Raw genomic sequence first — 72,089 nt, forward strand, 5'->3', positions numbered from 1 at the left:
TTTTTTGAAAATGACTTTTATATTAAGTTGCTTTAAAATAGTGTGGTTTTGATCGATGGTAAATACCATGACCTTTGGAGACAAGAGTTAAGGGTTCGATTCTCATCTGACACAAAGGGCAGAGTTCCTTTTTTACCATTTATGTATAACCTGAAAACAACCCTCTATATAAGTAGAGGTAAGATTTTTCTACGTATATCATAACCTCCTGCATATACCGTCGAAATATTAGCCTCAAAACTTATGGAAAACAAAGTGGATAGTTCCTCTCCCTTTCCTTTTTTTAATTAGATAGCAGGAGCTGGCCTTCTTGTTTTGCGTTAAGCAACATCTTAGCTAACTTAATTACAATTTTATGTATATATATATATATACAATATACAATAGAGTTAGCGAAGACTGAAGACCCAAGAGTATGACACTTTAACTACAAGATTTGTTTTTTTTGTTTTTTTTTTTGTTTATGTCATCAATGGTCATTTGATATGATGTTATATTTGCTTTGAGTGTTATAAATTAATGAAAGTTTACAACCAAAAAGTATACATACGTACATATGCAAACTTAAAATTTAATAAGAAAAATTACTTACAAAAAGCTTTTTGTTAATTAATTAATATAGAAGATCAATTATTAAAGAATTTTTTTTTTTTTTTACCGATTTATCTTTTATAAAATAAAGAAAATTATTAATTAGTTTTCAGTTAATTTAAATAAATATTATACCTTAATTTTCATCTTATATACGGAGAAGAAATTTTATTGCATATCAACTCCCCCTGGCAAAGTGGCAATATATACATGCATACTCAATATGAGTTTGTATGATCACTTAATTATTGTATTAACTAATGGCGTGAAACATAATAATCAAGTTCTCTTCGATCTAGCATCAAGTTATTATATTTTGAATACAAAGAGAAAACATTAGTACGTAACCTAAAATTACTAGATATGAACATATGGTAATAGGTAACATGTAAGATTTAACCGATGAATGGAGAATTACTTTAATTCCCCGTTTCCATCTTCTCATTTTAAGACACGTACATTTTCTTTTACTAGTTTGTATTTAAGATGTTAATCTCAACATCGTCGAAATTAGCATCTGGTCCAAAATCATGAACACCAAAATCTTGGCAATCTAATAACCATGTGCCACAATCATCCCATGAGGCAAAGCTATTAACACCGTTGTTTGGTAACTCCCATGTTGATACATCAAAAACTGGAGGTTCACTTTCACCTAAAAGGTAGCTTAACAACTTATTGTCATCCTCGTGAAGGCTTTGTAACAAAGGTTTTGTTCCATTTTCTTCAATATTTTGGGAGCTTTCGGAAGGTGCACAGCAATTTAGATTCTCCTCGACGCTTCCAATGGAACTATCGGTACTTCCATGGTTGTCATTGCTTGATTGTGTCGAATGTTTTTGAGATGATGGATTAGGTGCATCGGTGTCCTTTTGAAGAGGCTTATGAGTCGCCGGATCTATTCCCATTTTCAAAAGCTTTTTCTTGATATGAGTGTTCCAATGATTCTTAATCTCATTGTCTGTTCGTCCTGGCATCGATGCTGCTATTTTTGACCATCTAATTTAACAAATTAAAGGGGTAAGTCCTTGGTTATTATTATTAGTTAATAATCACGTACACTATATATCTTTGGTTTTTTGCAGAGACCTCTTATTAATTAGCTAGAAGACAATTACAATTCAAAATAGTACGTAGAATTAGTCGTACTATACATTCAAATTACTTACATAAAATTTATCTTGTCATGCACAATAATGTAATTAGGAATTGCATCAACAAAGCTACTTGTACATATATAGTTATTATGCATATATGGCCTTATTAAAATTTTGTTGTGTAGATAATATGATATTGTTTATCTGTCGATATATCCTTTTCAAAGTAGCTCAAAGTCTGATATAAGTATATAACTTTGGTTTCTTTGATTAAAGTTATTTTATAATTACTCGATCGGTATTGCAATTAGATATATGTGTATGCTTCATATATATATGTTGTCAAATTTTTAGTATTCATACAAACAATATATATATGTAGTTAATCAACAAGAAAGAATAATATAGAATGAATGAAACACAATTACTCGACATGCTAGAGACGCACCGGTTGCCAAGGCGAGCATGGAGATCGATAACAAGCTGTTCCTCGGACTCGTTAAGGAGGCCACGCTTCAAGTCTGGTCTGAGGTAGTTGGTCCATCGTAGCCGACAACTCTTACCACAACGACGGAGTCCAGCTAGCTTAGGTACCGCACGCCAACAACATTGACCGTTCACAAGAATAAAGTTGATGAGCTTCTTGTCTTCCTCCACGGTCCACGGCCCTTTCTTCACCCCTAACTTGTCACAACAAGGTTGTCTTCCCATCTAGTCCACCACCGTACGTCGGCTAACCACCACAAATATATTAAGCTAACAGCTACAAGCTAGCTAGATGGAAATTGAATATGCTAAAATTAAAGACATGACCAACAAACACACACATTACCTAATTAATTTAGATATATGCGATCACCAACCTTTAAATATAAGAATTTTTAAGAAAGAAATTAAGAGAAAGATTCGATCTGGTGAGGTCCATAATAATATTGATGAAAGGTACATGTGAACCGCAACCCGGTTCCTAAGTTAATTAAATAATGGATGTGAAAAGGAAGGATGATTGGTAACTCACATACACACAAGCCTAACCCTATAAAGAAATTAATTGATTAAGCTCACTAATTTTGTATTTCATTTAACATCCTTTCGCTTATATAATGTTTTAGTTTCACCCTAATTATGTGTAAATATTTTAATCTTTTTCAGAACTATTTACATGTTACAGGACAAATGCATGCGTGATACGGCAACGAGGCGGCGACGGTTGGTGACAGCGATGGCGGCACCGGGGGTGGCATGGCAATGCCGGTGACGATATAGTTATTAATCTAAATATAATTAATGTAAACGTGGTATTGTAGTTATTTTTATAGTTGAAAAAATATATGTTGTAAATAATTTCATTAAAGGTATCATATGTATATTAGTTAGGTAGAGAGATTCAAATAATAAATAAATAAGAGAGATACTTTAGATTTATCAAGTTCTTTTTTAATAAATTTGAAAGGAGCAAATATTTTATAGGTAGTTTAGATTTAGATATATCTTTGCAACTATTAAGTTCACACATGAATAAACTTGCCATATTTCAACCACTGGGTAATAGCCCAGTGGCCACCAGCCGTCACTTTTTAAGAGGAATCCTGAGTTCAAGTCTTGTCAAAGGCAAACTTAAGATAATTAGGAGATTATTAAGTAGTTGAGATTCACCTACTGGATACTAGAATGGTTGGGGATTAATGAGTACCAAATAATACGTACATGCATGGATCAAGGGATTCCCATCCGATTTTTTTTTTACTCGCCATATTTCCCTCATCAAATATTGTACGGTATAGTTGTTAAGCCCATGCCAAAGTTCTTTGATCAATATCATGCATGTAACCTGGCTACCTAGCTAGATCCGGTAGGCTTGATGAAACTAGCTAGCTTGAGCCGCGATGTTTAGTAAAAGTAGTGTTGTCCAGTGTTTTAAATACCGGTATGTATCGGCCGGTAGTACCCGGAATACCGGATACCGGGTGGTACCCCGGTACAACTATCCCGGTATTTTGTCGGATATTTTCACTATTCAATACCGGCCGGTATTTCCGGTATTACCGGCATTTTGATTTTATTTTTTTTTTGAATTTTTTTTTTTGATACTTTAATGTTATGTTTTGTTATTTGTAAATTTTAAAACTTATATTTTGTTATGAAATACATATTTGATATTATTTTTTAGTGGATTGTACTTATATTTTGACTATTTTCGTTAAATTGTAACAAGTTTTATAGAATTTGTATAAAAATAAAAATACAATTATTAAATTACCGTGCCGGTACGTACCAGCCGGTATACCGGTACCGGGTACCCGACTTGTACGACCAAAATACTGGTATTTAAAACATTAGTTTTGTTTGAAAATTCCTTGTAGTCTAATGTGGCTTTCTTATTTCAACTTCCAAATAAAGTCAACATTGACTCTTGTGGCCTTCTTATAGTTTTCGTGTTTTTGGAAGAACATTGTGGAGACTCGGAAACAATCTAAAACTCCTCTTTTGTGTCATTGTGTGGATCTTAGCTACTAGAGGAAATATATATTGTTGGAGACTTGGAGTTAATAGGGTAGATTCGATATACGAAGTGTAATGTATTTCTTTTTACGGATATATATATATAGCGATAATTCAACTATATATATATCTATATAATTATTAAAACAGTAGGAAATTGAGCCTTCTAAAGCATTCATCAAACTCAAAGTTATTCTAAAAAATTGCCACGTAAGATTTATGTTATGTGGCGTCTCCATAAATTTTCCACAATATTTATATGTGAAAAAGAAGAAACTATATTTATTTTATTATTTAGATTCAATTTTATAAGGCAAGTGTAACTCTTTCATTATATTAAAAAAAGATTTGCCATGCACATTATTGTTTCTCATCGATCAACTAGCACAAAGTTTATTTTGTATACTAATGCATAAAACAATAAATTTTGTCATCATTTCCTTTAATAAAATGTTTACCAAAGTTTTTAACGAAAATTTCATACAGGACCATTTAATGTTTTGATGTTTATGTGAGCTCTTTTAATAATATTAATATTTTAATATCATATATAAAACTCTTTTGTTACGTGATTCATAATTTATTTATTTTTCTCTAAGTGAATTTTGAGTAGATTCGGGTTGCACAACTACAAGAAAATAAGGTTTACTATTTCAAATTCTTATGGATTTAGTATTTTAGTTTGAAGGTTTTTATAGGGGTGGTTGTTTGTTTGATAAGTTGTAAGATGACCACTCATATCATATTTAGCTTCATAAACATTGAAGAACGTAAGTGTTATGTAGTATTTGGTGTAAATGGGTTTTTCGTTGATATGCAATTGTGTTTTTGCTAAAAAATGTTTATGGATATTTTTGTTTCAGTAGAAAGTCATTCTTAAATATATGTAGCTTTATTTATTTGCTTCTATTAAATTATGTATATTTTGCATCATCTAATTTTCTTTTTTCCGTTTTTATCTAAATTATATTTATGTGTAAACATTATTTCTCATCTTCGTATGTATCTCCAAAACATTTTGATAATTTGATATATTTATTATATTCATATTTAACATTGTTTTGTTTTTATTAATGTTTTTGCAAAATAGATAATAATCGCATTGAACTAATTAAACAAAATATTAGTTATTGTGTGTGTCTACGTCAAAGGGTTTAAATTAACACTAACCTAACAATAACTTATAATATTTCACGCATCGCGCGGGGTAAAAGACCTAGTATATATATATATATATATATATATAGGCGGCTTTACTATATATATATAGGTTAGGCATGGGCCTAAGGCCCCCAAAATATAAATGTCTCCATTTTTATATTTTGGGCTTAATGTTTTAGACTTTAGACTTTTTGTGTTATATGTTATTACTATACAAGAGTAACAAGAATGCGCAAAAAACAAATAAGCAAATAAACTTTACGTCCTCATGATTGACATTTAGAAAAGAAAAAAAAAAGACGACACAAATGAAGTTACAACATCAAGGGAAAAAAAACCTAACTATTAAGAAATCAAAAAATCCAATAGCTGATTTTCACTCTAATTTCAAACGAGTTAGTGATTAAATCTTGATTATATGAAAGACTTTCTCCTAGAAATGATGCAGAATTTTGTTTTTTTGTGTTCTTTTCACATAACAGCCTATATATAAGATGATTTTTTTTTCCTTTTTTTAAATTTATTTATGTTTACTTTAATTTGTATGTTAATTAAGTAGGCCCCAATTTTAATCTTGCTTAAGACCCCCAAAAAGCTTAAGACGACACTATATATATATATATATATCGCGTTTAAAATATGTAACCTAGCTAGCTAGAATGTTTTTTAAACAAGCGGACACCCAATTTGGTACAACTCACATTGGCTAGATGTTTCTTAAATTTCCTAACTGGCAACTCAAGGCCAGCTTGGTTGCTTTTGTAGCTAGCTACTTAGCTAACTAGAGGCTGGTTTGTTAGTTACATAACTTCATACCTATACTATATATAATAACTTTTATGATATGATTCATCTCATTGTTAAACATGTTAAAAACCAACGACAATTTATATGCAAATTAAAACTCTTTAATCCAGCTATTACTTAATTTTCACACACAAGCCACGTGTCGTATATAACTAGATAGCGATGAGTAAGGCTAGCTTTTACTTTATCACTTGGAATCTTATTAATCCATTAGTCAAGTGTCAGTATTTTACTAGTTAGCAACTAAAAGAGACCCAAAAATGGTAGATTATATATTGAAGCTATTTTTGGTAGCATTGGCATCACCAATAAGGCTTCTATAAACGGTTGTTAGATTGTAGCAACTTTGCCACATAATAAATTTATTAGTTACCTATTGGTAAGGTCTTAAATCTTGTATAAATTCATCGGGATTCGAACCTCACTTCTTATATTTATAAGAGTAGATTATTAGGCGTAGTTTTGAAATTAAAGTTATGAGTCTCATTCTAGACATGCGTAGTTTGAGTTTCACATCCTGTCCAATTGAATGTTACCGTTCAGTGATGTCTCAAATGCTAGCTCCTAACTAATAACTACTAACTTGATGTTTAAAATAAAATAAAATAAAATAAAATTTTTGACACATATATAAATAACTAGTCTTATATTAAGGATATATATATATATATATATAGGGTCGTATTCATATGGATCTTTAAACAATGGTGGAAACCAAGGGACTAATCTAAGCCCTTGGATCAACCATCATCAAAATCCAATCAAACATGATTGGTTACTCGGGTGAATTACTCTGACGACTGTGCAATCATATTTGATTGGTCAAGCCAATCAAGCTTGATTGGTTACTCCGACGGATTACTCCGGCGACTGTGCAATCATATTTGATTGGCTAAGCCAATCAAGCTTGATTGGTTACTCCGGTGGATTACTCCAGCGACATTTTCTAATCATCTTTGATTGGTCAAGCCAAATCAAGCTTGATTGGTAATCACTAAGACACTAACGCCGTCGAATCTTCTTCGGCGACTTCTCCGGCTAATCAATTTCGTTTCCGGCTAATCAATTCCGTTTTAAACTGACCGTCAAGGGACGCATATGGGAATGGTATGGATTTGATGGGTGGCGATCCAAGAGATGGTGGATTGTGATTTTTCCGGCGACCTGTGATTTTTCCGGCGAGCTCAAAAACAATGTTTATTGGCTAGGGTTTGTGCGGAATGTGTTTCTGAGTGATTTGGTACAAGTTTCATGCATTAATTTGAAGAAACAACAAAGCTATAGTGTTTTTTTAATTTTTTCGGTGAGTTTTTCAAGTTTTCCGGCGAGTATAGATCGGATTAATTTCTGGTCAGGTTTGTTCACGGTGTGATTGTGAGTGTTTTGGTGTAAGTGTGATGTTCTAATTCGAAGGAACAAAGGTTTTATCGGCGTTTGAAGGTTTTCGGCGAAGTTGTTGCATTTTCCGGCGGTTGTATCGCTGGAGAAGAAGGAGGAGGAGTTGGTCGCCATCGCCGGTCAGAGATAAAGGTGGAGATCACGGTGGTTCAAGATCCCGTCGCCGGAAAAACGGGGGATCAAATTGTATGTGTGTGTGTGCGCTTGGTGGGGGGAAAGAGACGAGAGGAAGGGGAAGGGAGGGAAATCAAGGGTAGGGATTTATTTTTGAAGAGATAATCCAATGGCCAAGATTTGTCCCCTAGTTTCCAAGGAAATTTTAAGCCTCAAATGAACAAAACTCTATATATATATAGAGGAAAGATAATTTGAGATCAACTAAAAAAAATCCAAAAAAGGACCATTGATTTTCGTAAGTTACACACCACCATCATGATCTACTACGATATACAAGACTTTTTTATAAAAGCACTAAGACTTTCCAGCGACGGGCCCACAGAAAAATCATGTGTAAGTTAACTTATACATGTGTAAGTTACTTACACATGTGTCACATGTGTAAGTAATTGACATATGTGTAACTTAACTTACACATGATTTTCTGGTGGGCCCGTCGCCAGAAAGTCTAAGTGTTTTTACAAAAAAATCTTGTATATCATAGTAAATGATGATGGTGTACAAAAATCAATGGTCCTAGTTGGTCCTAAAATAAGAGGTGGTCTCAAAATATCTCATATATATATATATAATATATATATATATATAATTATTAAGATAAGATAACTTTTATTAATTCTAGGGTGACTAGTGCGTTATATAAAACATACAGGGGTTTAAGTTGCAATTAGTCCAACAAAATCTACTTCCCATTTTCCTACACAAAAGTATTTGTAATTGCACTCTTACTCCAACATAACATCAGTCTTTCCGTCATCTCTACGTTTACATGTCCTTCGTGTGGAAGGTTAATATTTTTCGGTTAAAAAAGTTATTTAAATTCTATTTAATTTGTGTGTATGAAATTTTTTTATTTCTTTCCGCAAAATTAATCTTATAATATATTAGAAATTTGGCTGACTTTAAATTCAATCGACCAATCAAAATGACAATTTTTTTTTTTTAAGATTTAAGTTCAATTATTCTAAAATTTTCCATTTAAAGATTTTTCTATTTGTATTAAAGCTAGAGACAATAATTTTGAAACATACAAATAAAAATACAAGCATGGACAAGAACTTGAAGGAATGGAACTGAGAGATCTCCATGACGAGACTTGAGCCAATGACTAACAAGTTATAGGAATGTACTGATACTAGCTAGTGAACCAAATGTCACACGGTTGAACTTGAAAATGTTTATGTAATTACTCTTGCAAATTAAACTAATTAAACATCTTACATGATATATGAAGCATGTGATCACCACATAGTTTGCCCAATTGCACGGACCTAGATGGAAGTTTTTCGCTATTTAGGGATTGTAAATGTAATCAAATTATATAAGCTAGCTAGGCGCATTCAAAATGTATGAACTCCGAAACTAGGTTTTATGATTTCCGTCCTTGTATATATCATAAAATGGTTATACATCTAAGCTTGGGTGTAGAACCTCTCACATCTTGTTTTTTTAATCCATAAAATTCATGAAGGACCAAACATTTACATATATATATTAAAAAATTAGTATGTGAGAGGTTCTATACCCAAACTTAGGTGTATAACAGCCACATACTCCATATTCTCTACATATAAATATATAATAAAGATACAACAAACAAAACTAAAAATAATTTTATGAAATTAACTTGGAATGTTAGAAATTAAGTTAAGCTCATACATTTTGATTATTGTTAGCCTTTTATTTTTGCATGTATAAAATCTTCAGAATTATTTTAACATATATTGACTACGTACCATCCTAATCAGAAAAAGTTGTTAACGGTATATTTTTGTATAATAATCATATATATGATTTCATAAACTTGAATGCCCATCTATATGTGGTCACATAAAATTTTGTGGCATATAAGAAAAAGAATAATAGTTAAAAAAAATAATAATAATAATAAATAATAGTAGTAGTATATATCGTAATATATGCTTTTGAGTTACATAATGTGTTGCTTGTGATTGAAAAAAAAAAAAAAAGAAAAAAAAGAAAAAAGAACAGAAGCTCGATTTTATGGTTTGAGAAAGGTTTGAGTTTCAAGAGAATGCAAAAAACGACAATTGGCCAACCATTGGGTCAAATTTTCTGCTCTTTCAATTCGCATATATTGTTCTTTGACGTTCGAACTGTGACCAACTGCCTATATTTTCTCTACAATAGTTTAGACTAATGTTAAACATTTCCAAATCTGTAGGATTCTTGCATTCTCACTTAACATAAAAGAGAAGAAAATAAGATACATGTATATTGTAGGAAAAAAATGTGCATATCTAAAAAGGACTAAATACATTTAAACTAATGAGAGTGAGACATCTTCCCCCATGATTCCATGAATCACCTCCCAATAGTCCTGATCATAATTGTTAGATTCCCATGAGTCACAAGTTGTCTCTCATAAGTAATGTCAATTTACACCAAAAATAAGGTGATCGACTCAGGTGACTCTTTTTTATCTTTACTCTTTGAACTTAGGTCAAGTCAATACAAATTGCAGACTTTTGATCGTTGTACATTGATACTATGATTAAATATTAGTTATTATTTTTATGGTTATATTATATATAGTATATACTAGATTTTAGACCCGTGTTCAACACTGAACACGGGTTTACGATATTATCACTATTAGATATAGATACATTTAAGTTATAAAAGTTTATAATTTTGAAGATATACGGTTCTAAGTGTTATACTTTGCAAGTTGTTGTACAGTAATCATAGGTTTGTCACTGTCATTATTAGCTGAGACATATGGATGGAATTGTTTGTCGTAGTCATTCCACATGCTATAATAATTCTTTTATAATAAAATTTTTTGAAACCAGTTATACTCATAATGTGATATTATTATAAAAGATAAATAAGAATTAAAATATAAACATACTTGTGATCTTGTACTTGACAAATCCCATAGCACGCATAGGTTTATTTTCAATCACCTGTCCTATGATAATTAGATAGCAATTAGGATTGTTTTCATATTCTTTGATAACAATTAAGACTCTTGATTTGAGTGACAATTGTAACTTCAAACATTAATACGCAAAACTAATATATAAAAAAGGGGAACATTATATATCTATTTGATTGAGAGATAGAATAAACCTTGAATAAGTTCATATTGATTTGGATTTAATAGTCTAGTAATTTCTGTTGTAAATCGTGTGTTGTTCTGTGATTGTCTCATATTCTGTGATTCTTGTAGTGTTTAGGATAAAAATATTGTATATCGTCATTTGTTATTATGTTTGAAATATGTATCTAGAGTACAAATTGTGTTAATTAGATATTAAGCTAAATATTAATATTTACAATTTATGAAAATCTAATCTAATATTTGTTAATAAGTCATTAGGTTTTGAAATAATTTTTTATAGACAATATTTCATATATTGAAATTTTTTTAATTAATTAAATAATTGTAAATTTTTAAAAATCCTCTCAAGTTATGGCTAAAAATAAATATAAATTAAGTATTTAGGACTAAAAGTGTAAATTATTAATGGAAAATAAAAAAGTGTAAATTAATGAGACTTTTTGTACAAGTTAATATAAATATTAATATAATAATATATTTGGATAATGATTATTGGGATTTTAATTTATATTTAATTTAAATGATGACATAAGCGATAGTCAATTTGATGAAATTGAGCGATTTAATTGGTTAATTAGTCAATAATTCAACTGTCTTATAGTATATATTAAGATTAAGATTATATATATATAACATATATATAATAAATATATTAATTCTTTTAATTCGAATTTAAAGATAAACATTAAGTTTGTGAATCAAAATTATTGAATACTCAACTTTTTGTAAATATATTAAAATAATCAACTTATAATTTATTTCTTAAAACGTCACATATATATAATTATACAAACGAAGCGATCTGGGAGCGAAGCCTTTTTATGAGTTGCTTCCCCCCTTTTCTTTTCCTAATATGTGCTCGAAAGATACTTGTCCATACACTGATAAGGGATGTATGGATTCTTGAGAAGAGAGTAGCGTACGTGATATATAAAAATATCTCGCTTTTTACGAGTCAAGTCACGTTTCGAATCACAAGTCAAAAAATATGTTACTGCTGCACAATATCTTATATATAACTATATCCCCTTTCTTAAAACTTTGAGGTTTTTTTAATATTTATTTTGAGATGAGGAAATATTAATATATGATTTATTATATTATGCTACTACATGCATAAACGATCTACTTTATTATTGGTAGCCTCCAATTCAACTCATTTTTACCATTACTTTTATTAGACATTTAAGTGTTTAATCCTAAGTTCTTACTAGTGTTTGAATTTAGTGTTTAACAAAGATAGAGAGAGTTGGGTTCAACTACATAATGATTGACTAAATATTGGAATACATTCTTCAACCAAAATGTGATGATACATATCTTAATGAAAGTTGAAAAGATGGGGAGTTTGGTAAGCAAGAAATGAAGTGCATACAGAATCAAGATAATGATTCGAATGTTTCATTGGCTTTATGGGTACTTTTGAAAATCTCTCAATTTTTTTCTAACTATAGATATTTGTTGACTTCCTTATTAATCAAACAAGGTAGATTTTTTTTTTCATGTGTTTGCGATGAATAAAAAAAATTGATAGGAAAATCATCAACTAAACCTAAGGGATCAAAAACAATGTAATCTCTAAGGGGGAAACAAAACTTAAAGTTTAAGAAGATGCATCATAATACTACATGGGGGTAAAAATACAAATAATAAGTTATTAACTATTAAACACGAGATCATCAAAAAAATAAAAATGATTCACAATATAGAAGGGAAATGAAAGTTTAACTATACAAAATGGAAAATGTTCAAAATTCATATGATCTATCACATCCTAGTACAATTCCTAAATACTAGCAAGGTACCCACGTAAAACGGCGATAGTAACAGCAACGACAGTTTGATGGTGGGGTGACGTTGGTGGCATCGTCAAATGTTGTAGGGTGATGTAGATGTAATTGATGTAAAAGTAATAGTGAGGATATATTAGAAGATAAGAGTTTAAGGCGTAAAATTAGTTCAATAAAAGCAATTAGGTAAGCTTTTATAAATGGAAAAAATAAAAATAAAAATAAAGATAAAGATAAAAATATATTCAAACTCTTTATTTTCTTTTTACTTTTCAACAACATAACACAATTTTTATAATGTAATAAAATAAAAATAAAGATAAAAATATATTCAAACCTATAAAAAACTCTTTTCTTTATCCAAACACAAACACCCGGTAACATAAAGTCAAAAACATTAATAAATCATTAATATAATATGATGGTACAACTCCATTTAGGTGGGTTGGCGAGAGGTATATTCTAAATCCATTATGTGGGTCCCGGAGGTGAGTTTTTTTCAAGGTCTTGGGTTCGAGTCTTGGGTTTCTCATCTCAAGGTATTTTCAATGAGGAGTGGATTGGAGGTCCAGCAAATCGCTGGTTAAAATTGTCTTCAGCACGTCTGAATCGAAACTAACTTTTAAAAAAAAAAAAAAAATTAAAAAAACCCACTCGTGGTCGAATGTTTGGGCTAGGCCCATATAGAGAAACCCAACACTGAATGTTATGCTTGATGACCGGCAATTGCATTTACTTTTGTGCCTGTCTTGCCGCCGGCCACAAGTCCTGTAACAAGTGTAACGAGATACTGTAACTGGTGCGTATCTATCCTATATAATTTGGACTTGTAATTTATTACTACTATAATTCATACTTTATAAAAACTTTTAATTGTATTCATTGTTATGGTATATAAACTGATGCTGTGTTGCCAGTTTTGATAACCTAAAAGATAGTATGGCTTATATAATTTTCACATCAGGAAAAATACATGTTACATAAAAAGAAACAAATGGCTAAAATATCAGAGAGGTTCTTTAATCTGATACATCTTTTTATGCATTTCATTTTTTTAACTAGACCCGAAAGCAAGAGAGGTTTTGATTTATGAGGGACATTTGTGCACGATTATCTCCCCGTGTCAATAGTTATCTTTAAGTCGAATTAACTTGCTAATTACTTAAACAAGTGTGTCGTCTATTAAACGATTTACACAATCAAATCTACTTGAGATTGTTATAATACCAAAATCGCACGACGCCTTACACTTGCAACCAATGTGATGTGATTTACTTGTTGAAACCATATAGCAACCAATAGCGCACGACGCCTACACTTCACTGTATTGGCTTCCAACCCTGTCTGCACAATTTACTGCCACTAGCTTCCTTAAATATTGTCAATCTTTACTGTATTTTACTATTAACATTTCGTAGTTGGGCGAGTTAAGGGATAACAGATATGAGGATGACGACTATTGGATCTTGTGTTAGTTTCAAGCATGGACTTACGATATTACTATATCTCCCACTTGTGAAAGAGTACTTATTTCAAGAAATTAAAGTCAATAAACCGCGTGCTTGTATATATGATAGATTTTTGTTTGCGTTGCATAGCGTCCAACACCGCCCTGCCACTTTAGATTATTCTCGTATGTCTATTGCTTAATCTAAACTTCTCACAGTTGCTCATGAACCAGCTGTTTAAACTACCATTTTTAATTAGTTTCCCATCATTAATCCCATTAGTTAATTTGGACCTTTGACTAGTATTCAACACTTGCCTCGCTAGCTTCTTGGTGATTTCCTTCCCTATCTTTTGCCTTTCATTAACATTATTATAAAGCATTACTACATACATTTAAGATTTCATGGCACATGACTTTCTCCTGATATAATCTAACGAAACGTTTTTCTTAACTTTATTTGAACTGCACGTTTCTAAAGATTTAGGTTACAGTCTTTTTACCAAGTATATAAAGCCCCCAAACCTTCTCATTTTCTTCATCCAAATCCACTGATCACTTCTTCATCTTGAGTAATCATTCTACATACCAACAAATCCTTTGCTCTCGATAAGTATTCCGATTTTTTTTATTTATATAAGCATGGATAAATTTTTGTATTTCTCGATAGTCCTCCTGATCACTGTCCAACACACCACTGGTGCTGTCACCAATCCTGCCTCTCTAAACTTTGTTAAAACTTCATGCCAAACCACTTTGCACCCTGCTTTATGTGTCAACAGTCTCTCAAATTTTGCTAATTCTATCCAAGGAAACGATCAGCAGCTAGCCAAAGCAGCCATAGCTGTCAGCCTAAACAACGCCAAGTCTGCGGTTGCATATCTTTCCAAAATGTCTGCAACCTCGAAACTAAAACCAAGTGAGTCCCAAGCCCTGAAAGACTGCGTCAGCAGCATGAATATCTGTGTGGCAAGTTTAACTCAGTCAGTTCAGGAGCTCGGTAAGATGGGTCAGTTTAAGGGCCAAAATTTTGTTTGGCACATGAGTAATGTCCAAACATGGGTCAGTTCTGCCCTTACAAACCAAAACACGTGTACTGGAGGTTTTTTTGACAGATCAATGAATGGTCATGTGAAGGATGCTGTCAATAAGAAGATTAGTTCTGTTGCACAAATCACTAGTAATGCACTCGCTTTGGTAAATGGGTTTGCTACGAGGCATAAACAGGCTACACATAAGCCTTAAGTGGCAACTCCTGATATACTGTCTCGCTAACTTGTATCTGGTTAAGCGACGGTTTATATATCATTTTGGTGGTAGGTTGGCCTTCTAGTACTATTATAGTGTGCCATGGGTTTTTGTATCCTTAAGGATTGTTTTTGACAGGTCTATATGCTACTGGTTATCATGTAGAATAGTCTGTTTCCGTGGATAAGGCTTTGTCCTGTTCAGGTTTTGTTCACCATGCAGTTGATGTAACTTATACATAATACAATAAAAATGGCACTTTTATGATAACCTTTGTCTTTCTAGATAATTTTAGTAAATGTGTGCTTTTACATGCAAATTCGGTCATGTTTACATGTTGTAAAATTTAAAGCCCGGCATGATACTTGATGCTAAACAGTTTATGCGTTAACCATATAAGTAGTTAATGCATTGACAATTTTAACCAACGAACTCAAGTACTCAGAAATGTTGTTAACATCCTAGACCTCTTTATGATAGATGCCACGATCGTATACAGCTAGGTATAGTCCTGGAGATGGCCAGGGAAAAGTTTAGAAACAGTCACGAATCACGGGATACCACTTAGGCCATGTACATATGAGTAAATAAAAGATATGCGTCCCCAAGTAACTTGAATAGGGAAAACCTCATCCTTTTATATAACTTAACATCTGTAGAAAGTAGCTACTACTTTGTCTTTGGGTTGCTCATATACCTGCTACTATTTTTCAATCATTTGTATCATTGTTGAACTCAAGTTATGTGGTTCACCGGGTATAATGATTTTGGTGTTAAGTTGCTCCTAATTAAGGCTTATTAGAGAGGCAATGCAAGTCCCTCTGACAAGCCATCTTGATATTCCTTCCTACAAAGATTTGCAAGATAGATCATGTTTCTTCTGATCTCATAATCACTTGGCGCCACATGAATACGTCCACGAAGGTACGCTTTTTACTGCAAATTGTAGCCAAATTTATGAGCACATGTAGGCTGGCATAAGATCGCTCAGTAAGCTACTTTTGGTGCTAAATGATCTATTTTGGACATTAGTTACATCATGATCTTAATCTTGGACAGATATGTATTCATGGATATGGTATTGATAGACTTCATTTGGTTGTTATTTTGATTTGATTTTCAGGGCTTGTGAAGCGAGAAAAAAAAAAACAATTTGAAGGCATTTTTCATGAACTTTAAGCTTTAGAAAATAATTTTGTAATTAAACTCTATGAATTAATTAAACCTTATTTTATGATTTCTTGGAAGAACTAGGTACGCATATTCTTAAGCCAGCATAAGAGGGAGCTTATTAATTGATTGAAGTCTGTACTTAATGTCTAGTCTAATGGTGCCCTGGTGGGCTTGCTGGTTCCCCACAATTCATTTTAAACTTATATTGTTTGCTTTACTCAATTTCTTGTAATCGATGGGGGAAAGATGGTACTTATATGGGCTCCCAAAAGGGTGTGGGTTGATTTAGGATAGTCTGCTTTAAAAGTAGATGTCGGCAACTTCCATTAATTTTAACCTTGCGAGAAAATCAAATTGAAACCAATTTGACCCTCAAGTGGGTCAAAATTGTCACCTTCGGAACTTCGTTTGAGCAAAAGTTAATTAAACTGAAAACGTCTAAACGTGTACTAGGTATAACCTTTTTATCAATAAGTATAAAGCCCCATCCTCTCCTACTCTTAGCACAATTCCACCTCATTATTTCACCTTGGTAATGATTCTGAATAACCCTCTGTTGATATTATGTTGGCATGGATAAACTTATAAGGAGTATTATTTACTATAAAAATGCAGGGTAGTGAACTTAGAATGATATAGACTTGGAGGGCTAATGTGTTGGCATGTTGCTGTGGAAGAGTTTAGGGTTGAAAGGGAATATAGGAGAAAGTAATGGTGTTAATCTTAAGTCGATGAAAAGCAGTTGAAAGGTTGAATAAACAAATCAGTTATCAGTGAATCACCCATGAGATATAGGCTCCCAAAATCTAATATTAGTCTTCTTTCTGGACCATTTTTAACTTGAACTTCCTTTATATTGTTGTTAATATTTACCCACTTATTTGGTTCAAAAAAACTTCTCGAAAAATTCATATCAGGAATGAATTTTAGTCAATTCGTCATTTGATGTTCTTCAACATATCTTCTATGATCACTAACATTTTCTTGATTATTTGATGCCTCCGTCTACTACGCCTTCATTAAGAGAACATTTGTCTGCATTTTTTGTTTGTATTTTTGTGAGGTTATAACAAGGCAAAGCCTCACATTGAATAACCATATATTAACATCTCCGAGCTCGAACTGATAGTTTTACTTTTAGAGTTAGGATTTTATTGAACTGTGAAAGTATGAAACCATAACTAAACAGAAGATACAAAAGGATAAAGCTCAAATAAGACACTACAAAATGACGACAGTGATAGCACCCTTATAATTTAGCTAGTAAAGGTATGAGTTTGTAAATTTATCTTTTTCACTTATACCTCACTAAGTAGTATATATTGTGTTTAGACACTCCAAACATAAGTCATTAGGGGAAAGGTTGTAATCGGCAAAAACAATCGGCTCCAATCGGCAAGTCGGCTCCCCTACCTCCTACTTTGTGGCAAAAATTGGCAAGAGCATCGGCAAAACCAATCGGCCAAATATAACCGATCAAAATAGACGTTGGATGCTTGAAGTGTGAGAATCGAGGTACACAAATCACACCTACACCCTTATTATATATACATACATAGTACAGAAGCCGATCGGCATGTTTTGGCACAAAAATCACACCTACACCCTTATATTTGGCTTTGTTTTGGCTAATATTTTGAAGGCCACATGTCATGTTTTTATTGGTTTAAAATGTGCCAATTTTTGCCAAAATGCCAAAAGATCGGTACTATACCTCTCCCCCTTAGAGAAACCAATTTTATGTCATATCGCTCTCGTAAGCTGTGAATCATGTCACATAATATATTGGTCGACATGATTTTGTAGAGCTTTTTTTAGATTTTGAATTATAAGATGAAAAATAGTTGACATTTTGCACGATTATTCCATTAAATTAATTACCTCGATAGGAAGTCGTTAAATTTACCTACTTAGCACCCATCAACTCATGTGCAATTATTTGATGCTCCCATATAAAGCTAAAGTCGGGTTGTTAGGATGAGTAGAAGATATTTAAAAATTTGTGTTAATATCGGAAGAAACTAAGCGTGGACTTCAAATATCTTAGTATTTGTTCACAGATGGAGTGTATATTTATATTAAGAAATGTCAACGGTTGTCTCCTATCTGCCTAGTAGTCGATACCGACCAATTCATGTCAATCTAGTATCACTATTCTATTACTTAGAAAAACTTGTCATATATAGCTGTTTATCTACATGTATGTATGCTTTTAATTAATGATCCACCTTATATGTAGATCTTTGACTACTCTTGCTTGCCTAGCTTGTTTTTTATGCACTATTTTGTCGTCTTTATATGCTGTATTATATTGTTGACACGGTTGAGTAGAAAGGGTTCTTTCTTGGTTAGTTACCAACATGAACTCTTGGTTGTAAACTCAAACAAGAGGCTTGCAACACTGTTTAGAATCAATGACTAAACGGTTTTGACAACTACATACGTACAAAATGGTTTTCTTAGTGGCGATAAAACAAATGGTAAAGGAGGACACCCTGTCCTCGGAACCACATTGGATCTATATCATCCCACCCCATAAGGGTTATGATACCAGTAAAATACTTTAGACTTAATACCCACATGATTTAGGCATCCTTATGGATCGAACCAGTGTGTCTTAACTTCACATGTAGGCTCAAACTACATTAGTAACGGGTACTACTCCATTATCTATTGATGGATTGCTATGAGATTACTTACATACATACAATAAAAAATATAAAAAACTTCGATTATAATTATTCGGCACATAGAATAGCAAATGGTATAAGGTACATTATCAAATTATGTTCCCTGTAGTATAAGTCGATCACCATATATGTTTGTAGTTCTGATAATATGTTATGTAGGAAGTCGCAAAAATTACGGTGTAAAGTTCGCCGAATAACTATTTTAGTTAGAATCCGGTTAAGACAAAGTATATACTTTTAAAATAAATAAATTGTATAATGTAAGGTGTATCATTTAGCTGTTTGATAATAAGAGTTATCGCAACGTACATTTTGATAGAACTTGTAACTACTGACTAATAGAATATACATATCTATATATAAAGTCAAAACATATGGGAAAGCAAGTGGAGAGTATTAAAGAAGAACACGTGACTTCTGTCCATCTCTCTTGAGTCGATCGATCTCAAAAAAGGATGGTTCTAAATTCGTGCAAAAGACCACGTGACGTGACTACCTCTTGATTCAATCCATTGATAGATGGTTTATTATTTTTAATTATTCTAGAACCTCCCTTAACCAAGTGGTTTAAGGTTTTTGAAACTAGCATATAAACCCTTCAAACCCTTCTCATTTTGTTCAAATCAAAACAATCAAAACTTCACTTCAATTCCTTTCTTAAAATCTTCATATATCTTTCTACATATAACTAGTCACAACTCACAAGCCTAGTTATAAAGTATAAACCACTATTAATTAGTCTTGATCACTTATGGGCAACCAAGGGCTAATTTACATGCTACTTCTTTTAATCACCCTCTATATACCTGCTAGCAATGCAGCCACTGATCCAGCCGATATGAACTACGTCTCTGCCTCGTGCAGAACTACGCGCTACCCGTCTCTATGTGTTCGTTGCCTCTCAAAGTACGCGAGTTCCATCCAACAAAACGATCAACGTCTAGCCAAAACAGCCATTTCGGTCAGTCTAGCCAACGCTAAGTCCACATCAGCATACATTTCCAAACTAGCCAACTCCACAGGGCTAAACCCAGTCGTGTACCAAGCCGTAAAAGACTGTGTCAACAGCATGAATAACTGCGTCTCAAGTTTGAACCAATCGGTTCAAGAATTCGGTCAAATGGGTCAGTTTAGGAGTCAGAGTACTTTTGAATGGCACATGAGTAATGTCCAAACATGGGTTAGTTCTGCTTTAACAAATCAGAACACTTGTTCTAGAGGATTCTCTGATGCTTCAATGGATGGACCTGTGAAAGCTGCCGTGATCCGGAGAATGAATTATGTGTCTGAACTCACTAGTAATGCACTTGCTTTAGTCAATAGGTTTGCTTTGAGGCATAAGGCCGGCCGTACACACATTCCTTGAGTGTTGTTTATGGTGATCTCTCTAAACTAATGAATATGTTTTAGAAATATATAAGTTTCGTGTTGGAATGGAAACTACATAGAATATCGATCAGGTTGTTCGTTAAAGACTAGACAATAATGTATTAGTGACTTTTATGTATACAATGTTAAACACTTTTGTTTTCGTTTTTTAATTTAGTTACAGCTTCTGATACAAAATATATATTGTATGTGTTACTCATAGATGTCTTTGTTCCCAACTGTTATTAGCCTTGTAGTCAAAGTTTAATACTCGTACTACTTCAATTCGTTGCCAGTTTAATTTTCCTGTTTTTAGTTGTAAGTCTATCTTTTTTAATTTTATATATTTTTATTTGTTTAATATAATATTTGATGAAAAATACACATAGCAAATTAGCTTTTAAATGTATATTAGTCAAGCATGACATTTAAATTGAAATGAACCTAATATAATTTATCATTTGTAGAATTTTCTTTTTTCATTCAAGCACGAGTTTTTTGGGGAGCCCTTAGCTTTAAGAAATTTTAGGCTCCAAATCACGTTATTAGTGAAAACTGAAAACCATAGCCATAATTATTGAACGAATGAACGCATATCTATTAAAACTTATAAAGAGTACATGACTACATATTACATTACATGATAAACTTTAATGGGCCAAGGCCCATATATTACAATTGGGTTGAGTTCGCTATGCTTTATTGCTAAATATATCTGACATTTAGTAATTAGTACCTTAATAAATACGAGTAAATCAAAAGGAGTCTTATATGAGTAGCATATAAAATAGCAAAGATGCAATTTGAATGAGTGAAGATCGATGTATTTTGCCTATGATCTCCTTTAACACTTCCGATTCACTCACGTCCGTCCCATTATTAAGCCCATTTGGACTTGTCCTCGTTTTTGTTAGAGTAGAAAGCTAATATACACATCGATCTTGATTGTTGGCATTGAGCCCATGACAATCGCGGATTATACGTTGAGGTGTATGCCTAATTTCCGATATAATCCCCAATCCAAAATTTTAAGTTTTGGCGGTCATTAGTCATTACCCACTTTCCTTTTATATACCGAGGGTAAACCAGTGTCATTTTTTGTTAGATCACTTTTTAATTTGTAACTTTGCTTCGAAGTACCATGAATTTTTCTTCTTTATTATTTAGTACCGTTCTTTTTGTTTAAACTTTAGAATTTGGACATGACCGACAAACAACTGATTTTAAATACCGCCTCACACTACTAGCAAACATCCCCAATAATAACATCTTGTCCCAAATATACATAATGAGAAGGAAAGCAATTATGATGGTTTAAAGAGAAAGTTAGCTAGCATTTTCACATCTTTATTGGTTAACTGAATGAATAATTAAGAAAAATGGTTCGCACTTTGTCATGAAAGATTGTCCACTATTACTTTAAAAGGCATTTTTTTTTAGAACAACCAGATTGTATTAACAATGAAAAAAAAAGTCTTCGGCAAGATGCCGAAGAATTACATCAAAAAACTTGGACTAATAATCCAAGTGGACCACGAAAAATTAAAAGACTTGCAACGCTTGGACACCTAAAGAAAAGATAATGAAACAATCGATGAGAACACTTCGTAACTACTAGGTTGGCATGCCTCGAAGTAGACAACGTTTCTCTGCTTCCAAATTAAAAGACTTTAAAAGGCATTTTTAATTATTAACATAGTTTTATTATTAAAAAATATATATATATATTAATGTAATGAAGATGTCATGTATTTCAAGTTTTCAACTATCATGGTTAAAAGAACGAAACCACCACTAAGACAACCTAATGCTCAAAAGACTTGTATCTTATCAAGTTCAAAACCCCAAGTATATCTTGGACTAGTTACGACTTACGACTAGAATTGTCACAAATAAAACCTCAATTAGACCACCTATATCAAAATAACTCGGGTGCTACAGCTGTAGTCATAAATAAGTCGTATACATACACGATATTATATTTGTGGGTGAGTTTATACAGTTATATATGTTCCTGCACCAATGTTCTAGATACAAGTATATATTGGCATGTATAACCGGTATTATAAGTACTGAAGGATACTCCAGTATTTTAAGCCCGATAATTTTTGGTATTTTCAGTATTCAATACCGGTAGGTATTTTTGGTATTCTTGGTACTTTTTAGTATTACCGTCTTGTTATTTTCATTTTTTTTATTTTTTTAAAATTATTTTTATGATACTGTAATGTTATTTTTTGTTATATGTGAACCTTAAAACTTATTTTTTGTTATGAAATACCTATTTGGTTTTATTTTGATATATTTTGACTGTTTTTGTTAAATTGTAACAAGTTTTGTAAATTTTTTTTTTAAAAAAAAAATTTAAATAGTCATGTCAGACCAAAAATACCAGAAAATTTTTATACAACGATACGACTAAAATACTGGTTTTTAAAAGATTGTCCTACACCATCTATTTTTGGCTCATCTATATTCCACATATAATAATTATTAAATAGCTTCTGGTAGTCGGCATGGTTTTAAAATAAGCTATTCTTGTCCGTCTTCTATAAATCATTATCATTATATTATATCATATACTACATAAAATGTTGGAAATATTCATCTATTAAATTAATTAAAAGTCTTGATCTCTTCCCACATTCAGATATTTTGTCGATCACTAGAAGTCTAGAACCTTGTTAATTAATTATACATATATACGTGGCATTCTAGTGATAATACTTTAAAAGATTAACAGTAAATTCATATAAATTCTTTGTATCCATGCTTAAGAGTTAAGATGTAAATGCAATTGATGAATAACAAAACATCAATTTTAAGTAATTTTATACTTTTTATCTTAAAATGAGTGAAACCAGGTCTTGGTTCCAACTAAAATAAAAACATATAATTAAGTTTTGAATCTATAATCATCTTATATGTGGGGGACTAAACAACGTCATCACGATCACACTAAAAGCAAACGGGGGTGACAATAATGATGGAAAAGAGGTGGGGGTGAGGTTAGATAAATGTGACAATAACACATCGGTTTCTTGACATAATAACAACGTGCAATAAATATCTATAAGTAAAAAAAAAAATTTAAAGACAGCAAAAGATTAATAGCTATAACACCCCTCACACGAATGCGTTCATGTCGATTCGACTCCTGACAATGCCTTGAAGTGTTGGCTTTTATGTGTTAGATGAGTATAGCATTGCTAAGGCCCCTTACCACATTTGCATGTGAAAAGATTCGAATTTGAGACCCTAAATAAAAAAACCACATTGTGAAAAAACTCCCTAAATATTGGACTAACACCCCAATAGCTATAACTAAGAATTATTAATCATATGTGAATATCTATATATTGATAGAGTATATACAGTATAACAGAAACATGGTTAGATAACCTTATTATACCGATACCCTCAAAAGTTAGAGGGTACATTATTTCTGGTTATATGCTATTACCAAACATTTTGTCTTTGTTCGAATAGCTAGTAATCGCACTATTAGGATAGGATAAGTGGATAACGGCAAACTGCCACGACATTTATCATCGCTATAGGTTCACAACTTGTTGTGAGGTCAGCGTTTGAGTATCTGTTAACTTAAAAATATTCAAGACGAAACAAGAGTTTATAATGGATTAAAAATTTTAATAACAACAAAAATGAATAAAAACAATCGTAATAAAGGTTTTTGCTAATTGGACCCTTCAACTTTAACCGGAACTATGTAAGGACAATGAGTTACTATCTTCGAGTGGCCCGGCCACCCAATCAAAGGGTATAATTTTGGGTATAACTGTTCGGTATAAATAATCCATTTTAATTTGGTTAATGAATTGGAGTTACCACGATGTTCCCACATACACATAAATATATTATCATTATATTAGAGAGGATGATCAGTGATGGTGGTAATTTATGTTATGGGTTCCGCCTTAGCCATATAAACTACATGTATGCGTATTAATGTTTCACATATTTTAAGACCCTTTTTAAGAAAAATTAAGGAAATGAAAAAGGCATGTCCCATAACTAATATATTGTAAAATGTCGATAAAAATATCAGGAATCGAGTCATGCATCCAATCAGAAGTTTAAAGGGTTAATGGCAACAAGACAATATATTGAGATTGCGACATAAAATTCGGTACCCACAAGACCATAATCATGATGTACTCAATCTTTGCCCATATATTGCATCCTATTCTCTCTTGTCTTCACTTCTCTCTAGCTAAAGACTAAACCAAGAATAATATAATTCACATAAAGAGATGTGGCAAACCATTTTAGCATTTCTCATATTCAGCCTAACCATAACCCCAACAACATCCAACAACACCAATTACATCTATAAATCATGCAACACCACGTTGTACCCTGGGCTTTGTTACGTGTACCTTTCACGATTCGCCACAAGAATCCATAAAAGCCCAAGACTCTTGGCCCAAACCGCGCTAGCTGCAACACTTAGCACTACACGGACCACCACAAAAAAATTAATAGCTTACTCAAAAACCCACAAATTGACACACAAAGAAATGGCTGCAATGAAAGATTGCCTAGAGGAAATCGATGATTCGGCCTACCAACTCCACTTGTCCATGGTAGAAATGGGTAAAATCCGATCTGGATCCGATTTCTTGTTTAATATGAATAGTATAGAAACATGGGTCAGTGCGGCGCTCACGGATGATGATACATGTACGGATGGTTTTTCTGATAAGTATATGAACAAAGAGGTTAAATTCGTGGTTCGCACACATGTTACGAAGATTGCGCATTTGGCTAGTATCGCACTGGCATTTGTCAACAACTATGCCAAGGGATAATTAATCAGTCAATTATTGGAGAATTTATCAGATTGTATGTCACGGTACAAATTAAATATTTATACTCGAATGTATAAAATTTTCACATTGTCCATTCATGCTATCAAATAATTGATTCATTGGTAATACTAGTGTCAATTAATAGAGCATAAAAACAGGTATGCACACATTTGTGCCTTTTTTTTTTATATGTGCATGTGATGCGATTCGTGTAAATTATATAAAAGAGTTACTTTTAGTTTTACTAAATATATCCATAGCATACCATGATCTATGATTCACATGATGAAGCACACAAGTTTTACCTTAACCGGTGAAAGTTAATTTGAACTTTTGATCTATATGAAATTTTTTCTCTAGTCGGTGAAACTAAGTCTTGGCATTGAGTCACTGAATGTTGGCCTTTTGTTACCCCTTCATCTCATTTTAATGGTTCAAATTTAACTTGTAAAGTTTTATATCATCAAATTTGTTCGTTATTATTTTTGTTTCTATTTTACAACACTTGTTATAATAAGATATATGAGTGGACTGAGTTTTAAATATATTTTTTTCTTGATATATATAACACAAATAAAGATATTTACGGTCAGAATTGTTAAAAAAATAAAAAAAGAAAAAGAAAACTTGAAAATCCAAAATAAAATAGTTAAAATGTGACGGAAGGGGTATTAATTATTCACCCCAAACACATTCTGGACTTAAATAAAAACCAACCTACATGATTACAACACTTTTACTGTAAGTTTAAACATTATTTCCATTTTATTAATACAATAAATAATTATAACATAGCCCCCATTTGTAATTTATGGATTCTTACTTAACATAAAATAACGAGTGTGTTTGTGAATTAATATTTGAGTCATGAATTACTAATGGCGGCTATGGGATAACGAATTTTTTTTTTTACTTAGACGCAAATATAATATCTCAATACATAATGTACTTACCCTGTCTCGTGATTCGTTTATGTCATAACTACCAAAACCGTGGCTTTTTATAAACGTATTCAACTTAATGTCTCTAAAAGCCAGATTGACCCTACCTCAAAGAGCATAAAATAACAAAAGTCAAGTTAAATATAGCTCATCAATTATTAAACAAAACGTAATGTTTATTCATGAAATTCTACAGCCATTCATGGTCATATTTATATAGTTTTATCCATAAAAATATTGGAGCATAAACAAAACGTCACCATCGATTGATAAATTATATTTTGTACACCAGGTTTGAATAACTCAGGTTTTTCTTAAATTAAAATTAAGTATTACTTGAATTGTTAACGTATTTAATTTGTTGTGTAGGTTTGACTATACTTGTGAATTCCATTGGACGTAGAACTAATACATTGGAAGAATCCGTTGGGTTTTTCATTATGAACAACTTATGGGTATTTTAAGATAAGAGTTAAATGTAAATATGGTCCTTCTTGTTTTATATTTTTGCATATTTTGTCCATGTCATTAGTAAGATCCATTCTAAAAACTTCATTGTACTCTTAACATTATACATCCAAATTGACATTAAGGGGAAAAAAAAAAAGGACTAAAATACATTTACCAAACTGTATTAACTATTTTCCATAGATTTTGAAAAACAAATATGCAACTCCTTTTATAGACACGAGCATGGTACCTGCGCGTAGCGGCGGATATTGTAAACGAAGGTGGCGGGGGTGTTGGTGATGTTGGACGACGGCGATGGTTATTGACGGAAATAAAGAGAGTGTGTGTTGTTTTGGTACATTGTTTTGGTAGAGAGATAAAGAGAATAGAAATATTTGTGTTTTGTTATAAGAGGAAGGGTAAAAGAATAAAATTGCATGTCCCACATTTGTAAACTTTTCAACACCCCAACATAATTTTTAATAAAGAGTATAGATAAGCATATATATATATATATAAGCACATTTTACATACATTTTCACGAATCTTTTCTCCCTCATTGAGTCGATACGATACTCCGATCATTGGCAGATTATTAGCCGCTATCAAATATGGCCATTAAGGAGTGTCTAGTCGTGTACAAGAAAAGCAACAATATGTCCTTTGCTGTATAGTTAAGTAGAACTCCGGTTTCGCCCAGACCTTGGGCTGCCAAAGTATAATCATTTATTCTCATATCAACACCACCAATCGATACTAACATAGTAAATCAGACCAAACGGGTTGATTAAAGTTTTCAAAATACAATGCTCGCAGTTTAACCATAGTAAGAGGAACCGATTTGAAAAAGACAATGCTTGTGGTTCATTCAATATGGATGAATAATTCCATAGTGGTGTATTAAAAGTTTTTTTACTTTTTTCGATTCCCTTAGTAAGTGTTTATATATTTCTGATAGTTTTGAAATTATTTTAGGTAACCGAATACCATCATCAACAATTAGAATTTGCAGGATCCAAGAAAAATGATAAAGGTTAATGTGTATTTTGTGTGTGTTCGAAAATCAATATGCGTTTAGAAGTGTGTCTTTGTGTAGTACATGGGAGAAACTATATAAATTAAAAAATAAAAGGGGATTATTAATGTTTAGTTAAGGTGTTATTAATTGGTAGGTTAGTATAATAAACTAATTAACATCAAGAAATATACCAAATGGTAAAAATGGTAAGGATATCCATTTCCTCACAAAAGGTAAGAGTTTCGAATCCTACCCTTAAAATATTTGTACAGATATTAATTTTTACATATGGTGAGTCTGGTGAGTTTCTCCTCGGGAATTTTAGGTGATAGAGGATCTCACTAGAGGTTTAAATTAAGGATTTATTCGACAAAAGAAATCTATAACGTAGGTGCGATTAAACAAACATATATGCTAAACCGCGAGTAATTACCCCCTTTTAAAAATAATAATAATGGTATTTCAGACTTTTTTTTTCTTTTGTTGTTGAGGGTGGTTAATGTTACTAATGCCTAATGAAGGTCTTTAACGGATTCGTCTAATAATCAAGCAAAGGGACAGGACATGCGAAAGGATGCAAACTACAAGGATCGTCCTTGCAATTAACTTATTCATAAGTGATAAAAAATTATTAAAAGGGGGAAAGATAAAGAGATATACGGGACTTAAAAAAATTAGATAAAGCCCACCATTTGATTTTGATGTATGTAAATAATACCCATGTTTTAAAACTACTCTCGTTTACAAAACTCAATCAAATACTTTTATACCCATTGTTTATATCCAAATCCCTCAAAACAATTTAATTAAAATATGTGAAAGGAAATATGCATGATATTTTACTCTTTCAAGCAAATTTGATGATTTATTTATACTATATTATTATTATTTATATCTATATCTATATCTATATCTATATCTATATCTATATCTATATCTATATCTATACTATATTATAGTAAAAAAAATCTTCATGTCTACATTTTAAGTTTCAACATTTACTTTCTTAAAATGTCTATATATCAATTCTATATTTACCTAACACCCATTTTTCTCCTCAAATCTCAACCAATCATTTTTTTTCTCTCTCCTTCATAAATCGAGTATTCTTCCAATTCATTCAAAATCTTTTTTCTCAAAAACCGTACATCGATAAGTTATAAAAATTATATGGGTGTTCTTGAAATTTCATGCTCTTTCATTGGAGATGTTATTCGATATACTTTCGACGAATTTTTAAATCAGAGGGCGGAGCCCGTACGGCTGAGGCATTTGGCTATGACATATCACCTCCTATGACTCATAACCTTTACCATCTTACCGCCGCAACGCGTAACATATAAGATAAGATACTTTATGTTATAAGAAAATGAAAAATATATGCGTCGGTTATGTTTTATATGGCCATACAATTTTGGCTGGACCATAATGTCGTGGGACATGGGTTTGCTAACTTCGCCCCATATAATAGTCCAGTCTACCTCCATTTTCATGAGTAACAAATAATTGCTTTCGGTGTACCATGTTAGTTTGTTTTGTTCAATATTTATGCATCAGTTTTTTTACCTTTTTGTTATGCAAAGTTTATGCATATTGATCCCTCGGAAAATTATTATTTTCATCAATATCTTATTGAATTTATCTGATATTGCTTAGCAAAACCATAAGTTATAAGTTAAAACCACTTTATCGAACTTTACATTCTCATTAATAAAGGTATTTTCTAAAAGATGTGTTTTTATACATGTAATAGTTGACATTTATGCCCTCATGTATATATATACGTGTCACACTGTCACTAATAATGGGTTCAAAGTTATATATAAAACAAATTAATTTTCTCTTCTAAATTTTCTAAAATTTTATCTATCTTAATATAAGTTTTATTTGATTATACATGATTTTTCTTATGGAATTTGACATTATACCGGCCGCATTACGAACAATTTTCAATTACCTAATTATTTCGCAAATCTTAATTGAATAAGTTCATGTTTTTATTATAAAATTTGTAAGAACGATACAGCGTCATTGATAGTGACATGTTTTACAACTATAGAAAGACAAGACTTTAGCTTATAAGACTACTAGTGCTTAGACCCCGTGCGATGCACGGACAACCCTAAATAATTTTTCTTAAACCTTATTTTAAGATTGTATCAATAAATAAATATAACTGAGTTGGACATAATAAAAGTATTCTTATGAGTTGATTAATTTAAAGAAGAAGAATGCTATATATACCTTGGGATTTATTAATGATACACGGGGGTTTAAAACGCGTCATTGCACGCCGGAGAGAAATTATAAAATTGATTGCCCATAGTAGGCGCATATAAGAAAGATTATGTTGGTTACCTGGATGTGATAGGTATTATGAATTTCCCCCACCTTGATATATAGACCCACGTGGATGCGCTATAACCTTAAATAATTTCTTTAACACTAGTTCAGGCATGCATGTAGCAAAGTAAATGTACTTCTATTACAACTAATGACCATTTAAAAAAAAGTAATGACTTAAAATGCATAGAAAAGTCTTATTTAGCACTAAAATAAACCAAATATACCTCATAATTTTCATCACAAATATGATAGGTTGTTCTTTGTATAAGATTTGAAATTTGTTGATCATTCATTTTAACTCCAATAGCATCAGTGGCATCTACAATCCTAACTTGCACATTAAACCTACCAAAAAAAAAAAAAACAGAGATACAATTTTACCACACAACTTAATGATCATAGAGTTTTAATATGAAATATAAATATATACCTAGGATTGATGAGAACTCCTTCCTTGTTACATGAACAACAAATCCACATTTTGTTGTCTCTTAAAGCATCAATAATGTCGACTGCATCCATGTAGAGATCGGTCAACTAAACTTCTTGAGAACAGTTCACACATTCCATTGAATACCATAACTGGTCGGTTGGAATAAAACTGATTGTTGCAACAACAACCACTTTATCAAACTGTCAAAATGAAAATGTTTATACATTAGAATGTTAAAAAGCTAGTTATAAATTCGAAAAAATGTTATGTTAAAAAGTAATCTAATCAAAAAAGAAAAATTCACAAACAATGAATACTTACATGTTCGTCCATCAGGATCATCTCAATACTACCTATGTTATTAACATCTCCATATAGAGGTTGCTTCCATAGCCGCAAATTATAACCGTTATCGTACATGGCTTATTATTTGGACGCAAATTTCTAATTGAAACATGGTTTAGTGAAGTCATGCTAAAATTGATCTGTTATGTGTTTACGTTTTGAAATGCCTTAAAACTGAATGGAAGTGGCCTTATATATACATAGACTTGCAAGGAAGTAACCGCCACAAGCAATACACGAACGGTTACATATTCAAATTTTCGAAAATTTGAACTTCTTGAAAGCATAACTAATCCGTTTTCGAAAATTTGAACTTCTTATAAAAGTAACTAATCCGTGGACCTTCCAAGGAGTAATATTGTAATGATTTTTAGGCTTTTTTGCATTTTTAAGTATGTCATATAAGCACTAACTAACAAATTTTGAAGTAAGATTTATATAATGTAGGGATTCGTAGCCTATGTTCTAAAAAAAACTATTAAAATCTACGTAATCATGTAGATGGGGCAATGATTTCCTCCATCACCAGGATCTCATTTTGTCTAATTCTGCATTATCGCTTTATCTTTACGATGAAGCATTTATAATTCAAGTGAATGGAAGTAATAACTAATCATTCGTGTACGTCTACCAAATAAAGAATCATAATTCCATTTACAACAACATTAGAAAAAGGTCTCCCGTCGTATATTTAGCGGAATTTAAGAACAGTAAATTTTTTTTATTGAAGTGTATAAATAAATGTATATATTGGTGTTATTAGACTCTTGTGTATATGGTGGTCCAATGGAACTACATAAAGTTTTTATTTTTTAAAAATTTTTGTCAGGACTTACTTATCTTTAACTAACTTTTAGATTTAGATAAAAATATTAGAAGATCATTAAACAAACATGTAATATTTGCTATCTTGAGAATATACCATGAACCACCTTGGAACAAATTTCGAGCCATTTAGAAAGTTGTTATGCTAAAGTTATACCCGATTCTGACAATTTTCATCTGTAATGACGTTACTAAGTGACTCTCAAAATGCCAGTTTGACCGAAAGCTGAAGTCCTTCGTATGAATGTTGGATTATAATTTTTTATTTTTTTAACGGCGAATATTATATATAACAGACCAAAACTAGCAAGGCGCTAGTGATTAAAAATGTACATATTCTAGAAATACAACACTAAAACACATTTTAGAACCTACTCGAAACTTTAGCTGCTAAGATTGCAAGAAGATTGAAAAAAACTTGTGCAAGTACGGTTGTTCAAGACACAAGAAAAAACCTCACCAATGAAGGCAAAACCACCGGTTTTCACTTCATGGTGTTTTTAATGCAATCCCAAACAAGTTTCGAGGACACTGCAAGACCAACCATGCCAACCAAAATACAATTAATAAAAGCAAGGATGAGCCGAGTTGAAGAACCAGGACAACTCGTTAATCGGTAGCTAGAGGGTTGATATTCGATCCAACTCTCCCATGAAACCTTGACTTTCTTATCGCGATTACTAATCCACAAAAAAGAAGTCGTGACAATTGAGTTGAAGATGGACACATTATTCTCTCGTTCATCTTTGTGAATAGCATTGTTTCTCGCCTTCCAAATGTAACACCACCACACAAATAGAATAGCTTCAAGTCTCATACGAATATTTGCCGGCTTGCTAAGGTTTTCACACCAATTCAACACCTCCTCCTATGATAGATTTGGGATGTCATACTTGATCCACGAAGAAAGGAGACTCCTTGTGGTAGTAGTAACCGAGCATTGCTGAAAAATGTGATCCATAAATTCAACGCCAATTTGACAAAGCTGACAGTTTACCGTCGTAACATCTATTCCGTGAATAAATTTAAAGAAGTCGGAAGTCTCTAACGCCTCATCCTCCAAATAAAGATATTAATCTTCTTTGGAAGGAGTTTTTTCCACTTCGTTTTAATCTCATTACTAGGTTATTTTCCCGTGTAATACGCGAGATAAATATAGTAATCTTTTGTAGTAGCCTAATTAGTAATTATTACATAAAACATGTTGATATTAAACGTATATTGTATATTGTCTTAAAAAAAATATTAAAATGAATGTGGTATTATAATTAATTTAACATGTTACTTTCAAAAGTAAATAGTAGTTAAAACAAAACTAAATTATAAACTTTGTATATTTTTTCAATCCGGAACAATAATATTTGTATTATTGATGCTTGGCAATATAATTTAATTATTACACATATAATTTATAGGTATAGAGTCAATGATTGTATTGTATTTTTTTTATAATATTTATTCTTAACCATATACTGGTATATTATTCAACTGGATAATAATATTGTGTTTACTTAATAATAAAAATGATATAATACAATTATTTCGATTTAAAGGTTTTAACTAAAAGTTTGAACTCATCGAACGGTCTTTATTTCTCCATAAAAGAATTTAGTAATTATAAACATATTAAGCTTGTAATTAGATTTTTTTTCCGCGTTATACCCATGATAAACATATTAAGCTTTCATAATAATTAGTAATTATAAATAAAGGCATGTTGAAATATGATAATATAAATATTTTAAAAATGTTTTTGTATTAGAGATGGTTAATAAGATATATATTATATATATCATTGTATAAAGATAATATAAAATAGAATATAGATTTTTCTAACAGCAAAATAAAATATACTCGTTAACGAAAAATGATAATGTTAATATTTAAAAAAGTTTTCTTTTAGTAAATGATTCGTAAAATATGTTTGTTATTTTGTTATATAACAACGATGTAAAGTTAAATATAATTTTATTTAATGTAATAATAAAATTCTCAAAAAAACATTAATTTTTTCCTTTTATAAAAAATAAAATTATTAAATTAAATTATAGTAATTAACTATAAAATAGATCAACATGATATGACAATGACCAAGGCCACTAAATATTTATCTCACTTATTTTAAAATAAGTGTTCATAATAAAACTCACACCCAATTATAAAATTATAACATAATTATGAGATGACAACTTTATCGTTAAATTTTGAAAACAATATTAGGGCTAATAATGTTTTACAAAATGGACATGCAGTAATACCGTTAATTTAATTAAGCTAGCACTATTTAAATAAATAAAAGTGAAAATGTAACACTTATATTGGAATGGATAGAGTGATATATTTTTTAAATTAAAAATGATAATAATATGTTTGTGTTAGTAATGCCCACTCATTAAAATTTAGTGTTTATCTAATAGTATCATACAAAGCATTTTGCCAATTTTTCTAAATTTATTAGTTATATTATATTACTTATAGTCAAGTTATTAACATGAAGACTTCAAAACTTTGAGTTTACGATCCGAAATCACAATGCTATTTGTCATTATTCACTATGTTTACAAGTTCAGATTTTGATACGATTCTAAAAATTTAAGGTAAATTCAGAACTCTAACTAAACATATGTTGTATTTATCATTATTGTTTATTATAATTTAGCTTCGATCATCGATTTACTTTAACTACAGTTTATTTCATACTCACGAATCATGAATGAGGCATATTCAAAAAATTTTATGATACAATATATATAGCTACCGTACATCATACGAGTATTAGGACTAGTATATATATAACAACGAAAAATAAAGAAAAGAAAAAAATTAAAACAAGTCATCTTTTTTTAGGATATCTTTTTAAATCAATATTGAATAAATTTTTAAGATTTGCTAAATATTATATTACGTTCCTATTTTAATTATAATCTAACTTGCCATAAAATATTAATAATAATATGATGGAAACAATATGTAAAGTTATATGTATTAGCCATAATTCAATAGTGTACGTGCATGATGCATCTTTGTCTCCAAACATTTTCTAAGACTTGCAATAGAAATGTTGTTGGATTATATTTATTCATATATCACGTACTTACGCCAAAAAAGTATGTCATTTTTAGATAACGTATAAAAACTTAACAATAAAGTCAGATTATTTTTTATTGATTAAAAACTTTTGACACCCAACATCAATATGGTTATGACTTATCACTTATGGTGGTATCGTCATCGTGATGTTATATGAAAAACAGAAATAAAGAAATTTAACTCTTTGATATACTCATATTTCATTACACAAGTATTTTGATAATTTGATTTCTGTGTTCATTTTCAGCCCGGCCCACATCGGTGTGTTTTTGGAGGCCCGTTTCAGACCACGAATCACCATTTATGATTGGCTTAGAACTCCTCCTCGTGGACTTCCTAAAACCTATCAATACACACCAATCCATTTTGCAATTTTGATATATCATATATGGACGCTTTTTAATACCAGTCAACATATGATACGTTAGTTTTCAGTTTTTTTTGAAATATCGCACAACAATAAATGAAAATGACGTAATAATAGTTGACACGGTCGTTTTCAGTTTTCACTTCATATTACAAGTTTAAAAACATATGAATCTAACTAATTTCAATGTAAAAGAAATTCTCTGTGCCACTCATGAATTCCCTTCACATCTCTAGGACAACTATTACTATATTAACAGTATAACACTGACCCAATAGCTTTAGCAGGTGTTTGGTTCATGGAATTCTCAAGAATTCTTTGGAATTGGAATGTGAATTCCATTTATAACCATATTTGGTTGGGATACATGATGGAATTGGAATCTCAAACTTTTCAACAAATTCCTTAAAACATTGAATTTGGAATTCCTTCTATATAGCCAAGGAAAGTTTTACATTCCAATGGAATTGGCTCATGTTTAATAAGACATGATAGGATTAGTCATGCCTGGTCTCTTACCACCGATATTGAAATTCATAACCATCCACCACCATCACAGAAAAACCACCATCAACATCCAACGTCGTTGACTGTCGGAGATACCTTAACGATTGATGCAAATAACCATAGATCTTCGTTACACTCTAAGGACAAGATGGAAACAGCCCATGAATCTTTGTTATAGACATAGATCTGCCGGAAAAACCTTACTTTTAGACAGACGGAAACGGCGGCTTGAAAAACAAAAGGTGTATGTGTAGAAAATAGCATGTGCCAAGCGAAGAGATGAATCAATTTTGTTTGTATGCTGGAACAAAAACCTCCATGTGTGTAATAGATAGAGTGTGTGCAGAGAAGGGGATATCGAATATGGAGCCATGGAGGTTTTACTTTTACAGTGAAATGAAAGTGAGATGTTTGTTACTTATTTGTTTAATTTGTTTGTGTGATTATGTCGTATATATCTATGTATATTATTATTATTTATATTATTGTTATTATTATTATAGTCTATGTATATAAATAAGTTATTGAAATAAAAATGATTTATATTATAAAAGTATACCAAAGGTTAATTTAGTCATTTGATATATTTTATCTTTGAATTCCATTAACTCAATTCCATTGAATTCTATCAACCAAACACAACACAGATTTTATAACTTTCAGATTCCAATTCCTTCAAATTCCAATTCCTTTAACAAATTTCAATTCCTTCAAAAACATTCTGCGAACCAAACTGCCCCTTAGGATTATATTATAACCTCTAAAGTCTAAACCTAGGAAGTTGACATTTATTTATATATATACTAAAACCAACTGGTTTTTTACAAGTTTCTATGCACATGGTATAACTACATATACATGCAACTTTGAACTCTTTACCTTTTAACCCCCTAAAGATTTTACCTTTTACATTTAAACCCATCACCTTTTACTACTTTACATTTTAACTCCCTAAAGTTTTCTCTTTACTTTTTAACCCCCAAAGTTTTTTCCTTTTACAGTTTACCCATCAACTTTTACATCTTTACCTTTTAACCCCCTAAAGTTTTTATCTTTTACATTTTAGCCTATCAATAAAATGTTTTATTGTTACAATGTCAAATAAATGTTTGTTGGTGACTTTATCAAATTTGTACCAAAACATTGTCATCTGAAAATATAATCTACTTGAGTCTCGCCGCAAGGTGTGTAATATAATCTACGGCAACGTGTTTAAGCTTAATGAAACATTGTCCACAACGTTACTATAAAAGCTCCGCGGCAACGCGCGAGTGTTTATTTCTAGTATATATACTAAAAACCAACTGGTTTTTTACAAGTTTCTATGCACATGGTACAACTACACATACATGCAACTTTGAACTCTTTACCTTTTAAACCCTAAAGATTTTACCTTTTACATTTAAGTCCATCACCTTTTACTACTTCATATTTTAACTCCCTAAAGTTTTTCCTTTACTTTTTAACCCCCAAATTTAAGCCCATCACCTTTTACTGCTTTACATTTTAACTCCCTAAAGTTTTCTCTTTACTTTTTAACCCCCAAAGTTTTTTCCTTTTACAGTTTAGCCCATCAACTTTTACGTCTTTACCATTTAACCCCCTAAAGTTTTTATCTTTTACATTTTAGCCTATCAATAAAATGTTATATTGTTACAATGTCAAATAAATATTTGTTGGTGACTTTATCAAATTTGTACCAAAACATTGTCATCTGAAAAGATAATTTATATATATAGTAAAAACCAACTGGTTTTTTACAAGTTTCTATGCACATGGTACAACTACACATACATGCAACTTTGAACTCTTTACCTTTTAAACCCTAAATATTTTACCTTTTATATTTAAGTCCATCACCTTTTACTACTTCACATTTTAACTCCCTAAAGTTTTTCCTTTACTTTTTAACCCCCAAATTTAAGCCCATCACCTTTTACTACTTTACATTTTAACTCCCTAAAGTTTTCTCTTTACTTTTTAACCCCCAAAGTTTTTTCCTTTTACAGTTTAGCCCATCAACTTTTACGTCTTTACCATTTAACCCCCTAAAGTTTTTATCTTTTACATTTTAGCCTATCAATAAAATGTTTTATTGTTACAATGTCAAATAAATGTTTGTTGGTGATTTTATCAAATTTGTACCAAAACATTGTCATCTGAAAAGATAATCTACTTGAGACTCGTCGCAAGGTGTGTAATATAATCTGCGGCAATGTGTTTAAGCTTAATGAATCATTGTCCACGACGTTACTATAAAAGCTCCGCGGCAACACGCGGGTGTTTATTTCTAGTAAAAAACTAAACTTTAACTCATACAGTATGTATAGTTTATAAAAAAAATTTATTTTAAAATATACAAATAACAATCCATAATAAATGCATATTATGTATGACCACTTCGATGTATTTTACAACTATTATCATCCGTGACGTCACGTCATATCCAACACTGTCAAGAAATTGAGGTAAGTTAGTAAGTTACTATGAAAATGTTTTATCTCGTTTTTTCGAGTTGTTTTTTGTGGTTTTTAACCTTTTAGCAAATGACCCTTCAGTAAGAGCGAGTTCTGAACAATGTTTTCTTGTCTCGATGCCAGTGGACTTGAAATCAAGCCCATGAAATGGCCTAATTCCACCGATGTCTTCCTTAATCGGATGAGCGATATATGCCGTTAAGCCAAATCCCTTTGACAACAAACATTATACTCTCGCCTTTCTTTGAAAACTATAATTGAAGAACATCCAAATTAAAAACATACATCTTAATAAATTAATTTTCGATATAACGATATAGCCATTTAAAAAGTTTTGTAAAATGTAAATAAGAAGTTCAAGGTTTATCACGATAAACTTAACCTTTTAAAGATAAGTATACGTGTTTGGAATAGACGAATAGTGTAACATAAACGTGCATCATTCTCCATTTTTAAAGTGTTATGATGTGAGTAAAGGACTGAACATGGTGACGTTTCTAATTGACTTACTGACCCAGTTAAATTTGTGCCGTGAGCCCAAATTGAGTGAAACGTATTAAGCTATGAGACCAAGTTGTTTTTTTTTTTTTTTGAAAACGTGACATTGGTTGCAAGAAACTTTCTATTTTGTTTACTTCAATGTTCGATAAATTTGTTTTTATTTTTCTGTTTAATGTGACATTGGTTGCAAGATTTTGGAGGTCTATTTCTTTAGCACAAGTTAAAGTATTCAATGATTAAAAAAAAAGTAACTGATATTTATCGTTAAACAACCAGTAAAAAAAGTATACATATTGATGCATATGATGTTATTGTAATATAAATTGTATAATGATACCTAACCCAGTCTAATACTAAGCCTACTACACAAAATTTTGAGGCTCTAGGTCTAAAATGATTGCTTAGTCAATTAACACTATTGAGCTATCCATGAGTATTAAGTATTAACTAAGTGAAAAACTTTTACTAAAAACAAAACTCATTTTTAAGATGAAACAATCTTTACCCTATAAATAAGCATAAATTAGAATAACCACTCACAATTTTGAAAGATCAATAACTTCCATTGTACATTAGCAGCTATTTTGAAGAAATATAAACTTTTATTTACAAGCAATCAGCAAAATAATTAAAATAATTAGACATAAAAAATCAGAATACAATTTTCAAAAATCTTCTAAACTAACAATATAATAAAATGAAACATATATTCACCACATAAACTAATTGTGAAGTTTGAAGTACATTCGTATACACAAGAAGAATAAAACTTTGTAATATTTTCTACACCACATAAACACTATCCAATCATATTATCTAAAATCAAATAATAATAATAATAATAATAATAATAAATAATAATAATAATAATAATAATAATAATAATAATACAGAAATAAAGAAAAAAAACACAAAATCCACCCCTTCATATATTTCAACTTTCTTTCAGTTATCTTCTTCACGAGTGGCGGATAGTCTTACAACATAAGATAAAACGAAACAAAAAAAAAAAACATGGCGGCAGAAGCTGTCGCTCTGTCATCAACCGCCGCCGCCTGCCATTTTACCGGCAACAATGGCGGTGGCTCCTCTACCAAACCCACCCGTCGTTTCCTTCTTTCTCCGGCCACCAAGTTCCGGGGACATCACCGGAATCTTGCGTCATCTTTCTTGGGAACCCAACAACGGGTTAATATAAACAGGCCCATTTCTTATGTTCAGAAGAAGAATTCATCTGTTTTTGCCATGGCTGCTGGTTCTGAAGGTATGTTTTTCAAGAATTATATATGTATATGTATAATTATATAAATTTTTGGATATAGTTAGTTTTCATTTTGTATAAATTTATGCATTTTATGTGATGTTAGAAATGAATTTAATTGTGGTCTAGTTTTATAGCCTTAGTTTAGGTCATGAAGTTGTAATTTGCCATGTAGCTTAGTCGGGTTTTGAGATATTCCGGGTTTATTGTATAATTATATGTATATGTATAGTTATATGGAATTTTGGATATATAGCTTGTTTTCGGGCCAGTTGGGCTTGTCGGAAATTAAGTCATGAAATTAGAGACGAGAAAAAAGAGGTTTTTTTTTTTTTTTTTTTTTTTATTAATAGTTTCAAGTTAATTACTTGAATTTAGGGAATTAAGTACTGCTTTGTTGGCATAACATTGTTGTTTTAAAAAATATTTATGTTTCTGTATTGATATATATACAGATGGAAAGCGTGCGGTTCCACTGAAGGACTACCGCAACATTGGTATTATGGCTCACATAGATGCAGGGAAGACGACTACAACAGAACGAGTACTTTACTACACAGGTAGAAGCTACAAAATTGGTGAGGTACACGAAGGGACTGCCACAATGGACTGGATGGAGCAAGAACAAGAAAGGGGAATAACTATAACTTCTGCTGCAACAACCACATTCTGGAACAAACATCGTATCAACATCATTGATACACCTGGTCACGTTGACTTCACACTTGAGGTGGAACGTGCTCTTCGGGTTCTTGATGGTGCAATATGTTTGTTTGACAGTGTGGCTGGTGTTGAACCACAATCTGAGACGGTGTGGAGACAAGCTGATAAGTACGGGGTGCCAAGGATTTGTTTTGTGAACAAAATGGACCGGCTTGGGGCTAACTTTTTTAGAACACGTGATATGATCATTACGAATTTGGGTGCTAAACCGCTTGTGCTTCAACTCCCAATTGGGGCGGAAGATACTTTTAAAGGGGTTGTGGATCTTGTCAGAATGAAAGCCATAGTTTGGGGTGGGGAAGAGTTGGGTGCTAAGTTTTCATATGAAGATATTCCTTCCGATCTTCAAGAATTATCTGAAGAATACCGAGCAACAATGCTGGAGATGATTGTTGAATTAGATGATGAGGTTATGGAAGGGTATCTTGAAGGAGTTGAGCCCGATGAAGAGACAGTTAAGAAGTTAATTAGAAAAGGTGCCTTAGGAGGTAGTTTTGTGCCGGTTTTATGTGGGTCAGCTTTTAAAAACAAAGGCGTTCAACCATTGTTGGATGCTGTTGTTGACTATTTACCATCTCCACTTGACGTGCCACCTATGATCGGTACCGACCCAGATGACCCAGAAATTGAAATATCACGGCTTGCAAGTGATGATGAACCTTTTGCAGGGTTGGCTTTTAAGATCATGAATGACCCGTTTGTTGGATCACTTACATTCGTGAGGATATATGCAGGGAAACTTGCCGCTGGGTCTTATGTAATTAATTCAAACAAGGGAAAGAAAGAGAGAATTGGGAGATTACTTGAAATGCATGCGAATGACAGACAAGATGTCACGGTGGCGTTAACAGGTGATATTGTGGCTCTTGCAGGGTTAAAAGATACCATTACTGGTGAAACCTTATGTGATCCCGAAAAGCCAATTGTTCTTGAAAGAATGGATTTTCCTGATCCTGTCATTAAAGTTGCTATTGAACCAAAAACCAAGGCAGATATTGATAAGATGGCCAATGGACTAATCAAGCTTGCACGAGAAGATCCTTCTTTCCACTTCTCACGAGATGAAGAAATTAACCAAACGGTCATTGAAGGGATGGGAGAATTGCATCTCGAGATTATTGTTGATAGGCTCAAGAGGGAATTTAAGGTTTGTTTTCTTAGAAAGTGTTGGTATCATTTGATTTCCTCATGGTAGTTACCTATCTAATCTGCTATTTTGCCCACGTAACTTACTAACTTATAATTAAGATAATTATGTAGTATGGATGCTATTTTGGCTAATTTTGAGATTTGGTTACGAATATGATTCTTTAATATTGAATAAACCAGAATTGTGCTATCAATTAGTAATAAAACAAGCTCTAGAAAATACAGTTGGATGATATAATATCAGTTAATAAGATTTTGCTTTTTGACAGTTCTGATTTTGTAAGAGATTAATAGATAAAATTACCAAAAAATGACGTTTTTCAAGAGAAACAGAGATGGTTTGTGAATTAAAGTAGAAGTATCTGGAATGCTGTTTAACTGACTGGGTAAATTCGTAAATTTGTATTTACTTAAGATAAACAGCTTTACTGCAGCTAGTTATGAAACTGAGTATTTAACCACTAAACATATAGATTGATAGAAGCAGGATATGTTTATCCAGACATTCAAATATCTGCCCTTTATCTGTTATAAAACACATACCCCTTTATTTGTTGGAATTTGTTTTAAACACCCATAACGCTTTATTGTTTGCAAATTGTCAGGTGGAAGCGAATGTAGGTGCACCACAAGTAAATTACCGTGAAAGTATTTCACGTGTGGCAGAAGTGAAATATGTTCACAAAAAACAGTCAGGTGGACAAGGTCAGTTTGCAGATATAACTGTTCGGTTCGAGCCATTAGACCCAGGTAGTGGATACGAGTTTAAGAGTGAGATCAAAGGAGGAGCAGTCCCAAGAGAATACATCCCAGGTGTAATGAAAGGTCTAGAAGAGTCGATGTCTAATGGGGTGCTTGCGGGGTTCCCTGTTGTTGATGTTCGTGCTGTGTTAACCGATGGGTCCTACCACGATGTCGATTCTAGTGTGCTAGCGTTCCAGCTTGCAGCTAGAGGAGCTTTCCGTGAAGGAGTTAGGAAGGCTGCTCCCAAGATTTTAGAACCCGTTATGAGAGTCGAAGTTGTGACACCTGAAGAGCATTTGGGAGATGTTATTGGTGATCTTAATTCCAGAAGAGGACAGATTAATAGTTTTGGTGACAAGCCTGGTGGTCTCAAGGTATGTTAACTCATTTCTGTCACATGAAGCTTGCTATTTAAGTTGAATGATCTAAAAACAAATTAATAAACTCAATGCTGGACTACTTGCATTTAGAGAGAAAAGGCAAAACGCAAAATACAAAACCAATAAATGTAAGTGTGAATCACACTGTAGCCAGAGTCTGTATAGACAGGTAGGACATTTGCGTTACTTCACAATAGAGATGGTTGTTTCAACCAAAGGGGTCAAATTTTGGTTATTTATTAGATAAATCGCGTCAAACGTAAATCTCACCTATAAGTGAAACGGATCAAGCAGTTCACATAAATTCAGAGAGGACCAAAGTGTTAAAACTGTTTTCAACCTCGAGTTACATATTAATTTTGTTTTATGATAATATATGATACATTCTGTAATTTTAAAGAAAAGATAACAAATGTTGGCACGTCAACCTTACCTGAATCAACTTGTGGTTGCCCACATTAAGAATGACCTGTCTTGACTATTTACATGTACCCAACCTTCCTATAATGCGTCCCCTACTTCACAAGGTCACTAGTGATAAATGGAGGGAGTATATTTTCTAGTCACATTCTACTTCACAAGGTCCAGAACCAACGTTTGTGGGGTTGATGTTAGAAGTTTATAATCAAATACTGGACTCAGTTTTCAGTATATTAATGAAATTTTGTGTGGTTTGTTGTGCTGCAGGTGGTGGATTCTCTAGTGCCACTAGCAGAAATGTTCCAATACGTGAGTACACTAAGGGGAATGACGAAAGGACGGGCATCATACACCATGCAACTTGCGAAATTCGAAGAGGTGCCAAAACACATCCAGAACCAGCTTGCTGCCGGCAAAGAAGAAGCAGTGACTGCTTGATCTTTCTTTCCAGTTGTAATTTATGTTGGTAATTTTTCACTTCACATATCAAAATAGGACAATACATACACTTGCAATTTTTGGTCATAACTCAAAGTATATCAAGCAACATGTTATTTATCCATTCATCAATTTGTGCCCCAGTTGAATTTTTAGATAACCATGATGTGTTTTTGAATTCCATTTTGAGAATCGGTCATTCCACCATGTCTTGTGTGGGTAGTTTTGTGAACTTTTAAATTTATCTTGGTTATCTTTGACATTTAGAACGACAAGTTTTTACTATTAAAAAAATTATTAGGAGCTTCGAATCACAAAAAACATTTTATATACCAGTCACGGGTCGATTATGTATGTATATCATGATCGAATGGTTGCTCTTTTTGTATAAAAATTGAAATGAATACAAATTAAAAAAGAATCACGGATTTTTAGTTATATTAAACAAAGATAATATCTCTCGATATGTATGGTTTGTAAACGTATACATAAATTTCATGGCATTACATGAACTAATTCTCAAATTTGCACTTGTTTATGCATGTGTAATGTAAAAGTAGATACAATACTTTTAACTAGTTGTTTTGAGTTATAATAATAATAAAAAAGTTATAGTTAATTTTAATTACTAATATTTAAAGGATGTAAACTTGCGAGACTTATTTTTTGAAAATATCAAAAGAATAAAAAATTCCATTATGGGATAAAAAAAAAAAAACATACACATAATAAATATATGAAAGTTATATCATATATAATTATAATTTTGAAGTTGAATTTTGTAGTCTGTTATATTAATTTAGTATTCTCTTTGTCTCGTAGCAGTTCTTATGTTTTGTCTCTTTTTTTTTAAAAAAGTTTTTCTCCAATTTTGACATCAAGCATTTTTATTTGTAACTATTGGGGTGAAACTTCAATGGTATAGTTAACATATGACCATATGGGTTTATAGATGAAAGTAGCATGTCATAGGTTTAAAATTTGCCAAACACAAATAGTAAAACTATATTTTTAGATTCATATGTGAGAATGATAACACTTACCAAACATAAGCTTAATGTGGTTGACAATTAACTGAACAAGGATAAGTTTATAATTCATATGTGAGAACGATGACACCTAATCAAGACGTGTTAATTGCTGGTTGAAAACTAATTTCAAATAATTAATCTTAATCTTGATCTTAATATATACTATAAAACAGTTGAACTAATGACTTATTAACCAATCACATTGTTTGATTTTATCAATTTGACTTTTGATGATGTCATCATCTAATTTACTTATAAATTAAAAATCTTAATTGTCATTATCCAAATATATTATTATATTAATATATGTAGAAAAAATCTCATTAATTTACACTTTTTGGTTTTCCATCAATAATTTACACTTTTTGGTTTTCCATCAATAATTTACACTTTTTAGCCCTGAAAACTTAACTTATATTTATTTTTAATCCACGTAATCACATTTCTCGATTTTCTCAAATTTTCAGTTTTGACTTTTCTTGACTTTTGTTTATATATATAAATATAGATTTACGCATATAAATATCAATGTCGACTACATGACTAAAAATAAATATTAACGTATAAAAAAATATTATAAATTATTGTCTATAAAGTATAAATGTCATACATTGATATCCCAATACAATATTGATAATGTCGTCTAATACAATAATATATTAAATTAGATTTTTTTTTAATCATAAATTTTAGTATTTAGTTTAATACTTAATATAAACACAGTATGAACTCTAGATACCTATTCCAAACACAATAACAGATAATGATATACAACATCCTTATCCTAATAGGATTCACAAAATATGAGACGATTACAAAACAAATTACGATTAACAAGAGGGTTACTTGAATACTAAATCCACATTAATATGAACTCTAATCAAGATTCATTATATCCTTCAAAAAAAAAATAAAAAATTTCTCTCTCTATATATTAGTTTTGCGTATTAATATTTAAAGTTACAATTGTCATTCAAGTCAATAGTCTTAATTGTTATCAAAGAATATGACAACAACCTAATTGTTATCTAATTATCATAAGACATGTGATTGAGAATAAACTTGTGCGTGTTATAGGCCCGCATCATGATCAAACACATATACTTGAATGTCAAGTACACTAGGATCAGAAATATGTTTATATTTTAATTCATAATTTTCTTAATAATCTCATTATGAGTACAAACTGGTTTCAAACAATTCCGTAATAAAGAAATTATTGTAGCATGTGCCTTGTAGAATGACTAGGGCACATAATTTCATCAATATGTCTCAGCTAATAATGACAGTGATGACATGCGATTATTGTATTACAACTTGCAAAATATATTACTTGGAACCGTATATCTTCAAAATTGTAAGCTTTTATGACTTAAATGTATGGAAATCTAATATTGATAATATCATAAGTCTTGTGTCCAGTGTTGGACACGGGTCTAAAATCTAGTTACTAACTTATCATAAGCTTTTATTTGCTCAAATTAATCTTTGCTTATGTCATTAATAATATTAATTAAATAATATAATTAAAAATCCTAATAAAACTAATATCTCTAAAATACATCATATCCAAACTCACGTAACATATCTACCAATAAACTAAAATATGATTGACATATTCTTAAAACGACATGTGGCGTAATCCTTTATCGACACGTGTCCTTTTAATTAATTAATTTTATTAAATTAGCTTTTATAATTATAAATAGATTCAAATTCATTATTAGACTTATAACTAAACTCTAACTTTTGACTTATTAATAACACATTCAATTTCCTTATTAGAATTATAATTCAACTATAACTCTTGGCTTATTAATAATACAAAAGACATAATAACCTTATTTGATTTATCATTTTCCCATTAATAAACTGTCATTTTCCCTCAATTATTCAACTCTTATTATTTATATTACTTATAATAAGTTACTAACATGAAAACTTAAAAATTTTGAGTTTACGATTTGAAATCACAAGGCTATTTGCCGTCATCCACTATGCTTACAAGTTCCGTTTTTGATGTGATTCTAAAAATCTAAGGTAAATATAGACTCTAAACATATATTATATTTATCATTACCATTTTTATTATAATTTAGTTTAGATCAGCGGTTTACTTTAACCATAATTTATTTCATACCAGTGAATGATGTATGAGACATATTCGAATTTCTTTTTGATACAATTTATATAACTACCGTACATCGTAGGGGTATCTTAATATATACTATAAAATAGTCGAACTAATGACTTATTAACCAATCAAATCGCTCAATTTTATCGAATTGATTTTCGCTTATGTCATCATTTAGATTAACTATAAATTAAAAATCCTAATAATCATTATCCAAATACATTATTATATTGGTATTCATTAATTTACACTTTTTTGTTTTCCATTAATAATTTATACTTTTTAGCCTGAATACTTGATTTATATTTATTTTTAACCATCAACTTGAGAGAATTTTTTAAAATTTACATTAAAACAATTTCAACATATGAAATATTGTCTACAAAAAGCTATTTCAAAACCTAATGACTTATTAACCAATCAAATCGCTCAATTTCATCAAATTGACTCCGGCTTATTAATTGTTTTTTAGAGATAGTTTACACTCTTTAGCCATGAATACTTAAATTATATCTACTTTTAGTCATCAATAATTATAATAGGAGAGGTGATTGAGAATAAACCTATTCATGTTAAGGGCCCGCATCATTATCAAATACGTATACTTAAATGTCAAGTAGAGGATCACATTATCATTAAGTATGTTAATTTATATTAAAATTATTAATTATTTTTCATAATAATATCACATTATGAGTACAACTGGTTTCAAAAAAAATTTATAACAGAGAAATTATTATATCACGTGCCTTATGGAATAACTACGGCAAATAATTCCATCAATATGTCTCGGTTAATAATGATAGTGACAAACCTGTGATTATTATACTAGAACTTGCAACGTATGACACTTGGAACCGTATATCTTCAAATTATAAGCTTTTATATAATATTGATAATACCGTAAACCCGTGTCCAGTGTTGGACACGGCTCTAAAATCTAGTTAGAACTAGTATAGCATAATAAAATAGTAAATAATAATCTTATGTATTTAATTTAATGATATAGCTTCCAAATAGATAGAGGATTTTTGTTTTCTACAAGGAAAGTTACGTTAAAATTAGGGAAGCTCTTAATAAAAAGCAATATCGGATATCTATTCATATAATCATTACTAAATTGATATCGCTAATTAATTTGTCTTTTCATAAAATCGACATCATCTAAACCATCTAGCTATCTATCTATCACCAATGGATATAACAAACAATAAGTCGGTCGATGGATTACGAACCGTCAGCCAGAGGGTATGTAGCGTACTCGGCGGGAAACTACCGGGATGCCATCGGGTACTACACGGAGGCCATCAGTTACGCACCATATTAGTATTACACCCAACCATTACGTGAACCGTTCCTTGAGTTACGTACTATCACCGGCCTACAAAAATATTCTGATGCCTTAACAGACGCTAAAATGGCTGTTGATCTGATGCCTAACGAACCCAAGGCCTGTACATATCTTGGTGCTGCTCACTCCGCCTTGAACCAATATCACAATGCTAGCTGTTGCTGCATATAATAAAGGTCTAGCTAGAAGCTGATCCCAATATCGAAGTCTTGGAATCTGCACTGGCTTTGATTAAGGCCCAGGCTGCTGGACTCACCGGCAACGAAGAAGCTGATGCTGATGACCCGAACGCCACTCCTCTGCCGGCTGATCGATCTTCTTCTTAACACGAAGAAGGACAAGGACGATCTTAATTATTAGTAATGATGCTACAACGAATGAACCACTAATTAGAACTCAACAAAACGCGCGCTATTCAACTACGTACGTATTCTAGACTTATTGTTAGATCATGATCAGTCGATCCCTTAATAATAACAACAATTGTTGTTTTAGTATCAGGATAGCTCTTAGTGTACGTGCTTCACCGCATGGTAGATGATGGATTGATTGTGGAAGGCGGTCCGTTATGGTGTGTTGCGTTGGATTTGTTTGAAGATGCCCGAAAAAGACAAGTGTTTATATATAAGTATGCCCAATGATAAAGGAAGACTAGCTTATTAGAATTAATATAATTTGTATTGTATATATGATGAAAACATGATAATAATAGAATACCTGACGATTCAGAGGACCCTGTAAAAGCAAGAATATTTGCCATTTGATTGTCGGGTTCTCAAAACGAGATGATTTATTGATAATGGGATTAGAGAGGAGAGAGCACACACACACGAAATAAGGTAGAAGAAATTAGGGTAGAAATTCTTGTAAATGGCTCTCTATTTATAGAGAGAACATTTACACTTTAGACCCTGGTGTTTAGTATGTGCGTTATACACCCATCGTATATTTACTAGACATAGAGATTTTAGTTATCGTCAATTATCATATCACAAATGATAAACGATCAGTGACGGTCACATTTAACATGGTTCCAAAATAGCTTGTTGCAACATTATATATAATGCTGGTGGTGCACCAGGAAAGGAAAGAAGGTAGCATTACATGGGCTTTTTTTTTTTTTTCAATATTGCGAAGAGCACAATTAAGGAAAAGAGTACGTGACGAGGATATGGATTTCTGCATATTTGAATAGAAACATTTTAATTATTACTCGTACTATATATTATTACTACTAATTGTTATATATATATATATACTAGATTATTGTCCCGCGTAATACGCGGGTAAATATATTTTTATACTTATATATATATCTAAAATACTATTTTCTTAATTAATAGTTAACAAATTAAAATATTCAATTTCACTTTATTTAACATTTGTTTTTTTTACCTTGACAATTTCACAAACACTTATTGGGTTGCTCATTAAGTTTTACTGATTAAAAAAAGTTATTCAATGCCAAAAGTTATTGCTTATCCATGTCATCACAAATATCTCAATGTCATTCAAATCATAAAAAATATCACACATGACACATTCTTTAGATGGTGCAAAGACATACAATCTTCTAAACCGAGTTGCAATATTGTCACTATCAAGCCAATGAACATTCCAAAATCTTGTTTTATTTTCACTCCCAACTGTTTTTTAATAACATTCTAAGGGGGCTAGCAATCGGGTGTGCCTCAGAGAATGAGGAACATATATTTTTCCATATATTATTACCATTTGTTTACACGGGAAAGCAGACTCAGAACCTTGAATCACATTGATGATTTTAAACCTCACGTAATTCAGATTTTAAACCACATGTCATATTCATTTGTACATATCAATGCTAAATTAAGAGTGTCCAGACCACTAAAACTTAAACCACCCACTTTTTTACCCGACAATTGCCTTCTAGTAGATCCATTACCTTTTCCGAGTTCGACCCCCCTTCCTCCCTTACCCCTTCCACAAAAAAATGAAGTTGTGATCTTTATCAATCGAAAGAGAGAAAAATAATATATCCTAAATACTTTGATTACCGAGTTAGAATATATCATAAACAACGCATTAGTATTGAGTTTAGATTTTATTCTATAATAACTTTGAAAATTTTTTGAATTAAAACCTTGGATGGAGTCCCACTCCAATTTGGTGAATCTCGTCTTATTTTCACCCCCAACTGTTTTTTAATAACATCTTAAGGGGGCTAGCAATCGAATGTGCCTCAGAGAATGAGGAACATATATTTGCCCATATATTATTACCATTTGTTTACACAGGAACGCAGACTCTCAGAACCATGAATCACATTGATGATTTTAAACCTAACGTAATACAGATTTTGAACCACATGTCATATATCAATTTGTACATATCAATGCTAAGTTAAGAGTATCTAGACTACCAAAACCTAAACCACCCACTTTTTAACCTGACAATTGTCTTCCAGTAGATCCATTACATTTCCTTTTCCGAGTTCGACCCCCTCCCCCTCCTCCCTTCCCCCTTCCACAAAAAAAAAAAATGAAATTGTGATCTTTATCAATCGAAATAAAGAAAAATAATATATCCTAATTATATTGAATTGCCGAGTTAGAATCCATCATAGACAACGCATTAGTATTGAGTTTAGATTTTATTGTATAATAACTTTGCAAAGTTTATGAAATATAACCATGGATGGAGTCCGACTCCAATTTTTGTACAATGTAAAGTTTTTTAAGGGTATATTTGTAATTTTGTTCTTACAAAATATTAATAAATAAAGAATACATACAAACGTTGACTTTGTTGTCATAAGTCTCTTCTTTAAAAGTACATCACTTGGTTGGAAACAATAGTCTTGAGATAAACCTCTCTATTGGTAGAGCAAAATTTTTAAGTTGTTTTGATTTTTAATAGAATAGGAAAAAAAAAAAAAAACAAGTTGGAAAATTGTTTTTTTTTGTTTGGGTGAATGTACGGTACATTGATGATATAGTTGTATATAAAAACGTTATATTTTTTTTCAAGTTCTTTTATAATATTAATTAGGGGTGTTCAAATGGTTGGGTTTTGGTTTAAAGAAGTTAATTGGATCACTTAAATCGGTTTTATGATATTTTATAATACACCCAATACCCAATCCAAATTAATACTAAACTAATCCAATCCACCCAATTAAGTTTTCGGGTAAATAAAGTCGGGGTCCACAAATCCAAAATCTTAAACAGAAAGTCACTTGTTCAATATATATAAATAAAAACAAGCATACAGTAAATAAAAGTCACATTCCAAGGAAACCGTCAATATTTTAGGTAAAATAAAACAAGTATTAAAGTAAAACAAATAAAACAATAGGTTTCACTTCATTGAAAATCACCGTGCATCATGAAAATCATCATACACCAATAGCTTTGTGAATCTTCGTGCATCATTTTAACCATAATCTAAGGGTCAAGATCTTGTCCTATTTGTTTTACTTTAATACTTGTTTTACAATACCCAACCTCTATATATTGATATAACTATTCGGGTTTCGGGCGGGGCCCAATCTCTCCTATTGAAACCCAAACCCAATCCATAAACCACATGTTTAATTCGGTTGGATCCACTTACCCGATCCAAATAACCCAAAACCAATTAACCCAAATACATTTGGGTCGGTTGGTTTATCGGGTAAATCCGTTTAATGAACACCCCTAATATTAATCACAATAGTCACGCATATTTACAAGCTAAATTATATATCATTAATTTCGATAATTTATTTTATTTTGTTTAATAGAGTGCAACTTCTATGTCACCACATGCTCCAAAATTGCAGATCAATGTTAAAAGTTGATGTTCTCAAAGTTGTCACTCACCTAAGCTAAACTCGGCCTTCTAAATACTACCGTTGATAATTTGACTAAACCAGACATTATATATATATATATGTATGTATGTATAATATAATATTGTATATACATGGTGTTACAACATTATTAATATTCAATTTTACCTTTTTATGGTTTAAAATATACTCCCTCTATTCCATTAAAAGTGTCCACTTTTATTTTGTCAAAGTCTTTCTTGTGTATTTTGACTATAAATAATTTTTTATTGCATTATATAATATTTGATAAGTTATACTCAATGAAAACATATCGAAACCTCTATCAACTCATATAACTTTCATCAAATATTATACATTATAAATAAAAATATTTAAGGTCAAAGTTGCGAGACAAAGACGTTAAAAATTCAAAAGTGGACACTTTTGATGGGACGAAGGGAGTAGCTTACTATTTTTATCTATAGAAAGTTGATCTATATATTTAAATGAAACATATCTAAAATATTTCAATTAAAATATGCTGACTATTATTTTTTTGGAATATATAGATTGACAATTAAATTGCTTAGAAATTTTAGTGTATAACAAAACTATTCGAGCAAAACGTTAAAATACAAGTGCAGTGACAATGCAGACATATCCGGATGAATAGAAGTTATCCGAAAAAAACGAAAATTTTACTTAGTGAGACCTCTGATAGATGATGTATCCCTTTTTCAAAAGTGTGGTTAAATAACACATAAATATATATGAGAAATAATGACTAAGGTTTGTTACAAAAGTGTCTGGTCACTGTAAAGAGGAATTTAATCGACGACTAATGTAACTTTATGTTTTCTAGTGGTTTAATTCTTACCTAGTTAAAATTTGTCAACTTATGATATTATAAAAATTTAAAATGACATTAATTATATATAATATAATAATATATTAAAAAAATAATATTAACAATTATTCTATTAGATATATAAATATTAGCTACTATTTTTGATTTCTTGATCAAAATTATTGGGTAAAAAGTATAAATTTGTGATGGAAAATTTAAAAGTGTAAATTAAATTTAAAGGGGTATATATATGTGTGTTAACTATTATTTTTGATTTCTTGATTAAAATTATTGGGTAAAAAGTGTAAATTTGTGATGGAAAATCAAAAAGTGTAAATTAAATTTAAAGGGGTATTTTTTGTATAATCATAAAATTATAAGTATTAATATTGTCATTTAAGAAAGATAAAATAATTAAATTCGATCTAATGGCTCTAAATCAAAAATGAAATCCATCCAAAGGTTCTTGTTTGTTTAGGAATGAATTTATCACCTTGTTATATATATATATTGGTAGATATATATATATATATATATTACACTCCGGTAAGAACACTTTTAAAATAAGAACGGTGAGAACACTTAAAAACATCATTTTGATGCATTAAAAGTCCATAAAACTAACATAGTACATAACTAACTATCATTATTTAAGTGTTTAACAACACATTGATCCTTCAAAATCGAAAAAATCAAGTTTTTTGTTTTATGCATCCATCTTGGATGCATATTATCAAAATGATGCATCCAACAAAAAACGTGATTTTTTTCGATTTTGACAGATCCATGTGTTGTTAAACACTTTAATAATGATAATTAGTTATGCACTATGTCAGTTTTATGGACTTTTAATGCATCAAAATGTAGTTTTTAAGTGTTCTCATTTTAAGTTGGTTCTCATTTGATTGTCACCCTATATACATATATATATATATATATATATATGGACAATCAAATAAGAACACGGTGAAAACACTTAAAAACTACATTTTGATGCATTAAAATTCCATAAAAATAACATAGTGCATAACTAATTATCATTATTTAAGTGTTTAACAACACATTGGTCTCTCAAAATCGAGAAAATCATGTTTTTTGTTTTGTGCATCCATCCTTGGATTCATATTCATCAAAATGATGCATCCAACAAAATGATAATTAGAAAAACAATATAATTTTTTCGTATGATTTGATGACATCCCCTTCAGATTGGAGGGATAAAACAAAGTCGAAGACTCGTGACGGTTTTAGAATATAATATCACCTCATATTAGCAATATGTAGCATTTTAGATTTTAAGTTCCAAGGTTAGTCGTTAGTCCGACCTTGAAATTTTAAGCCTAAACCTGTATCGTTTGATGACATTCTTTCAAAAATGTTTTATTTTTTATTTTGAAATAGGCTTTTAAAAATTATCTACCCACTTTAACTAATGATATATACATAAAAATTTTTATTAGGGTAAATTACATGGATGATACCTGAAGTTTACAAGAAATTATAATTTTGATACCTCACATGCATGACACGTGACTTAACTTAACGGTCAAATAGAAGGCCATCAGCGATAGATATGGTCAGTGTAAGTTTTTAACAATGATGGGTATGCCTCGCGTAATTTTTAATTTGTAGATATGACTAGTGTAGTTTCGAACAAACCTCATGTATAATTTGTGTAATTTACCCTTATAATAAACAGTAATGATAAATATAATATATGTTTAGTTAGAGTTTTGGATTTACCTTAAATTTTACAATCACATCAAAATCGGAACTTGCAAATATAGTGAATGATAGCCTTGTGATTTCGGATCGTACACTCAAATTTTTGAAGTCTTCATATAACTTATTATAAGTAATATAAGTAATAGGAGAAGAATTGAGAAAGAAAAATATGCAATTTTATTAATGAAAAACCATCAGTCAAATAAAGTTAAAATGTGTTTTATATCTATAAGTTAAGTATTAGATTTTAATGTCTAATAAGAAAATTAATTAAATCTACATCTAACTAAAAAAAATCTAATTTAATAAAACTAATAAATTAAAAATATCTTTATATAAAATAATATATATGCAATTTTTCAATATATTATCGAAACTCTCTTTATATATATATATACTAAAGTTTATCAAAACCCTAATTTAATTTAGTTAATCAAACATTAAATCATCACCTATCTAATTAAACCGGCCATGCATCTATCGCCCCCAGCCGATATCAATAAGCCAGCTGCCATGGCCTGCGAAGCTGCTAGAAACTTAGCACACAAGGCTTTATTGAAAGGAAACATAGCGTACCAGGCCGGGAACTACACCGATGCTGTCCGCCACTACACCGAGGCCATCAATCACGCACCAAGCGAAACCAGCCATCAGAACCGCTCCTGGAGTTACTTTCAACTACAACAATATTCCAACGCCTTAACAGACGCTAAAAAAACTGTTGAACTGAAACCTGACTGGTACGTGGGCTATAGATGTCTCGGTAATGCTCATTCCGCCTTGAAACAGTACGACGAGGCTGCTGCAGCCTTTAACAAAGGTCTAGAAGTTGATCCGAATAACGTAGCCTTGAGATCTGCCCTTGCTAATGTTCAGCTTTATATTAAGGCCAAGGCTGAGTTGGAGGCGGCTAGACAACCACCCTTGACCGACGAAAATAAGGCTGATCAATTCACTGATGATGATTTGATTTTGTTATTTAAACAACTTATAACTTAGCAAAACATTGTTCAACAACGTATTCTAGAGTTATTTGATCATCATAACAAAGTCAATAATAATCAAGTTGATGACGATGATGATAGATTTAGCATTAAGGCGGCTTTTAGTGTGCTTAACCGCATGGTAGATGATGGACTGGTTGAGGAAGCCGGTGAATTATGGTTTGTTGCGACGGATTTGTTTGAAGATGCTGGAAAAAGACAAGTGCTTATTGGTATATTATTGTCCGTTGCAATGCAAGGTTAACTTCTCTACTACACTCACTCACGGGCAGTGGACCGTTCGTTCATAGTATAGTAAATAGGTAAGACCAGGATCGTTCGCATGGACTATGTCTAAGAACTAAGCTAGGTGTAATTCTAGGATTTTGGGGGTTTGTCATGAATTAAATAAAACTAAAATAATAAAAACATTAAATGATTGATTTAGCAAAATGATAATAATTAAAACATTGCATCTACTTGGAACAGTTCACATGCCATGATCATTTAGAAAACAGTTTAGATATGTCGAACAACTCTTCTCACGTAAGGATTCTCGTTAGATTCACCAAACTATTTAATAGTGCTGTCGTTAAACTCACACTACCCTATAAACAGATTCTCGTTAGATTCACTGCTATGCATTAAGACCTGAGTTTTGTAACTATGACTTAATCCGGTTTTCGTTCGCCAGATCAACTAGATTAACCTAATAAAACACATGTTCAGTTAAGCCAAATTATTAATTAACCATCCCCTGCTCGGTTACAAGTCAAGAGACCACATTAACTTTAGACCGATTAATGTTTCGCAAACCAAATTAAATGAACCTAAGGCCTTAGCGCCAGGTCGACCTAACCAAGTCAATAAAACAGGTTTGTATATGAAAACTAATAACATTAGTCTGACTCAATAACCATGGATTTGCGACAAGCATAGAAACGGTTCAACAATCAAATATAAAAACTATCATGGCATGATCACATTATCCAAACAGATGCAAAACTACTTTGCTACTCATGACAAGACAAATAAACCTAACAATTATTAATATAAATAAATCCATAAGAACAATTGTAAAATAAAACAAGTCTTGCAATAAAGTATCAAAAAAGAGTAAAGAAAGATCAAAGTAATAATAGGGCAAAGTTGCGCGGTCCGTATCCTTCTTGGTCGCTCCTTATTCAACACCCACAATCCTCTTATTATTATCTTGACCAAATACTCCTTCAAATTAAATTGAGATATGAATATTGAATTGTTGTTTGAATGATTGATGCTTGATCTCCCGGATGATATGGAGGTGTTTCGAGGGTTTAGATACCCTAGAACGGCCCCCAAAGTCGGCTGGAAGAAGTGTGCTACGAATCTTAGGGTTTATGGGGTATTTATAGGTTTTCGGATGAAAACCCTAGTTGGCTGACCTAGACCAGCGGCGCTGGTTCTGGGCTGTAGTGGGCCAGCGGCACTGTGATGAGCGTCCATTTTGTGATAAAAACCCCTAAAAAGGCTTCATTTCTATGCTTAAATGAGTTATTATTCTGGAACTATTGGTACTTAATGAATGATGTGTTTATGCAGGTTCACGCAAGATGCGAGAGAGGGTAAATGACATCAACTGACTCAAGAAGGAAGCCTATGAAGTTACAAGACACAACGAAGTGATTCGGGAGCCAAACGAAGACGCAAGAACAAGAACAACAGCCACCAGCGCTGCTGGCCACCATGCCAGCGCCGTTATAAGTTCTTTGAAGTTTTATTTAATCTACTGATTACATTTCTTAAGATTTACTACATTATTCATACAATAGACATTTATCAGAGACCCCTGATGACTCCTATCCCCGATAGTCACTCCTTCACTCACTTTATTTCCTTATTTATGTGACTATGTGACACGTCTATCTTTGAAACTATTACCATTAGCTAAAAGATAATATACTCCTACTCCCCATGCAACTAGTTCACATTAAAAAGTGTAAGAATTAAGGCGAACCATACATCCAAACTAGCTCCTACACAAGCACGTATATTAAGTCCAGTTAATACACCTATACTAATAACTAGAAAGCTCTAATTGCTAGGCATATTAAAGTCTGGTTAAATGTGCTATGGCAAACATAATCGCATACAGTTTCAGTTTAAGCTCTAATCCAGTTGGAAGCATGAACAACCACAAATCTATAGTCAAACTAACAATTCTAACTAACCGTTCATCCTACCAAGCTAATGTTGCTTATTTATCGTCATCTTTTGTCTACTTGCAAAGCTTATATTCTCAAAATTGTTTTCAGACACTTAAAAATTTAAATTTGCATGAAATAAGTAGTAGAAACTTGTTGAAATCAAACAATTAGACCAAGGGTTTTTCCTATTCCATCCCCCACACTTAAATTGTACAACGTCCTCGTATTACTAAACATAGAAACTAAGGGTAATAGGAAAAACATGTAAAAATAAAATTAAGTAAAAGGATTAACGAAACTTTCCAGGTTTTAAATTGCATGATGGTTGTGGAGTGACTTGAAAGATGTAGAATCTTCAATGACTTGCGTCGTCTTCATTTGATGGCGATCCATTGATGCGTCTCCATCTTATTTTCTTTTTGGTATTTTTTGATTTTTGGATTTTGGATTTTTGGATTTTTCTGTTTTTTTTTTTTTGGTTTTTTGGTGATTTGGTGTGCAGAACGGAGCCGTCAGCGACGCTGGTGGAAATCCACTTGGGTTGTCAGTAAGTCTGATCGGCTAACCGAATGCTCATGTTGGCGGGTTTTAGCAAACCTAGGTTAAGTCTTTCACAAACAGCAGTGGACATTACATTAATACTTGACCCTAAATCAGCTAATGCACTCGAAAAATACTCATTATTAATAGTGCAAGGGATAAGAAAATTTCCTGGATCTTCGTTTGCTTGCAGTTGCTGTTTTCCCTCATCCGGTGTGTTGGGATTCTAAACTTATTCACTTATGCCCGAATCGTCTCCATCCTCCATTTTGCATTTGGATGTGAGCTGGGTACCTAAATCTTCGTCCGAAGTCGAAACTTTGCGCGAATCTGAACTAACAGGCTCACCAGCGGCGTTGATGGTTCACCTGGGGGCTACCAGCGGCATTGGTAGCCCGCCAGCGGCGCTGGTTTGTACCTGGAGGGTCACCAACGGCTTGGTGTGTACCCAGCGGCGCTGGTTGTTACCTGTAGGGCTACTAGCGGCGCTGGTGGGTTCTTGACAGATTCCAGGATTTCCTTTTGGTCCGTTTCGCTTTCATTTTGCTTCCGTATCACCTGTACCTGATTGGAACTTTCACAAGAATCATTAGAAACCACAGTAGAGTCATTACCTTCAGTGAACACGGCGTTCACATTCTCATTTAGTCCGAACGGGGGTTGGTACTTTTGACTTGCACTAGGGTTCCCAAGTGGATTCGTCTTCGGATTACTTGGGAGAACACCATTTTCCCTATTTGCATTTAGTGCCATCATCTTTTCCAGCTTCTTTTCTAATCCGAGAATCGCGGATTGTTGATCTCTTGTTACCGCATCCATTTTGTGGTCAAGGTTACTAATCTTCTCATCCAAAAACCTTGTATATTTGTCAAGGGAGTCGTGCCTCTTGTCATTCATGTCCATGTACTTCTCCATCATATTCGTAAGCTTGGCAATAGGGTCCTCCTTGACTTCATTTTCCACCTTTGGTTGCTTGGGTTGACCATTACTCCTTTGCCAACTATTTTGAAAAGAACCAAAGTTATTCCTAGAATAATTTGCATTATAGTTAGAATTACCGGGATATCTTTGAAATATTCCTCGTTGAAAGCCTCCTCGGTATTGGTTCTGGACAAAATTGACTTGCTCGGTGGTCTCCTCTTCACAATCTTCAGTATAGTGCATTTCTCCACATTTGTTGCACCCGTGTGCAATCACCTTGAGGTCCTTGTCCATAATGTTCAACCTATCTTCAAAAGTAGAAAAACGGTTAGATAAAGCTTAAAGTTCATGGATTACCTCATCGTCGGGGTTGCTCTCAATGCTAGCCACGGTTCTTCTCGGCTTTCTATCTCGATCCTTATCGTCCACATCTCGAGCTAAGCTTGCTTGCACCATATCCTCGATCTTGTACGCGACATTAGTAGTCTTGTACAAAAAGTTACCACCTCCGACGAGGTCCAAATCCTTTTGGGAACTCTTCGTTAAACCGTAGAAAAAGATTTCCATGATCTCGTCCTTGCTAAGTCCATTCCCGTGACAGTTCCTGATCAGCTCCCTAAGCCTTTTCCATGCAACAACTAGTGATTCTCCTTCATCTTGCTTGAAAGCTTTGATGTCTCGAAGCATTTTCCTAGCTAAATCCGGGGAAAAGAATCGCGAAACAAACTCCTCACGAAGTTGATTCGATGTGGTGAAGGTACCTTCATCGAGCTCATCGAACCAAGCACGTGCCTATCCAGTGAGAGACGACAGAAATAAGCTAAGTTGCACATCGTCATCGGTGACGTTTCCTCCATACTTGAACATCATGCATAAACTAGTGAACTTGCTCACATGCTTGTGAGGGTCGGAATTTGCTCGGCCGTCGAACTGGTTATCCTGAATTAACTTAGGTGGTGTCCTTTGACTGAAAATGAATCTCCTAAGTTGGGTAAGACTATAGCCGATCCTGGCGTCGGTGCTACGGCTCTTGTCCTTTCCATCATAGGTCGGTTGAAATCGTCAATTACACCTCTAGGCGAGTTTGGTTGAGACATGGTTTCGGTTGTTCCTAATGAGTCTTCTAGGTTGGAAAGGTGTTCTAACTTACCTACGGGGGTCGAGTTGGATCTGTAAAGTCTCTTCCTTCGTCTAAGTCTACTTAGGCTTGTCAAGCTACGTCTTATGACCGTTCCGGATCTCAAACGCATTAACCGCCTGAATATCCTGCAAAACTCAAGAAAAAGTTCAACGCACCAATATAAATCTAAAAATGAAAAACTATATTAACTCCTTAAACTAGAAAAATGAAAAACAAAAAATATTTTTGGATTTTTAAATTTAAAGAAAAATGAAAATGCAACTAATTAAGCTAACCCTAATTTTGACCTAATTTGACCTAATTTTCTATTTAACCTAATTTTACCTAAAATGAAATACCGAAAAGTAACTACTTCGTGCCGAAACACAAAGTAGGGTCGAACTACACTACTAAACCAAGAATGCGTCGCATCCCCGGCAGCGGCGCCAAAAGACTTGATGACGTGGTGTTTTAATCTTGTCTTTAAAATTTATGTTGTACAAGTAACTATCTAAACTAACACACACACTTTAACAAGCAGAGAACCCGCTCAATGGAGTATAGCCTAGTGGTAAGTTACAGGATCGTTCGCAAGGACGCGTTGTGTTACCTAATCTAGTATTACGTGTAATTCTAGTTTGTTTGGGGGTTTGTCACTAACTCCTAATAAACTAATACTTTTGATAGTAAATAAAGAAAATATAACCACGCGCTTTGCAGCGAGAGGATACTCTGAAAATAGTTTGGAAAAAGCAAATAACAGTAATTAAATTAAAATATTTTTTTGGCATCTCCGATCTTATGGTACGACCAAATACTATCCTACTGGTTTGTTAGCCTGTTGGAAACTTAATCACGGTTCAGATTCTCGTTAGATTCACTTTACCTAGTTAGTAGTGATGTTGCTAGATTCACACTACCCTTTAAAACAAATTCTCGCTAGTTTCATTGTTTTAAGCATTATGACCTAAAGTTTGTGTTATAGACCGACTAGTTGTTTTCTGTCCTAGCATATTAGTCCTAGTGCATGATCATAGACAAGCATTAGAATTAAACTAATATGTTCAGATATAAAACCAATAGCAACATGAATTACTAATAAACATGAATCTACGATAAACAGTAAAGCACACTCCAACAGAATCTAAACAAACACAGTAAAACAATTAGCGTCTACATGATCACATTGATCCAAACAAGTATTCAGCCTACTAGCCTAGTATTATTAAAGGAATAACAAAGTCTGAGAAGATAAAAGACATAGTTCAATAACCAAGAGTAAATAAAGATGAAAGATCTAGACCAAGAGTGAAGATCGGAAGGTGTTTAGATGCTCCAAAACCTTCTTGGAATCTGCAATTTCGATCTAGGGTTATTCCTGGGCGGCTAGGGCTGTTGAATCGGCTCTCTCTTAGGGTTTTGAGGGTTAGTTCGACTTAAATAGGGGTTTAAGTCGGTTTCAGATCTGGGCCGACCAGCGGTGCTGGTCCTGGGCTTTCTTGGGCTAGCGTCGCTGGTTGATCGACGAGCGGCCGCTGGTTGGCTGGGGAGCGGACGCTGGTGAGTACCAGCGGCACTGGTTAGGTGGCCAGCGGCCGCTGGTGGCTGCTGTCTTGCACTTGAGTCTTCGTTTGGCTCCCGAACCACTTCCTTGTGTCTTGTAACTTCATAGGCTTCCTTCTTGAGTCACTTGATGTCATTTACCCTCTCTCGCATCTTTCGGGAACCTTCATAATCACATTATTCATTAAGTATCAATAGTTCCGGAATAATAACTCATTTAAGCATAGAAATGAAGCCTTTCTTTAGGGGTTTTTATCACAAAATGGACGCTCATCATGCACCTTATTTTATTCCAGAATAATAATTTGTCTAAGATAGTGTAAATCAATTGTGACAAGTACGTACATAAGTGAGTTAACCTCGTTCACCAATATAATTATAACAAGTTTAGGTGATATATCTGGTGCTACTAAATATGTGTTAAAATTGGCTAAAGAGAAAAATTAGATACCAAACTTCTACACACCAATTTTCAACCCTTTGGGAAGGAACGTGTACCACTATACGTCAATGTCTCTTACACAAGTACGTGGTTATCCACATTACAAAACTTTTAAATATGAAAGTTTTAAATAGACAACAAATGTAGAACACTAGAACTCATGATGCCAGATTGATGATAACATGTATGATCATATGCAAATTCAGTAGAAAGCTAATGCATACCATAATATACATAAAACATGCATGCGCAGATAGAATCAAATAAATTACAATACATGCAAAACAAATCATATACTACGTACATATAATGAATTATTTTTTTCTTCTTTTTCTCGCATATAATAACATGAATGAATCAAAAACTTATTAGTCTCGAATAAAAAGAGTTAAAGATATACCGAATTTAAGACTGGTTATCGAACGAATTGTAAAATAAACATACGTTTAAAATAACATTTAATTGATTACAAATAGGTTATGGGCTCTATCAAAAATCAATTAACTTTAATTTTAAGATTAGTAACATACTACCTAGACCGTCTAAATAGGCAAATACGTGTTGTAAAATCATGACGAGGTAGTATCTTGCAAGTTTTAATATATTCAACATGATAAAATTAAATTAAGCTCTAATACATAAAGATCGACGTACATAAAGCGAATTTAAAGGCCAAATATACAGATCTAGACAAGATAAAACAAGAAACGAATATTTACCTGATCAATGGAATTGGCAAGGGCCGGGATTCGTACCTTTACTTAAAATATGTGTATATCTCAATTACCTTTTAGATTATCTCAAAGCAAATTTAAACGTCTCCACGTCTTGAAGATATGTATGCTAGGATTTGACATATGTTATATACTTAGTTATAAATTTACTGAGAAGATCGAATAGATAAAAATACATTCGAATTCGCATAATTTATAAAATTGAAACCTTAAACTTTACAGTAAACTAATGGATCCACCATCATATATCATAAAACGTAAATATTAAAACTAAAGAAAACATGGATAAGCTTAAAAAACTATTAGTAGCATATGATGGCTGATAAGTAAATCGTTTCCAACGAATTGATTTGACTATATATTCAATAAAGATAAAGTTAGTCGGAAGGAAAATTCGTTTTAAAATCATACTTTAATCGGCCAAGTAACGCAAGTATGCAGAAAGAATATATTTCAAGAATCTAAAACTTATAAATAATAAACCAATATTGTTTTACAAAAACGGAATGGATATATAGTAAAACTATACCTTGACGCATGACGATTCATGACTACCGAGATTAAAAAGATTTGTCGACCATAAAACTTTTAGGATTAGAGCATCGTACTGATAACGTGTTGTAAAATCAAAGAAATAGAACAATAAAGAAGACAACAATATAGAGAGAATGGAGAGTTCTATATTATTAATCTCATCAATATATAGATACAAAGATGGAGTCTTTTCCAACTAAACAAATCTCTCTAACATAATACAAAGATACTATTCCATATAATATTTATTCATAACAAAATGATTATATATATATATATATATATATATATATATATGTTTTCAAAGAAGAAAGAAAATAGCAAAAATGAATTACATATAAATAAATATATATTTAAGAAGAAGTTTTGATATTTTAAAGCTAAAACATAGATTCGAAGTGATCTCAAATCAGATACATAATATTGTTTCTATGTTGATAAATATATTTTTTAGTAATATGTACGACATTTCAATTCAATTTTCGTATTATTATTATTTTATTTTAATATCGAAAAGATTTTTCAAAAAATTACGGCAGTAGGCTTATTATAGTATAAAAATTGGTGTAAATTCAATCTTTTGTAAATTTGTTATTGTATAGTTAGTCATGATTTGGTGGTAGTCAAGGGCTGTTGTGAATAAAATTAACTTTCTAATAAAAAGAAAAAAACTATCTGTCATTTTACATTGTCATTATACATAGGTAGAGCAAAATTACCTTATAAAACATCTATAACAAAAACCATTTTCAAAAAATAATATCCTTTCAACATGATTATCTATATTTAAGTTTACATTATCATTATCATACAAAGATATAACATACATATCATACTAAGCATCAAAAAAAGGTCGATACAAAACATTTTTTCGAGTAATAATTTTAATAAATTTCAACCTTCTTTTTCTATAACTACTAATTTTGTTATTTTAAAAGCTTAATATGTTTACCCCGCGTATTATATGGAAAAATAATCTAGTAAATAGTATATAAAAAGTTTAGAGATGACACAAAAGATTAGTCCTATGTGGTAATTTTCTAAAATAGCTTTAAATTTTTAGAGGCCCTATAATCGTTAGGATTCCTACTGTTTTAATAATTAATAATTATATAGATTTAGTTTTTTAACCAATCCGGTCAAGTGGGATGTTATATGTATTTTTTTTTATTATTATTTTTTTTTTATGAATTTCTCTATCGATCTGTAACTTTCTATTTTTTACTACCTATAATGAAATATTTAAATTTTGTTTTAAATAGATTTCCATACAACTATACAAGAATCTTTGATATCATGATCAGATACATTATTGGGGTTGGGTTCCCTTGGAAGTTATCTATTCCATAAAATTGCAAATAATTGTTAGGTTATAATTTTACTGGCCAATCACACAAAAATACTATTAACGTGAACTCTTAAGTATTTGAAATGTAAAAGTTAACAAACGATATACAAACAAAATGTTGTGACAAATTAGTTAATTAATTGCACTAATTACATTTAAAAATCATTTTCTGTCTTAGTTCTTTATTATTACTTCATCGGTAACAAAATGAGTTATAAAATGTGAGGTCATCATCCATGTTTCTACATGTTAATAGGACAATTGAGTAAACATATATACGCAGCAAAACAAATGCAATTGAAATTTGGAAGTCTTATATAAATTAATTATTACTGATCGAATTCCCAAAAAGGTTGTCTGCATCTTGAAACTAGTTTTTTGATTATGTTTTTGTATCAAGCTACCCATTGGTGACCCAAATTAAAACTCCCTTTGATATACATTATTAAGTTAAATGAATTATGTTTTTGTATCAAACAATATTAAAACATACTCGTATCAAACCGCTATGGGCCACCCATTTCCCAAATAACATACTTCATATAATTAATTAATTTAGGAGGATGTTAAGTATAGTAGTGTGGGACTGTGGGTTGTTCATCTTTCTGGCATGCATTTCAATTCAGGTTGCCAATATAATATTATTAGTAGATGCTAAATTATCATACACACACCCGTACAGGAAACAATGAAACATTGATTTTCTTTGATTAGTTATGTGAAGCAAATTAAATGAAAACAGAAAGCAGGCCTTGAAATTAAGAAAAACATAAATAATTGATAATTTTTTTGCAAATTAAGATACAAAGCATGCATGGAACTAATTATAATAAAAGTCTTCGTCCATCATTTCTATGTTATCCAAATCCCCAAGATCATCGAAACAACAGACTTCCTTGAGGTAGTAAGCAATGAAGGAGATAATAATCAAAACTGCGGCAACTGATCCCGAGATTGCATTAACCCATTCATAGTGATTCTTGTGAACTTTTTTATCATCATCATTATTATTATCTTTATCATAATCATGAATGATGGACTGCGTGATGCAAATAGCCATCATAATATTCTGGAGAATAGATCCAACAGCTAGTATCACACGGTGCATAAGGCCTTTCATGAAATATGAGGAATAAAAGCATAGCAAACCACACATGATGAGAAAGGCAAGGCATACGCTTGCTCATGGTGGTTCCCGCTGCCAGGGTTACTAGTGCAACTCCTGACCACGTAAAAGAAACACCTAAGGCGTCCCTGTAGTCTTCCCAGTGTTCTTTGGTAACCTCCTTTTCTTGCTTTGTTTTTGATTCGTCATCCATTTTTCTTTTTAGCTAGTTTTTGGATTTGATTGATAAATACTGTAAATGAAGACAGATAAGAAGAAATTAAGAAAACAAGGTTTTTTGATTGATGAATAAGAAAAATAAAAGGTATTATATATAGCTGGAGAGTGGAGAGTATATATAGTAGAGAATGGAGTGGTTAAATATATGAAGAAAGGGTCACTGCAATTCTTTACCGATGGAATTGAAACTATATGGATAGAGAGACTGCCAATGGTCCACACCCACGCAGCTGTAGCTATAGCTGGGTTATCACTATCAATGGCACAGGAGCTTGCAGCTGGTTAGCTCGATCAATGGTGCATACTGTTTATGAGATTTTCTTTGTCTTTTACATCCCACCATGTGAATATATTTAGGAGCAAGGGTGTAGGCGGCAAGTTTCATCGGCAAGTTTCATCGGCAGGTATCGGCAAATCGGCAAAGCTATAGCATGTATATATCGGCTTTTATCGGCAAGAACAATCGGCAAGCATTGGCAACAACAATCGGCTAGTTTTGGCCGATGAAAAGAGACGTTGGGGCAAGGCCACGTGGCCAACATGCCATGTGATTTGTACTTTTGTTTTTTTTTTTTTTATAAATTTTTACCCCTCAACTTCTATATATATACAACAAAAACACATTTTATTATTATTAAAAAAACACAGTTTACACTAAAAAAAACACATAATTAAAAAAGACAATACATAATAAAAACACGAAATACGTTGTCTACGACTTCACTCGTCATCATCATCTCTGATTGACATCTTTCCTAAGCCACGGTAAGCGTAATCGTTGAGCCACCACTTGTTGTGTTGTGGGCATTTGACTTCCCACGTGCTTTTGCCTTCCCCGCAATTGTCGTGGAAGGATTCGGCTGGTCACCCAACGTGTGACCGGCCTTAAAAACATCGTCGACCACACTCTTGAAGTTGTTGATCTCCCCTTGTAGAAATGAAGAATACTGTTCTTCGTGCTTTGAAACATTGCGGCCTGACGCTTGTATTGCCTCTACCTTTTGGTCGCATCGTCGTCTTTTCCCCCTCAGGTGTTCCATGACCCTAGAGAGATCAGTTTGAAGGAGGGTGTCTTCTTTGATATCAGCCATGATTCGTGTCTTCATTTCATCTTCCGTCAGGCTAGGTCGGTGAACATTTTGTTTTGATGATGAGGATGCCATTTGATTAAAACGAATGAGTTTTTAGAATGATAGAAATATTGTGATGGTAAAATGCAACTGAATTGAGGTATGTGTTTGTATTTATAGAATGACAACACAACTAGTCGTTCAGGGACTGGAAATGTAAATATATTTGAATTTTTGGCCGTTTGAGGGACTGAAAGTGTAAATAATTTGAATTCTTCCATTGAAGGGACTAATTGTGTAAATATTGTGAAATTTGAACGTTAGAGGAGCGTGTTGTAGTTCTTTAAATACTGGGTCCTTTGTCTGAAACGTTTCACAAAACACAAACTTAATAACATTTCGAAAATGTCTTTTTCATCAACTAAAATGACTGTTGATCAAGTGCATGAGAGTATCATGGCTGATATCGGCGACCACCAATGGATTAGAGAGGAACTTCTTGTTGTTATGCGAAAACTTAATGCGAAGAAACAATGGTGTCGAGAAGAAATCTATTACATACAAACCGGGTATTGCAATGAGCTTGAGTATCAATACTTTACTTACTTGCAAGGGAAGATCGATAAGATTACAATTGCCGTTGAACAAATTGCTTCTGCAGTCATGACTTTGGACCATCTGATCATATGGGCAACAGCAATGAATAATTTCCGTTCTTGAATTGTTTTGAAATTGTTTCTGTTGTGTGTTTGTCTTTAATAAGTTTGTAATGTTTTTAAATTATGAATAAATTCCCGTTGTTATTAAATAGCCAAGTAGACATCTTTTATTAAAATACTTAAAGACATTACAATTATTAAAATAGTTAAAGACATTACAACTATTAAAATACTAAAACACACTTAATTATTAAAATACTAAAACACACTTGCTAATTCAACACAATTAAAAATCAACCACTTTTGTGTGCTGTTAACCATATTTATACGTCGAAGTTGAGATCCCAATGCTCATACTTTGACTATAAATAGAGGTCCTTGCACAAGCATTTTCACAACTTTGCAAATACTTACATTCTGCAATATTGGTGAACTTGTGCAATATTCTCTCAATCGCAAAAAGGAACATTTCACAACTCTAAGTGTTTCGATTGTTAGGAGAATTTCCAAGTATAGATCAATTGTATTTCATAGGTTGTTAGGATATTTACATACTTGTATTATCTTGGTTCCGCAACAACCTTGTATTTTATTTAACAATCAATAAATAAAATACACTTGAAAAATACATATTGTCTCACCAATTTAAATACTTGTAATTTACATTATTGCATTGTATTCACTTATTTAACTTGTCACCTTAATAAGTAACCTTCCAGATTACCTGGTACACAATCACTCTAAACTGGTCACGTCCAGATTAAGTGATTGTGTTGCAAAGTTCACTCACCATTGACATAGAGGTGTCTTCAGCACCCATCTAGCAATAGTTGGGACTGACAATACTTAAAAAAAATGTATGGTGAAAGTTGAAATAAAAAAAAATTGACCCGACAGATATTTACTATTGATCACTACAACAAATATTTCATTTCTTTACACTTGTTTTTCTATACCTTTAAAAAGTGTGAAAAATTTTGTTACATTTAAAAGTATATAGAAATTATTTACATTTCAAAGTGTGAAGATGTTTGGGGTAGAATTTTCACTTCTAGGATCCTGAACGTATTTTACCATTTAAGTCCTTCTTTAATAAATTCATAATACTGCATGAAATTAGAGGATCCTTGATCCTGTATTGATTGATTGTTGCTGGAAACTCGATATTATTCGGATGATTGGGGATCTTGATATCTTCAAGACCTGTGATTTAACTAACAAATATACGTTTAGTGTATTAGATTTTATTTGCAGGAATAAGGTCAAAGACGTGTATTGTATTATAAACGTGTTACAAAGGCTAGTCTACCGCTTCGTCCACAAGAATCGGGATTGAAAACGGAATTACTTGGAGAAGAATAAGTTCTCAACGGTCATATTGGTCAAGTCAGCGAAGAAGAGTTATTCAAGGAAGATCCCAGATATTTCGGAAATATTGTTCAACGTCTAGCTCTATAAATAGAAGAAGGATTGATCTGCAAAAAGGACGAACACTTAACCAGCACACATACTCTTTTTCTCAACAACAACACTGCTCTCAACAACAACATTTTAGTTCATCAACATTATATTGTTATTCGTTCCATTTTATTCCACATTATTGTAATCATTCGCATACACTTATTATAATAAAAGAACATAGGTAGGATCGATTGCATCCTCCCGGGGTTTTTTTACCTAAGATCACTTAACTGGATCAAGGATTTTTCCTCGTCAACAAAATTCTTGTGTCGTTACTTTTTACTTGCATTCTATTTATTATTTACATAGAATTATCTTTACTTTTGCCTAGTTTTACTTTACTTTTATAACATCTTCAACCGTTTTCTTATTTACTCAAAGTATTTCGACCTCAAAGATCTTTACAAACTCGTTTTTAGAACAAACTCTTAGTTTATTTATTTTTGATAAGAAAACTTTCCTTTTTATTTGAAGATCCTTGAACACCAAACCCCACTTACAAAACTTCGGTTGATTATTCGTTCTAGATCCTCTTTAAAATTATCCTTGTCAATTTTTGACCGAAACAGAAGAAATTTAAAAAATCACAATATTTACACACTTATACATGTGGAAAAGAAAATTTTCACATTTTCAAAGTGTGTAAAAATATATCAATTGTTTACACTTAAGAGTGTAAAAGTTAAATTGTAACACTTATTTTCTTCACACATGGAGGGTGTGAAGAAATCATATATTATAAATTGACTTTCACACTTTTAGTGTAAATATATTTGACAATCGTTCACGCTTTTAAGTGTTAACATTTTGTTTACATATTTATAAAATATTATAACATTTAAAATTGATTCACACTTTTAAATATAATTTTTTTCATTTTTTTTTATAATCAAGAGAAGCGAAGTTTTTTTTGTAGTGGGTTTAAATAAACGAATGGATAAATGTAAGAGAAATAACATAAAAAGAATTTGAGGTATCTTTTGTATCGTATGAAATATGATCAAACTCCTTAATAAAAATGACTAATCCTCATAACAAAATAATCTAAAAATCCTTCTAACATTCTAAGAAGGTGACATGTGGTATCCACTAATTCTCTTTCCTAATCTTGCCTTCTGATTTTTCCACATGTCATAATCCAATAGTTAGGAGGATTTTTAGGCTAATTTATTAGGAGGATTAATCATTTCCCCCTTTGGGATCTGTTAAATCCCATTCTGGTTATTTCTAGAATGGAATATGCTAGTAATATTGTTGGTACCACGTTAGTATGACCGTCACTGATCGTTTATCATTCTGATATGATAATTGACGATAACTGAAATTCATATATCTAGTAAATATATGATGAGCGTATTTACTTTTAAAGCCATTCTATAGAGATTCTCATTAGATGATCGTAATTTAGAGGAAAAACATTGCACACATTAAACACCAAAATGGTTGAAAGTTTAAATATTCTCATTAGAAATAGAGAGTCATTAACTTTAAGTTTAGGTTAATCTAAAACCATAAATTCGTGAGCCTCTCCTCTCTAAATTCGTGTATCACGTTACAACCGAATTACTCTTACCATTATTACTCAATCACCTTGTTTTAGGAACCCAAAATCAATGGAAACTATGTTTAATATCCTTATATGTTCAACAGGATCATCTGTTGAGTATTTTTCTTTAAATTAAATCATGTTTATTCCAATAAATATATGATAATGGATGTAAATAATGAATCTGGAAACTACTCTATTAAAGCCACAATCAATTAATCAATCAAGCATAATACTCGAAACGTAATAGATACAAACATTAGTTTATAAAACAACAATTATTAATGGTTCCTAGCTATAGAATATCTTATGATCATCGAGGTTTCGATCACACAATAATAGAACAGAAGAATACTGATATAATGGTGATGAAGAAGCGATATATGTGTGGCCTTAAAATTATGCATATATACCCATGTTTTGAAGCTTGTTACATGCATATATAGTGAAAGTCCCAAGTTTATAAAGTTATGCAATTAACAACTAATATAAAATACTTTTAAGAATACATTACAGAAAACTAACGTAAATAAGTTTAATCATTTGTATTATTGATTAAAGAATACATGGTTGTACTTTAAAAGAACGAAACGAGAAATAATTGTTAAATTAATTGAGAAAAAAAAAAATCAAAACAATGTTGTTTCTCGACAAAAAATTTAGATGTTGATTAAATAAAGAACACGTACGTACAAATTAAGTCATACGAGTGTAATACCCGCGCCATTTGGCGGTGGTAGTGGCGGTAAGTCGCTAACGGAGTGGTGTTTAATATAAAAGTAATTGACGTAAAAGGAAATAGTGTAGTTATTTTAAGGGTTAAATGATGTATGTTGTAAATAAGTTTCATTAATAGTATTATAGGTATATTAGGTGGAAATATTTAAAATAGAAAAAAAAAAAAAAGGTAGTTTGGATAGATAGGGTTGGAAAATAGTTTATGGATGTTTTGGTGTGTTAAAAATTAAGGAT

General features: G+C 31.8%; 5 protein-coding genes across 7 annotated transcripts; 4 read left to right on the forward strand and 1 right to left on the reverse strand.

Annotated features, from left to right (window-relative positions):
- Positions 1-1,022: 1,022 nt before the first annotated feature.
- On the reverse strand, positions 1,023-2,488 carry LOC122600066 (MYB-like transcription factor ODO1). The gene is made up of 2 exons (XM_043772722.1): positions 2,137-2,488; positions 1,023-1,590 (listed from the first exon to the last, which is right to left on the reverse strand). The coding sequence occupies exons 1-2, from the start codon at positions 2,397-2,399 to the stop codon at positions 1,062-1,064; spliced, it is 792 nt and encodes a 263-aa protein (XP_043628657.1). The 5' UTR covers positions 2,400-2,488; the 3' UTR covers positions 1,023-1,061.
- A 10,807-nt stretch (positions 2,489-13,295) lies between these two features.
- On the forward strand, positions 13,296-20,723 carry LOC122599040 (pectinesterase inhibitor 9-like). 3 transcript variants are annotated; one of them, XM_043771488.1, is made up of 2 exons: positions 13,296-13,410; positions 19,983-20,723. In XM_043771488.1, the coding sequence occupies exon 2, from the start codon at positions 20,008-20,010 to the stop codon at positions 20,533-20,535; it is 528 nt and encodes a 175-aa protein (XP_043627423.1). In that variant the 5' UTR covers positions 13,296-13,410; positions 19,983-20,007; the 3' UTR covers positions 20,536-20,723. The 3 variants fall into 3 exon arrangements, with proteins under 3 accessions (XP_043627423.1, XP_043627424.1, XP_043627421.1); XM_043771489.1 differs by lacking the exon at positions 13,296-13,410 and adding an exon at positions 17,879-17,994; XM_043771486.1 differs by lacking the exon at positions 13,296-13,410 and having other exon boundaries at positions 19,368-20,723.
- Positions 14,364-16,682, forward strand: LOC122599041 (pectinesterase inhibitor 11-like). The gene is made up of 2 exons (XM_043771490.1): positions 14,364-16,230; positions 16,430-16,682. The coding sequence occupies exon 1, from the start codon at positions 14,701-14,703 to the stop codon at positions 15,301-15,303; it is 603 nt and encodes a 200-aa protein (XP_043627425.1). The 5' UTR covers positions 14,364-14,700; the 3' UTR covers positions 15,304-16,230; positions 16,430-16,682.
- A 4,018-nt stretch (positions 20,724-24,741) lies between the features above and the next one.
- On the forward strand, positions 24,742-25,495 carry LOC122600597 (pectinesterase inhibitor 9-like). Its single transcript, XM_043773346.1, has one exon. It carries the CDS (start codon positions 24,812-24,814, stop codon positions 25,367-25,369), a length of 558 nt encoding a protein of 185 aa, XP_043629281.1. The 5' UTR covers positions 24,742-24,811; the 3' UTR covers positions 25,370-25,495.
- A 14,122-nt stretch (positions 25,496-39,617) lies between these two features.
- On the forward strand, positions 39,618-43,912 carry LOC122602405 (elongation factor G, chloroplastic). The gene is made up of 4 exons (XM_043775094.1): positions 39,618-39,933; positions 40,386-41,800; positions 42,408-42,920; positions 43,614-43,912. Exons 1-4 carry the CDS (start codon positions 39,684-39,686, stop codon positions 43,782-43,784), a joined length of 2,349 nt encoding a protein of 782 aa, XP_043631029.1. The 5' UTR covers positions 39,618-39,683; the 3' UTR covers positions 43,785-43,912.
- The last annotated feature ends 28,177 nt before the right edge of the window (positions 43,913-72,089 follow it).

The sequence above is a fragment of the Erigeron canadensis genome, chromosome 5 (assembly GCF_010389155.1).
Source record: "Erigeron canadensis isolate Cc75 chromosome 5, C_canadensis_v1, whole genome shotgun sequence".
NCBI lineage: Eukaryota > Viridiplantae > Streptophyta > Magnoliopsida > Asterales > Asteraceae > Erigeron > Erigeron canadensis.

Coding starts and splice junctions, on each gene's coding strand:
- LOC122600597 (XM_043773346.1), top strand. CDS start 24,812: ATGTGGCAAACCATTTTAGCATTTCTCATATTCAGCCTAACCATAACC.
- LOC122599041 (XM_043771490.1), top strand. CDS start 14,701: ATGGATAAATTTTTGTATTTCTCGATAGTCCTCCTGATCACTGTCCAA.
- LOC122602405 (XM_043775094.1), top strand. CDS start 39,684: ATGGCGGCAGAAGCTGTCGCTCTGTCATCAACCGCCGCCGCCTGCCAT. Junction 39,934..40,385: donor CATGGCTGCTGGTTCTGAAG/GTATGTTTTTCA, acceptor ATATATATACAG/ATGGAAAGCGTGCGGTTCCA. Junction 42,921..43,613: donor ACAAGCCTGGTGGTCTCAAG/GTATGTTAACTC, acceptor GTTGTGCTGCAG/GTGGTGGATTCTCTAGTGCC.
- LOC122600066 (XM_043772722.1), bottom strand. CDS start 2,399: ATGGGAAGACAACCTTGTTGTGACAAGTTAGGGGTGAAGAAAGGGCCG. Junction 1,591..2,136: donor CATGCTCGCCTTGGCAACCG/GTGCGTCTCTAG, acceptor TTGTTAAATTAG/ATGGTCAAAAATAGCAGCAT.
- LOC122599040 (XM_043771486.1), top strand. CDS start 19,921: ATGGGCAACCAAGGGCTAATTTACATGCTACTTCTTTTAATCACCCTC.